This window comes from Equus quagga, chromosome 12, assembly GCF_021613505.1.
Source record: "Equus quagga isolate Etosha38 chromosome 12, UCLA_HA_Equagga_1.0, whole genome shotgun sequence".
NCBI classification, from domain to species: Eukaryota; Metazoa; Chordata; class Mammalia; order Perissodactyla; family Equidae; genus Equus; species Equus quagga.
The window spans coordinates 97,229,398-97,295,271 of NC_060278.1; the positions used below are offsets into that span (position 1 = coordinate 97,229,398).

General features: G+C 50.3%; 2 protein-coding genes across 7 annotated transcripts; both read right to left on the reverse strand.

Annotated features, from left to right (window-relative positions):
* Window positions 1-8,339: 8,339 nt before the first annotated feature.
* SLC35C2 (solute carrier family 35 member C2) lies at window positions 8,340-20,359 on the reverse strand. Of its 4 annotated transcripts, none has more exons than XR_006891136.1 (10): window positions 16,334-17,732; window positions 15,552-15,702; window positions 14,546-14,609; window positions 13,880-13,952; window positions 13,165-13,333; window positions 13,000-13,083; window positions 10,588-10,763; window positions 9,260-9,389; window positions 8,612-8,926; window positions 8,340-8,481 (listed from the first exon to the last, which is right to left on the reverse strand). XR_006891136.1 is itself a non-coding variant. In XM_046679221.1 (10 exons), exons 2-10 carry the CDS (start codon window positions 16,451-16,453, stop codon window positions 8,793-8,795), a joined length of 1,101 nt encoding a protein of 366 aa, XP_046535177.1. In that variant the 5' UTR covers window positions 16,454-16,717; window positions 19,967-20,359; the 3' UTR covers window positions 8,340-8,792. The 4 variants fall into 4 exon arrangements, 2 of the variants coding, with proteins under 2 accessions (XP_046535177.1, XP_046535176.1); XM_046679221.1 differs by adding an exon at window positions 19,967-20,359 and having other exon boundaries at window positions 8,340-8,926; window positions 16,334-16,717; XM_046679220.1 differs by adding an exon at window positions 19,872-20,359 and having other exon boundaries at window positions 8,340-8,926; window positions 16,334-16,717.
* Window positions 20,360-22,012: 1,653 nt separating this feature from the next.
* ELMO2 (engulfment and cell motility 2) lies at window positions 22,013-59,814 on the reverse strand. Of its 3 annotated transcripts, none has more exons than XM_046679371.1 (22): window positions 59,749-59,814; window positions 49,132-49,286; window positions 48,625-48,752; window positions 48,275-48,315; window positions 47,734-47,806; window positions 47,305-47,355; window positions 43,994-44,175; window positions 42,274-42,373; window positions 41,040-41,191; window positions 38,626-38,704; window positions 35,426-35,476; window positions 31,023-31,145; window positions 30,525-30,659; window positions 29,816-29,920; window positions 29,581-29,689; window positions 28,993-29,129; window positions 27,683-27,846; window positions 27,457-27,569; window positions 27,171-27,278; window positions 26,326-26,408; window positions 24,668-24,745; window positions 22,013-23,531 (listed from the first exon to the last, which is right to left on the reverse strand). In XM_046679371.1, exons 3-22 carry the CDS (start codon window positions 48,700-48,702, stop codon window positions 23,331-23,333), a joined length of 2,163 nt encoding a protein of 720 aa, XP_046535327.1. In that variant the 5' UTR covers window positions 48,703-48,752; window positions 49,132-49,286; window positions 59,749-59,814; the 3' UTR covers window positions 22,013-23,330. The 3 variants fall into 3 exon arrangements, with proteins under 3 accessions (XP_046535327.1, XP_046535326.1, XP_046535328.1); XM_046679370.1 differs by lacking the exon at window positions 59,749-59,814 and adding an exon at window positions 55,293-55,310; XM_046679372.1 differs by lacking the exon at window positions 49,132-49,286 and having other exon boundaries at window positions 59,749-59,808.
* Window positions 59,815-65,874: the final 6,060 nt, after the last annotated feature.

Genomic DNA, 65,874 nt, shown 5'->3' on the forward strand with positions numbered 1-65,874 from the left:
TCATGTGTATGTATCCACTAACTGAACATTTTTTAATTAAAAATACACTTACATCTCATCTGGATTTTCAGAATGTGCCTTACTCCTGAAAGGATTTGAGGCAGCTTACAAGAATACATGGAGATGAATAGCAGTGGCCCTGCTGTTAGGGAGTTAACAGTCTCAGGGGGAAGAGAGCTGAGTAAACAATTCCAACACAGGGTCACCCGAGGGGCAGAGGGGCATGGGATGCCACTTGCATGGTCTCAAATTATCCTGGCAGCTGCACTCAGCCATGGCCCCAGAGCAATGACTTGTCCCTGTCACCTTCGTCTTGCCCTTGGCTGGGCTTGAAAACCAAGATGCCCAAGTTCTCAGGAACTTAGATGGTTGAGCCCCATCCCTCAAGTTCAGGCACTTCTGTGAGCTGACCCATAAGTCACTGAGCCACACTTGTGTCCATATCCCAGGTCACACAGAGCTGGAAAAGCAGCCCGTGGTGGGGGAGCACAGATCCTCCTTATGTTGGCTGTGTGCTCATTCCGCATGAGCGCTGCTGGTCCTGGCGCAATGTATAGAGCACAGGAGGGGACTCACCTCCCTGCCCTGATGTCCAGCACGGCCATGACCCCGCCCATCCACAGCCTCTGGCTGGGAAGTGGGACTGGGGCTGAGGGAGGGCAGGAGCCAGGATCGCACGGCCAGGCCAGGCCGGCAGAGAGGACCAGGTGGGCTGCTTGGAGAATGCAGTCTTTTCAGAGCAGCCCTTTGAAATCGAGCAAGAATAACTTTAAACAATAAGAAGCTTCTCTCTCCGCCTCGGCTGTTGCCCAGGCAACGCCAGAGCGCTCAACAACTGTTTAGTTTTTTAAGAAACCAAATCTCCCTCCCTTTGGTCAGCGACCGCCAGGAAGATGAAGAGGCGGCGTAGGCGCCCCTCGCATCCCATTGTGTGGGAACCCGGGTCAGCCGCCTGCAGCAGTGACATTTAAATCTGATGCTACATATTATATATGAACCCGGAGCTGCACTCCTCAGCGATTCGTGCTCCCTAAGGGGGAGGGCATCAAGCTCCTGCCCCGGACTCCTTGCCCCTGTGTCGCTCTGGCGGTTTAGGGGGTCACTGCAGAGAGGCTGACCTCTCACAAGCAAAGTGGTTGGTGGCCGGCATGGGTGTCAGAGGCCATCTGTCCCCCACCCTCTGCATCACCTGACCCAGGAGAGCCCTCATCAGACAGGGGTCATTGCATCCACCAGGGGCAGTGTTTAACCCCTAAATCCCTGCCTTTGAAGAGCCTGGACCAGGAACACAAGCCGCTTATATATTTACATATTTTCCTGCTTGCACTCCAGATTGCTGTGCATTATCTCTGCGGGGCTCTAACAACCCACTGAGGGAGGACTTTTCTCATCCCCAGGTTACATATAAAGAAACGCAGGCACAGAGAGTTCTGAAAGAAGGCGACTGGATACCAGGCACTTTCAAAAGGAAACCCTTACCACATGTGAGGAGGTCAGTGTTACTATGAGCCCATTTTGCCAGAAGTGGAAACTGAGGCTCCAGGGGTCAACATGGCGGCTAGCGGGGGCGGCAGGATTTGGACTGGGGCTGGCCCAGCTGCGGGGCCTGTGTTCCTGTGTCTCAGCCTGGACTGCCTTGGTGAGGCTCTATGACTTGTGGACAGACGGGGAGAGCTTTCCTGGCTCCTGGGACTTGACCAGCATGCTCTTCTGGAGGGGAGATGGGCTCCCCGCTTTGCCTCCATGGAAGGAAAGCGATGAGCTTTGGCACCGTGAAGTTCTGGGTTATGTGTTCTCAGGCAAAGGAAGATATTTAAAACCTCACTTTGTGTATCTGTAAAATGGCAGCATGGTTGTGAAGAAGATAACAATTGCTGTCACTTAGAACTTACTGTGTGTTAAGCAGTGTTCTGAGTACTACTCGTATATTGCCTCGTTGAATCATCACAGTAACTCCAGACACGGGTGTTGTCATCTCCATTTTCAGATGAAGAAATGGAAACCCAGGGAGGTGGAGTCGCGGGCCCAAAGTCACAGGGCTGAAAAATGGGGCTAATGAACATGAACCAGAGGGACAGGTCCTGGCATACAGCAGGTTCAAAGTGGGGGTCGGCTCCCATCTCCCAGGAAGACAAAGTGAGGGGCTTCTGTCGCTTGGCAGACGAAACACAGGAGAAAGTTAAATTTAGAAGAGCCAAACCAGGTTAGAAGAAGTGCCTTATCCAGCTCAGCCAAGAGTCAGAAGGGGAGATTGCTTCAGGCACAGCCACCACTTAGAAGGGGAGTCCGGACACTCGTGAAAAGAGAAAGGCTGAGTGGGGAGGGAGGCCCGTGGCTTCGTGGCAGGATCACCTTAGATCTGCTCCTCTCCGCCAGAGGCCCACACCTGAGGCAGGTGGCCCTGCCCTGAGGACTCCCTGGATGCTACGCTGAGTCCCCAGCAGTGACAAGGACCAGAGGTCGGTGACCAGCTGTCACGGTGCAGGGACAACACCTCCTAGTTGACACTTCGCCCCTCCCCTCAGGCCCTTTCTCTCTGAGGAACGGGGTGGATGCTCATCCTCCACTTCCCGCCTCCACCCGGAGAAGGTCCCTGTCCCCTCATCTCCCGCCACGTCTCCTTTAGCGCTAAACGGCAAGCCCAGAGGTTCGGCGATGGGAGGGGCCGGGGCAGTGAACTCCCAGTGGCTTCCTCCACAAGATCACTGCCTTAATTTACGAGGCCTGAGTGAGCCTCATTTCCCCAGCGCGCGTTGAGTAATTAACTATTAATAAAAGCATTACTGAGCTAACCACGGGGGCATGTTTAATTCATGGGGCAGCCCTGGAACAGGCCTGACGCTTCGGCTTGGCGGGGGATTCCTCCCGGAGCAAAACATTGCTGGCGGGATACCAGCCCTGCCAGACCTCAGCCCCCTGTGGTGGGCCATTCTTCACACCCCTAACCAGAGGGGCCTAATCTCAGGAGGGGAGCGAGACTGCTGGCATGCCAACCAGGGGGCCAGAGAGGGGAAGGGGAAAGAGCAGGGCGCTGGGAGGTGTGAGTCCAGGAGGGAGGGCCCCTCGCTTGGGAGCTAGTGAGTCACCTTGGGCAAGTCACCTAGCCTGTCCGAGCCTGTTTCTCATCTGGAAAGTGGGGCGACTAAGGAACACCAGTCTCTCAGGAGTGAACCGCAGGAGTAAAGGAAGTCCAGGATAGGAAGGGATGCGGTAAGTGACCCAATGCTCTTCACTGGTGTGGAACTGTCTTTGGGACCTCCCCTCCCCCCACCTAGAGACCCAGGCAATTGTTGGGTGCTGGTGGGGGGAGGGGAGATCCCTGCTTGCTCAAGAACGACCTAGTGGAGCAGTTCCTATGGGACAGCTCCTGGGACCTGTGGGCTTTCCGAAGGAGGGAGCCCCTATCCTGCTCCTCTTACCCATGTGTACCTCTGGCCAGCCAGGTGAACTAACTTCCACACTGTCCAAGCACACCCTCCTCGGGCTCACTCACATCTCTGTGCCTCTGCATCGGCTCTTCCCCCTGCCTGGGATGCCTTTCTCCTTTTATCCGCTTGGCAACTCCTATTCAGTCTTCAAGACTCAGTTTAAAAGGGTCAGCTCCTCCTGGAAATTTTTGCTGTCCTCCTGCCCCAGGCAGAATTGGTTGCTCCCTTTCCTGTCTCTCCCAATAGTCTTCTGTTATATGGCATCGATCCATCCACCTATCCATCCATCCATCCGCCTATCCATCTACCCATCCATCATCCACCCATCAGCCATCCATCCATCCATTCATATTTATTGAGCACCCATAGTGTCTATCCCTGATCATGTTGTTTTGAAGTTTTAGACAAGTCTGGCTTTTCCTAGATGAGTGGTTCTTAATCTTTTGGGGGTCAAGGACACCCTCCTCCAGAAAAATGCTCATTTGCACATACATGCCAGACATCGCTTCCTCTTCAGGGATCCATGGTCGTCCCCGAAGCCAGGCTGTGGACCCTGGGTGTCGTGGACATTGTGATGGGCTGCTCAGATCCCTCTCTGGACTGATCGTGACTTATTGGCTTTTTTCCCCCAGCCGCTGGGAGCGTGGCTGGGAGACAGCCCTCAGCTGTCAGCCCTCTCTGGAGATTGTCTCGACTGTGAGGAAACTGCCTCACCCACAGTCACGCCTCACTCCAGGAGCAGGCCCACTTCCAATGACAGTGCAGTGTGGAACTGCGAAGGCTGGAACCTGTCACCTGATTTGGGACAATTCCAAAGGGTCCTCTCAGCTCCAGGGCTCCCCGTGGGCTTGACTGAGGACTTTGTCCGGATTGCCTCGCAGCTCAACTTCTCCCTCTGCTGAAACTGCATCCTTCTGCTCCCTTCCACAGGTTGTCCCCAAGAGCACTTTCTAACCAACATCCTACATGCCAAGTTCCATCTCTGAGTCTGCTTCCCAGGGCCCTCGCTGGATTACAAAGCCCTGCGAAGCTTCTTGAGGACGGCAACAGCGTCTTAACGACTTCTGCATCTCCAGCAGCTCTCACTGGGCAGGGTGCATTGTGGATGCTCCAGAAACATGTACTGAATGCATTTTAATGCATTTTCTCTTGGTTCTCTGTTCTGTCCCTCTGTCGTCCCAGCAGGAGAGTTCTCATCAGACATCCAGGAGAAAGGGACGGCCCCACCAGCAGGATGCCAGTGGGACCAGGGCTGTGGGCCTGTTTCTGGGAAATGTACCATTTGCCAATGAAACCGTAACCAACCATGGGAACAGAATTCAAGCTAACTGGTTACTACAAAGTGGGGGCAAAGGGGCCTGGCTAATGCCAGGGCTGTGTGGTTAGGGTGAAAGCTCAAGGGGATGGCTGGGAGGCTGGAGGCTGGCAGGAATGGGTGACGGCGGTGGTGGTGAATTGTGGGGTGAATCATTTGGATGTCAGACTGTCCCCAGAACCTGGAAAATCTCCACTTCAGTTTTTCTTTTTTTTTTGGAAGATTAGCCCTGAGCTAACGTCTGTTGCCAATCCTCCTTTTTTTGCTGAGGAAGACTGGCTCTGAGCTAACATCCATGCCCACCTTCCTCTACTTTATATGTGGGATGCCTGTTACAGCATGGCCTGCCAAGCGGTAGATAAGTCCACACCTGGGGTCTGAACTAGCAAACCCCAGGTTGCTGAAGTAGAACGTGCAAACTTAACCGCTGGGCCACCGAGTTGGCCCCTTAACTTCAGTTTCTACAGTTGGAAATTCCTTCACAGAATAAGTATCTATGGAGTGCCTTCTCCATGCCAGACACTGTCGCAAAGATGGCGTCCTTCAAAGGCCAGGACTCCAATGCCTGCTCCTCTTCTCACCCTGTCACCCAGGCAAGCACATCACATCCTCTTTGCTGACATCTGCTGAGTGGTAATCAGTGAGCACCCAGCACTGTGCTAACTCTTTACACACAATGTGTCATTTCATCTTCATAACAGCTTCATCAGGAGATATGTGTTATTAGTTCTTCTTTATTGACAAGGACATGGGCTCTCTCATGAGGGGATCAGAAACAGGCCCAAGATCACACAGCTAATCATAGGGCCGAGAGGAGATGTGAATCCAATCTGCTGGAGATCCAAGCCTGTGTCCTTAGGAACTATGGTGCTTAACTTCTACGAGCTTAGTGCCCACAGTATGAAACAGGTACAATCAATTCCTAGCTCTCTAGGTTGTCAGAGATTAAACAGCCTATGTGAGAGGCCTAGAGGGTACCCAGTGAATGTCCATTCTGTTCTGCTCCCCATTTCCCTTGTCCCCTGCCTCAGCACTTCCCTGGGCTGGGAGGAAGTGTGGCTGCATTTGCCATCCCTCCAAGGATGAACATCTCCATTCCAAGTTCAGCACGGTGTCTGGCACGCAGCCAGCGCTCACCGAACACTGTCGACCGAAACAGATGATCTGGGGGTCCCCACCCTCAGTTCTCTGGACTGCAAACTGGGGATGCAACTCAGTCCATCAGCAGTCCATGATGCAGAAAGCTGTAGCAAGCACCACGAAGACAATTCTCTTGGTGCCACGTAACTGTACTCTCAAGCCACTGGGACTTTCAGGTTTTTCTCAGCAGAATGGGGCAGAAACAGATGGAGGCGATCCCCTGAGCCCTCAGGGCTGAGAAGGGTACCAGAACGAAGATGAAGGTATGCCAGGTCCCACCTGATGTCTCAGGTCTCTCCCACAGGCAAACTCCAGCTCGTTCTCATCCTTACCACAACCCCAACTGCAGACACTCTTGTATATTGGGGGCATTAACTCTCCTTCCACCGTAGGCTCCTGGGAGAGGCCGTGGGCAGGTAAGCACTTAAAACTCGAACCTGCAGGTCAGCCCTCCCTCCCGCCTTCCTCCTCTGCAGAAGCCCAGGAGCTGGAGACTACAGAGGGACAGACACCACAGCCTTGCAGAGACAAGTCACATCTTCAGCTTCCCTCAACCTGTGCAAGCACCGAGTTGCCATGGCGACGGTGCAGCCCTGAGATGCAGTGGCTGCAGACAGCATGGGTGCTTCTAGGGCTCAAAGCCAAGGGTGGACACTGTCTGGCCTGGGAGGCTAGGTGATTGGGCGGGCCAGGTGGGGGAGGAGGAGAGGAGCCCTCCTCTAGGCTTGGCTGGTAATTGCTGCTAACTGAGGGGCTGTCATTGAACCCAACGTGCGGGCGGCGAGGGCCCCCGCTCTGCACCCTGTAATTACCGCACCAGACAGCAGCGCTTGCTCCCTGTGTGGGGAGAGGGGGACAGCGGGGGGCGTAGACAGGAAGCTCTCAGCCACCTGAGCCAGCAGGGCTCTGGCAGGCTCTCCCTGCTGCCCAAGCATCCTGCATCCCAAGCAGCCTCTCCGGCAGAGGCGGGAGGCCCCCCGCCCCTCCTTTCTGCTGGCTCTCCCCACGTCATCCGGTGTGGAGCACAGCTTCCTTTAATCCCAGCCTCTGAGCTTGTGGAATCCAAGGAGGGGCAGAGGTGCAGGAACCAGAGAAGCAGCACCTCAGGGAGGCCCTGTGTCACCCTCCATTTGTGCAAGAAGTCCTCGCTGTGAAGCTGAACTGGGGGCAGATCTCGGTTCTAATTCCTCCTGAGCCCGGAGGCTCTGAGGACAGCAGGCTAGTCACTGTCCCCTCCTGGGCCTCAGTCCCCCGGGCTGTAAGACTGGGAGTGGGACTCAATAATTCTTAAGGATTCTTCTACAGCGAGGATTGGCAAACTACAGCCAGCAAGCCGAATCCTATTTTTGTAAATAGGGTTTCACTGGAACACGGCCCCGCCCCTTTGTTTCCATATCTCTGTCTGTGGCTGCTTTTCCGCTACAATGGCAGACTTGACTAGCTGCGACAGAGACTACGTGGCCCCCAAACAGAAAATATTTACTATCTGGCAGAAAAAGTTTGCCCGCCCGTTTCTAAAGCATTAACATTTTCCTGGACTTAAGAGTGAGCTTTCGTGGCCCCAATCTGATTAGAACAATTCATAACAAGCCCCGTCCTGGTCCCTACCCACAGACACCCACTGTGCTCTTCCAAGGACCCCTGCCTGCACGTGGACAGCGGTGGCAGGTGGGCAGTTCGAGAGCCGCAGCACGGTGCAATGGCGCCACCTGCTGTGAGAGCCTAAAAGCACTTCTGTCTGGAAGGACTCGGCCCCACGGCCCAGCAGCTCTCCCAACGCAGGGGAGGCAGCTCTCAGCAGCAGGCCTGGCCTCAGAAGCTTCGCCCCTCACAGCCGGGATCCCGGCCCCTCCCTCCCCCATTTCATAAAGAAGGCTGCAGTCTAGAGGGGCGGCATGACTTGTCCAAGGCAGGTGAGCGCAAGGCCCTGGTCCCAGAGGCCAATAAACCCTTCTATACATGTTCTGTGGAGACACACGCGGGCACACAGACCTGGCCATGCACCCTAGCTCGGCGCTCATTTAGGGTCTGGGTTCCATGCCTGCTGAAAGGATTTTCAAAATAAACATTTACATAACATTCAAGCTGTTACCAATATTGACTCAATCTTCAGAACAACTCTAAGTAATTATTATCCCGTTTTACAGATGAAAGGACTGATATAGAGAGGTTAAGTAATTTGCTCAAGGTCACACAGCTGGTGACAGGATTCAAATCCAGGCTGTGAAAGTATTAAAGTCCCCAGAATACTCAGTACATATTTTTTTCCCGCCTGCAGGTGTGGTGAGGCCCCAAGGAAGGGCACCAGGACTCAAAGAGGAGCACAAGACATGTGGGAGGTTTAGGGTATGACCAGCGATCTGAAGCAGGCCCCAGGCACAGAAGGAAGGGGAGAGGCCAGGCCCACACCGCCCCTCCCTGGCCCCACACCTCCAGGCAACAGAAGGTGGCCAGTGGACCGTAAACCCTTTATTTCCAAACTATAAATAGATCTGCTGAGAAAAGCTGCTCTCCAGGTGATGAGGCCCCAGTCTCTCCAGCTCCCCTTCCGAACCGCTCTGCAGTCCAAAGGCAGTCCCCTTAGAAACCTGTTTGCCTCTGAAAGCACAGGCTTGGCTATCAGAGCCTGGCAGGCAGTCGAGAAAAACAGCCCCTCCCTTCTCCCGCTGCGACCCCAGCACAGCTTGGGCCCCAGTCCGGCCAGGTCCCCAGCTAGCCCCGTGCTCACCTCTGCCTCACCAACTCCCTGACCCAGCCCCAGCACGTGGTCAGGTGCCATCTGAGGCCCAGCCTGCGAGTCTCCAGTCCACCGCTTCTCCGGCTGCTATGAGGAGCCACCTGGGGCCCCAAGCTGCCGTTGGGTGTGAGCACCCCGGAGTGGCCTGCTTCCACGCTGGTCCCCTGGCTGGTCACTGCTGCCTCTGGGCCACAAAGTACTCTTCCTCCTCCTCATATTCATCCTCCCCTGGCTGGCTGCTCCGGAGCAGTAGCTCCAGGTCAGGGTTGGAGCCCAGCCCCTTCAAAGGTTTAGGGCTGCCATCACCTGGGGATAAAGAGAGACCAGTTACAGACCCACTAATGGTTTTCTCGGTGCGCCCTGATGTGGGTGTGTGCTGCGTCACCCAGGCCCCCACGCAGCCCCCCACCCACTCCCTGGAAATGACCCATGTCTTCTCGGAGGAGTGGGGCCGAAGAATCACCAGGCATACTTCCTGAATTAGAGGAGCAGCCAACGCAGGGGCGGCTGAACTGTGCTGACAGCCACCAGGCTGGAACTGCTTTGGGGAAGTCAAGAGACACCTGCCTCTTCCTGGTAGGGCTGGGTCGCAGGGAGAATGCCGCCAGAGCACAGGCCTGGGAAGGGGCTCCGGCTCACCTCGGGAGTGCAGAGCTTTGAGGGCGACGTGCAGGGATATTCCCGAAAGGCAGAGGGCGAAGCCCAGCCAGTTCAGGAGGCTGATCTGATCGCCCAGCAGATGCGCCGCCAACAGCAAAGTGCAGACTTCCTGCAGACAGAGAAGCAGGAAGGGGAGTGATCAGCAGGAGGCAGCGGCTCCTTTGCAAGGAGGGTAGAGGGCAGGGGCACTGGGCCCCCCCCAGGACAGAGCCAGAGCTGCCGAGACTCCTGGGGCCACCGGGGCAGGCTGGCCTGCAAGGCAAAGAGGAAGGCCTCCCCAAGCTCAGAGGACCAGGCCCGCCTGTAATGCCTTCCTCCCTTTGTATCACTGAGATGCAACAAAGGAGGTGCTTTTCATAGAATTCCGTCAGGATTAAAACGCAAATGGCACCCAGGGCTGGGAGCCCCGGTATCAGCCCACGGCCATGTCCACAGGCATAAGGGCCAGCTGCCCTTCCAGAAGGCACGTACAGATGGAGAGGCCTCAGCTGCCACGGAAGAATGCAGCGTCACCCTGGGCTCTACAGGACACACACTGGTCACGGGGTTCTTCACAGACAGCGGCTGCAAACAGGACTGGTGAGAGGATTCATTCTTAGAACCACAGCTTATGCCTCGTCATTTGGTTGGCAACTGGAAGACCCTTGGGGAGACCTATATTTCCGGTATTAAGAATATTGCTCCACTATCAGTGTCTGCCTGGTCCAAGAGAAAACTCCCTCCACGGCCCTGAGCAGGGAGGAGAGATGGGGTGGGTAGGGCAGGGGAGAAGTGACGACAGGAGAGGGCAAGAGTGCAGACAGTGGCAGGAGGCAGGATTGGCAAACACAGGGCCCTTGTAACGTAACTATCCCTTACTGGGCCCATGGCAGACACTGCCGATCGATCACGAAACTCTTTACTGCTGAGTCTGCGTGGGGGATTCTCAGCCCATGGCTCCAGGCCGCTGCCAAATGACCAGAGTTGGCACTTGTGGTAAAATGCAAACGGGACCCAGGCTTGGTGCAGTCAGACCTGGCTTTGAATCCCATCTCGGCCACCTCCTAGCTGTGTATCCTTGGGTAGGAGCAGCACTTCATCTGTCTCCCCAGCTGTGAACCGGGGGTGACCATCCCCAGCTCACGGGGCTGCAGGGATGATGGGAGGGGATACAGATGAGAACATGGCACTTCGCACCCTAACTAGGCACTTCCGTCTCTTCTCTGCAGGGCCCTGGGGTGCAGGAATTGGGATGCAAGCTGCTGTTGAGAAACACCCTTAGGGGGCTCCCCTCTAAGACAGGACGGGGGTCACCTCTGAGTCTGTACCTTAAAAATGCCAGCAATGGAGAGAGTGAGGCTGGAAGTTCTGGAGACCAGGAGGAACTCAGAGAAGCCCAGACCAAAGGCGAGAATCCCGCCAAGGAAGAGGCTCCCAAGTACCCGCAGGAGCAGCCCTGTGTCCTGGAAACGGAAGATTTTCTCAGATGTGGACAAATGGAGACCTGAAAGCAATGGGGGGAGAGAGCGGGAGGCTGCGTCCTGGGTGTGCCCGCCCAGCAGCCTTAGCAACCCCACCCAGCAACAGGGGGAGATGTGGCACTGCGGCAGGGCACACCTGCTGCCTGTCTGAGGCCCTGAGGAAAAGGAAGGGAGGTGAGAGTCCCACGCAGATGGCCTGGGACTTGGGGAAACCGGGGAAGCGGTGATGGCTGCCAGAGGTCCTCGCAGGGAGTGATGGGGAGGGCTTTCGAGCCTCCGGGTTCAGGAGAGGGAGTGGCATGGCAGAGAACATCGGAGGAAGCACCCTGCTCCTTCATGGTGGTCACCCTCGCGTCTCTGCGGGGGGGGGGGTGGAGGATTTTGCAGCTGTGATAACCACTGGGCCAAAGAGAGATGGGACAACCCATCAAGTGAGGACCCTGATGACACCCTGGGCCCCTTGGGGAGTCCCCTGCTCTGAATTTCAGGGGGGGCCACCTATACACAGGGATGAAGCTCTATCCTTACAAACCTTCTCCATTTTAATCCAGGTCTGGCTATCATGTAGCCGTGAGACTTGGCCAAGACATGCCTCCTTTCTGGACCATAGTTCCCCCGCTGATGAAAGGAGAGCACTGGGACTAGACAGAGTTTCTCAAACGCACAGTGTAATTTGATGAACAGTTCTCAACAACACACACACACACACAGATGTATGACAGAAGCCATGGTCCCGTTTCAGACACCCACTCAGGCATCCACATACCAAATTTTGCTTAGACTTCCAGAGGATTCTTGGCCCTCTAGCACTGCCCATCTGAGAGAAAGGCCCACTGGTGTTATCGGCAGGGCGAGGTGAGCCCCCAGCAAGGCACAACAGAGACGACGGTGGGAGCCGGGGGCTGGCCGAGTACTTTTGAGAGTTTTGGAGGAAAGCACCAAAGAAATGCAGAGTGACAGGCCTCCCCAGGCAAAGAGCCTTACGATATAGGACATCTTGTCTGCTGCTGGGCTCAGCAGTACTGCAAAGGCGTCGGCAAATTGAAGGGAATTTGGGGAAGAGCAACATAAGTAATGAAGGTGCTTGGGGGATTAATTTACCAGAAAAGATTAAAGCAGCTAAGTCCGTGCGGCTTTGCTAAGTGATGACTACCAGGGGCTTTGGATGTGGGTTTGCAGAGGTGGGGAACGGTGTCAACGCTGGGCGGGCGGGAAAGTGCGGCGTTTGGTACAGGAGGGCTTAATGAAGGAATGGGGAGAGATTTTAAAAAGGACAAAAATGAAGCTGCAGAACGGAAGTCTCCTGGACAACGGGGCTGCAGAATAATTTCCTCAGAGAGGTTCGTGACGCTTCACTGCTTGAAACTTAAATGGATGTGGGACAGAATTCTCTGTAACGACCCTGAGGACAGAAGGGACTCTGGGAAGAAGGATAAACAGACAAGGGACAGAGACCAATCCCACAACATGGGAGAAGGAAGGTGGTGCCGCACCTCCCAGCCTAGATGATTCTCCCTGCCTCTCCTCTTCTCCGGGAGATGACAGCGGAGGGGACTGCTGACCTGCCGAGGCTCCTGTGCCCCGGCCCCTGGCCCCCCCACCCAGAAGCACACACTGAGCACACAGCTGAACGCCTGAACCTAGTTTCCACTTCCTGGGACACCCCACCCCATCAGCCTGTCAAAATCCCATTCATCCTCCAAAGGACATCGTCTGGGAAGCCTTTGTGACTTGCCTTTCCACTCTACCACCCCGAAACACTCCATGACCCTTGCTCCTTCTAGGAAACAGAATGCATAATGGTTAAGAGGGGGACTCTGGAGCCAGCTGCTGGATCCAAATTCAGGCTTGTTTCTGAGCCATGAGACCTTGGGCAAGGTTATCTTTACTTCTCTCTGCCTCAGTTCCTTTCACATCCAAGATGGGGATTATAATAGTACCACCACACAGGGTTTGGGGGGTATTAGAGGCGTTGGCATGTTAAAAATGATTGGAAGAGCCCTGGCATACCCTCAGGGCCGTGCGGTCACTGTCATCACTGTCTGCTGTATTTCATATACACTCCTTACACAGCATTTATCACACTGGATTCTAGACATTTGGTTTAAGTGTCTGTCCAGCCCCCAAACCAGGCACTGCCAGGGGAGGGGGCACAGTTTTAATCTCTGTAACCTCTGCTGCCACCACAGTGCTTGGCTCAGAGCAGAGACTGGGGGTCCGTTGTACTGAGATACCCCTGAGGTGGACAACCCAACGTACCTTCAAATATGGCAAAGAGAGGGAAAAGCCCCAGAAACATGAGTGGCTGCAGGTGGAACATGGTGTCAATGGGGTTCTGGAGCCCTGCAGAATGGGGAGATGGGTGAGCCCTCAGGCTTGGCCTGGCCTGCCTCCACCCCGCCTGGTGCCCGGCCCCTCTCTCACCAAGTTCTGCTTTCTGCAGGAGCATCTGGGTGAGGGTCCAGCGAATGCCACCGATGAACGAGGCCCCCAGCACCAAGGCAAAGCCCTCCACGTTGAACTGCGTGGACTTGTAGGTGAACATGAAGAGGCCCCCAGCGATGAGAAGGACCACCAGGACCAGCGCCGCTCGCTATTAGGATGGGGAGCAGGGGTAACTAACTTGGGGGTCTCGAGTTCATCATACCTGGAGTTTGGGGTCAGCAGCCATCTCGGATGCCCTTGGGCAAGAAACCCTTCTACCTCCCCCTCCCGGGGGTCCTGCCAGCTCCTTCCTGTCAATGTATGTAGGGTTTACGTTTAGCCGGCATGTACCCACCATGGCTACCTGATCTAACACACTGCACTGCTCTCCCATGGCTGTCCCAGGTCCCATGCCCTCCCCTGGACCCAGCACACAAAGGGCTACTGCCTCACACAGCAGGGAGCCCCCAGGACCCGGCTCCACCTGGCCCCTGTCCTTGAATCCTTTCTCCTTTTGTCATTACCCCTGCCATATCAGTTTCTAAATATTCTCAGTAGTGCCCTGTGTCTAGGTCCTTCCTCACCAACAGGAGGTACTGCCACCTGGGCTGGGCTTGTCTCCTTGTCACACACAGTGACAAGTCACTGCTCAGACTCCCCTTTATTCTTAGCATCTGCGGGAGCAGGAGGGTCAAAAGGGAAGCTGAGGCCTCACCAGCTCCTCCAGCTTGAAGATCAGAGAGAAGATCAAGATGAAGAGGACGGCTGAGGATTTGGTCATTGTGTACCTGGAAGCAAAAATTGCCCAGAATGCACCGGTGTAGCCCGGGCTCAGACTCACCACCAAGAAAGGGGCCCACAGCACAACCAGGGCAGCGGGCTCTGCTCAGAGCAGCAGGTGAGGTGGGCGCAGAAGACCAGAGGAAGGCGGCCTGAGTCGTCTGGGCTGCCCCACAACCTCTATCTGCCTACTCCTCAGTGGAGACCAGGAGGAGCGAGGAAGGTGAGGGAAGGCAGGGACTATGCTCTCTGAAGCACAGAATCAGAGAGATTCCTAACCGCTAGGCCTGCCCCTCCGGGCGGCTGCGTGCCCTGCACACCGGTCAGTGCCCCTTCTCCCCGGCCATGGCTGTCACCGCTGTTTGAGCCCCTGGCTTCCCCAGGCCACCTGGGAGGCAGGCACAGCATCCCCTCTGTGCAGGGCTTACGGAAGAGGCTGGCGACTTCCTGGAGAGATGCTGGGTGCCGGGTAAGAGCTGAGAGAGCAAGGGCTGGTCCCAGAGAGTGGTGTAGTGGCTGGCCCGCCGGCCGGTGCAGAAACAGCCGGCTGGACACAGAGCTCGAGGCTGCAGGAAGGCGGCGGGGTGGGGCCGGTACTCACAGTGAGACGGTGATGTAGAGGAAGCTCCAGTTGGACAAGCCCACGTCAAGCGCCGTCGCCAATGCTGTGGAGACAGGGGCCCCACCGGCCACAGCCGGGGCAGGCAGCACAGGTGGGCCAGGTGCCCCTGCTCTGCCCTGCACACCCCAGCTTTCTCTGGGGCCCTTGGGCCTTCCTTTCTACCCAGCAACTAGAGGGTTAACTGTTGGCCAAAAAAAGCACGTGGTGTGCTCTAGCATTAGGGCTGCAGTCCACTCTGGTTGGCTGGGGCCTGTCTCGTTCCCACTTGTCAAATATTTTGAACATCCCCTTGATGAGATATTAATGGGGTATTAATCTGATCCTGTAGCTTCCTTACTGGAAAGTCTTTGGAGTGGCTCCCATTTGCCTCAGGATAAAACACACACTCCTCACGAGGACCCGGCCCTCCGGGATCTGACTGCAGCCTCTCACCAACGCTGAGTTCCCAGCATCCCGAGTCTCTCTCAGTTCCCCTTCAGACCTCCACACCACTAAACCTCTCCCAGCCACACAGGTGCTGGCCCCTCCCAGGACCGGCCCGTTTCACTCACCCTCCAGGCCTCAGTCCACTCAGCCCTTGCTGTGGGAAACCCTCCCCACCCAGCCGCCCACCTGCACCTTGGCGAGTTCCCCTCCTCCGTGCTCCATGGTGCCCCCCATCGCCCTCACCACAGCACGGCGAGGGGCGGGACCCTGCACTCTGCTCACTACTGCCCCCAGGCCCCAGCAGGAGGCTCCCGGAACCACAAGGCCACTGCTGCATCAGAGCTTTTTCTGGGTGTGCGTGGGGGGAGTGGGAAGATGGGAAGCACGTAACAGGCAGAAGCGGGGGAGGGGGAGGAGGCTGGCAGGGAAGAGTGAAGCAGGGGGAGAGGGCCTAAACTTCAAGCCACGAAGGCAGCTTCCTTTTGTTCTCGGCCTCTGGCTTTCCCAGCAACTCTCCTCTCCAGTGGGCCGGCCCCACGGCCCGCCCCAGGGCACATACCTGTCGGAGCCACTCTTCTGAGGTAGTCAGTCCAGCTCAGCACCACACGGGCCCTGTGGCTGGAGCACTGCACCAGGGCCCTGGACAGGGCAGAGAACAGGAAGATCACGGCCAGGTGCAGCATGGTCATGAAGAGGGGGAAGTGGAAGCTCTGTGTGGAGAACACAGCTCACAGCCCAGGTGCGGTTTACAGCCCGGCCTCTGCCTCCTTCTTCCCTCCTCGCCTCTGGCTGGTGGCCGTGGGGCTAATTTCGTGGTTCACCAGGGCTCTGCAGTGTGCGAGGGGCTTTCACCCACATTAGAATCGCTTGGGATGAGAGCCTATGAGTCCAAGTTCTGGAGGTCACACGGAGAGCAGGTGGCAGACCGGGGGTCAGTCGTAGCAGGGTGCTGTCCACCTCTTCAACAGGCCTGTAGCTACCTGCTCCAGCCCCTCCCCAGCGCCCCTCCCCAGCCAGCAGCCAGTGTGGGCCAGTAGGGCTGTGCCAATTCTTAAAATACTGAACGATTTCTCTACCGGATGGGAAAAAGCTGCTGCGAAAGCCTCCTGCTTTGCCCAGCCCACCCTCAGGGTCTCCCCCTTTCCCGATTCCCCTCGACCCCAGCATTGAAGGGGAACCCCTGGTGTGGCAGGAATTAGGGCCCTGTCCCATCACTGGCGTGACTGACTGGCTTCCAGTCTGACTGGCTGAAGCCTGGCCTTCCTGCTGTGAAACTTTAGGGGCACTGCAGCCACAGCCACCTCCCCGCCCGCCCCCTGCACCTCAAGGCCTCCGAGGTACCTTCGTCAGCCATTTGTTGTAGAAGGTGATGCCGATGGAGAAGCAGTAGTAGAGGAGGACCAGCCCCAGCGTCAACATTGCCTTCCACACAAAGGCCACTTCGAGGGCCCACCTCCCCATCAGTGGAAGCTGCAACTTCTAGCTCCGGGTCAGTGGGGGCAGGCCGCTCTCCCGAAGACAGCCCGCAGGAAGAGCCGGTTGAGCTGGCTCAGGCCTTTCAACAAGAACGTCTCCTGCTGGCTAGAGCAGTTCTCTTCTTCTCCATGATTCGGAATGGTCAACAGAGCTCCAGGCGGAGTCCTCACCTAAGGGGCTGGTGGCTCGAGTCGACCCTCTCCATGATTAGTAACTGGAGGCAGGGCTCACAGGTCCCCAGGTCTAAGGCTGGAAGGATAAAAAGGCAGCTCTGGTGGCACGTGCGGAGTGAGGGCTGTCTGACTACCCATCCCCATCCCATGCCATCCTCACTCCACAGGGAGCAGATCAGAGCAGAGAGGACACCAGGAAGGAGCCCACACCCAGCACAGGCACTCAGAGCTCCCGAGCACGTCCATTCTCTCGAGGCCTCAAGCTGTTCTCCATGAATTGCCACAAAAGTGACCTTTTAAAAGTGTAAATCTGATCATGTCAGCTCAGATGCTAGCCCTTCGGTGGTTTCCAGTGCGCTTATGATGAAGACCAGAAACCCTTCCCGCGGCTAAGAAGCTCCACGCCCGCCCGAGGCTCACGGGCCGCCTTTCAATTCCCCAAACACCCTAGGCTCTTTCCCGCCACCTAAGGAACTGAATGCTCTGCCCGCCCTCGTGCCTCTCTTCGCTCCCACTCATCTTCAGCTCAGCTGTCGCTTCCTCAGGGGCCCCCCATGAGTCCCCCTGGGTTTCGGGCTGCTCTCACGGCTCCCTACTTGTGCAGGTGTGATGATTTGAGTGGTCTGTGTCCCCTGGAAGGCTGTGTGCTCCCTGAGGACATGTCCACCATGTCCATGTTAGCCTTACGCTCACCCGGCACATTTAAGTTCTCCATGTGGTTTGATGACTCAAGGCAAGACAGCGGGCACGTGATTTTCAGGGGACTGATCTGGTCTTTAAGATGTTAAAAATGGACCACGAAACTGACACCTACCTCGCAGCAGCCTCTAACAACCACTCCCATAGAGCCGGGGCCTCCCCAGGGGCTTGCCAAACTAAACCGCTCCCTGCCTCCCTATCAATCAGTCAACTGTAATGAATGCCCAGAGCATGCCAGGCTCCAGGAGACCAGGCTGACCGGGTCCAGTTATTCCACCTACTGCTTCATCCTCATGTCCTTCCTCCTCCATCTCTTCCTTTGAAACGTTCCCACCTTGCTGAAATGCCACCTCTTTCTTGAAGCCTTCCTAGAATATCTGATCAGACATTCTCCTACTCCCCCCCCCCCCCCCCCCCCAAGTCCTTTCTGAAGGGAGTAATCACCTCCAGTTTTCTACTCTGGAATCTGGGTTATCATTTCCCCTCCCCCAAGGCAAACTGTGAGCTGGCGAAAGACTCTGCCCAAGGACAATGGTTCTCTTCAGGGGAACTCTGGGAACCTGTGGTGCTGTTTTGGGCAGACATTCCTAGCTTTTGGTGAGTGCAGACTATGAGGGAGATAGTCCACATAACTAAAAATTGTTCGGCACTCTGCATGACTTTGACATTCCTGTAGGTGAAAGATCTGCTTATAATTACCCGAACCTAAAACCCAACTGTTCTACATGTAACAGAACAGTTTTTCCACTGTTCTACTAGGCACTAAAATTTCCAAGAATACACTTACCATTTACACTGGGGGGGGGGGACTGGACTGTTTTTGATAAAAGGGTACCACGAGTTCCCGGTTTAGAAAACCCACACTATGTACAGCAACGGCACTCGTGGTTTTCGAGCTACAGGAGTCTGCACTGCGGCTGTCACATTTCCAGAGGTTCTACAGGGGAAAGTGGTGAAAGCATCAACTGCTTCACTGTGACTCCCAGTGTCCTTGTGCCCAGGAACTTACATACAGAAACACATTTTATTTTATTGTCAATTACTTTCCTTTTATTTCTCTTTTATTTAATGGTTAGGGCATCGTCAATTTTTTAGAAAGTATACATAGGCAGTATTTATTAACCATAAGTCTCATTTTAGGATAGGAAGGGAGGTTTGTTAATGAAATATTTGTCATTAAAAAGAGGATGCTGTATCCAATGGGTTGAGAACCACTATGCTATGCGACCTGATGCGGTCCCATTCCTGGGAATGTCTCCATTAAGCTGACACCTCCCTAACGTGCCTCTCTCCCTCAGACCTCCCCATGAACCCCAGAAGAATACCCTACTGCCAACTTGTCCCTTCCCAACCTGCTCTTCTTCCCACCTCAGCCAGTGGCAACACCATTCACCTAGTTGCTTAGGCCAAGAACACTGTTCTCATCCTTGACTGCACTCTCTCCCTCAGCCCATATTCAATCAACAAAGGCTGTCAGCTCTACTTTCAAAATCACCCCCAATATGATCACATCTCCCCACCTCCACCACCACCATCTGAGCCACCGCCCTCCTTCCCCCACACGATGCATTAGTCTCCTAAATGGTCCTCTCTGCTTCTCCCTACAAGAGCAGATGGTGGAGCACACGAGCTCTATCTTAATCCTCACCTTGAGTAATCTCATCCCATCCAACTGATATGCCCATGATTTCTGAATTCTTTCCACGAGCCCTCAGCTCTTCTGTGAGCTCCCATTTAGCACATCTAACTGCCCATCTGGTAGCTCCACTCATGATATCTAAACTTTCAGTGCCCCAAGATTTCTTTTTTTTTTTTTTAATGTAGAGAGTGATGAGTTCTGGTTGGGTCACAGTAGCGAGGCAGTCTTTTAAGAAGCATAGAAAGCTTTCAGGATTTCTTTTTTTTTTTTTTTGCTGGGAAAGATTTGCTCTGAGCTAACATCTGTTGCCACCCTTCCTGTCTTTTTGTTTTTTCCTCCCCAAAGGCCAGTACATAGTTGTATACTCTAGTTGTAGGTCCTTCTAGTTCTTCTATATGAGCTGCTACCACAGCATGGCTACTGACAGATGAGTGGTGCAGTTGGGTGCAGGGACCCAACTGGCTGCCAAAGTGGAGCGTGCTGAACTTCAACCACTAGGCCATGAGGGCTGGCTCCAAGCAGATTTCTTAATTCATGCCTCCAACCTATCCCGAAATCATTAGTAAGTGCCAGCATAATACATTTGGTTGTTTAAGTCTAAACCCCCAAATCAACAACAAAGTCATCCCAGACAACTCCATCCCTCCGTGCACAAATCCTGTCCCGTCAGTTCCACCTCCAACATATTTCTTGACCCACTAACTTTTCTTCACCTCCACTTTGCCATCACAGTCTAAGCCACAATTATCTTTCACCCACTGGACACCTAACTGGTGTTCCCGCTTCCTCCCCTCCACCAACCCGGAGCACAAGCAGCAGGGACACGCCTTAGGCACAGACAGCAGACCCTGCCCTCACAGGGCTAATCCTATCCCCCCTGCCTCCCCCGCACCTTGCAGGCCCACCAGGAAGGCCTCTGCCGACCACCTCATTCTCCCAGCACCGCCCCAGCACTTGCCACGCCGGCCCTGGCCGTTTGTCAAGCACCTCGAGCCTGCGTCCTTCTTTGCACTTGCTGTTCCCTCTGCCTAGCACACTCTTCCGCAGACCTCCGCTCGGCGGAACTCTCCCGGAGGGCCCCCTCCTCCCCGGCGGGACCCCTCCCACCCCCGCTCGCTGCCTCGTTTGCCCACGCGTCTCCTGCCCGCCCCCGCTCCCACCCCACGGCGGGAGGCGGCCTCTCCGCGGGCAGGGCCGTGGCGGCGGATCCCCGAGGGGTCCAGGCCCGGCCCGGCGGGGCGCTCGGAAAATGCCGCGGGAGCCCGCAGCGGGCGGCGGAGGAGGAGCGAGGGGGTCCCAGGCCCCTGCACGGCGCGGCCCCCGCGACCCGGCCCTCCCCGCCCCGCCCCGCTCCCGGGACCGCGGAAGCCCCGCCGCGCGCCCACTCGCCTCGGCCGCGGCCCGGGACCCTCCTGCCGGAAGTGCGAGGCCGGGCGCCCCCGCGGGGGGGAGCACTTCCGCTGGCAGCCGCTGCGGGGCGGGGCCTCCCGCGCTGTCGGCCAGGGCTCGGCGTGGCGCGTCCTCCCGGGAGCCCCTGGAGCCCCGCGCTTGCGCCCCGACTTGCTGTGGTCGTTTGTCTCCTGCGCTTGGGCAGGGCCTCGCTCTGGAGCCCCGGCGCCTGGTCCAAAGCCGTGCGCCCCGCGGGGCCCAGAAAATAGTCTCTTTACTGCTGTTGAACACGTTAAGCATTTACCTATGTGCAACCCAGTGCTGGGGAGCCTTGGAACGAACCACAAAGAAAAATCTCTTATAGGATTTTTCCTTCTGGACCTTAAGCCAGCTGGAGAGTGATGGCAAGTCAGGGGCATTCATTTTAGGACTTAGAAGATCCATGGGAAGTAATGATTATAACAAACATTTGTGAAACATTTTCTGTGTGCCTGAAACTTTATGAGAATGATTTCAATTTCAGTAGGTCGAATGCGGGGAGAGGGTCCCAGACCGAGGAAATAAGGAGTGGACAAGAAGACTGAGCTTGGCTTGGAGTCCAGTTGTTCATACGCAGAGTCACCAAAAACGTAGACAAGAGGTAGGCTTCAGTGGTCCCAAAAATGGCAGCTAGGGAGTTCACATCTTATTCATCTTGTAGGGTGGAGTAAAAGGCAGAGCCTGCAGACAGAGAGAACCATTAGGAGGCCAGGGCAGGCTAGGGTTGCAGACTGAGGCCCAGTTGGGGCTTTTTGCCTTTGGTTTTCGGCCCCTCCTGGGCTCTCTGGCTCAAAAACTAGCTGTAGACAGGGACCTCTGCAAGTGACTCGGCTGGGCTCCCCGGCCCCTATGAACAGAAGGCTCAAGGCCAGAGTGAAAGCAGTGCATTACCCAAACCCCTGCTCCGTGCCACTGCCAGCTGGTATCACGCAGGCGTTAGTTCATTTAATGCTTAGCAAGTGCCTACAGTGGCACCCATGGCCGCCCAAGGTCTTGGCTTTAGTCAGTCCTCAAGGCTTGTAGTGCCTGTGTGTTCTATGCCTTTTGAAGGAGCTTGTCCTTGCCCCCTTCTCTCTGAGGCAAGAGAAAATATCTATTTTCATCACCACCCTCATTCAAGCCTCGCAGCTACCAAGGCTGAGTTTTGGAGCAACAGCCTAAAACACCAGCTGGAAGGCTGGGCACCAAGCACCGGCAAAACACAGGGTGAAGAACGTGTCTTCTTTGTAAGGCACGAGTACTCGAGCTGTTCCCTGGCTGTATCCCTGGCAGGGAGAAGAGAGAGGACATGTTCCCGGGGGTGTATAGCATGCCTTTCCCTTCTGTACCCGGCAGGCCTGAGCAGAAAACACTCTGTCCTGGTGCGACAATCTGTGAGCATCCTTAACCAGCAGGGGGTTGTGTGTGTGTGTACGCGCCCGAGAGTGTGTGCCGGACGCAGGGTGGTGGAAGAGGAGGAAGGGGCTCTTGGAAGGTGGCTGAGGGCTCCAGCTGGAGCTCTCCCAAGTCTCGCAGACACAATGAAATGAAGGCTTGTCAAGGTGAAGCTCCCTTGGGCGGGAGAAAGTACACAGAAACAGCTGTTCATAGCAACCACAGTTTGTACATGAAAGAGTATTTATTGAAAACATGGTTACTGACAGGAAGCTCCTGGCTGCTCTCAGGTTACAATCTTGGCTCACAACTGGAAATGTTACTATTTTTTTTGGCCTCCAATTTTATTTTACCTCAAACATTCCATCTAGGATAGGTAGATCTTATATAAATATATATACACATCTGTATAAGTATGGCCTATGGTAAAGAAAATAGAGAGTACGCTCTTCACTGGGCAGTACCTACCATGCCGGGCTACCAATGCCGAATGCCACTGTGTCCACGTGTGTCGAGGAGAGAGGCTGTACGTGTGGTTTACAAGTGCTGCAGCACCAGGGAAGCCCCACTGGCACAGCTGTGGCCTCAGCTGGCCTCAGCCAGCTCCCTGAAACCATGTCAATGGCAGGAACCACAGCGCTGGGATGGGGAGGGAGGGAAGGTAAACTTCCTGAGGTCTGGAAGGCCAAAGAAAAGCAAACTAGAGGGGCTGCAATTCAGGTTAGGTGGGAGATTTCTCCCCAAGGAAAAAAAGATATAAATGGGGGTGGGAGGGTGGAATCTAGTGACCTCACTGCAGTCCAGGTCCAAGCCTCATCTGGCTCTCCCTGCAGAGTTCCTTGAGACTAACAGGGTGAGACTTAGCCCGCATGTCTTTGACTTGCCAGGATGAGAGACTGAGAACTTGCAGGGAGAAATTCCAACTGCCCAGACAACTTCAAGGGCAAGAGAGAGATCTGGTGGCTCCAGAGAGCAGAGGGGTTCGAGCCAAACCTCAGGAGGAGCCGCAGCAGCATGGCATTGGATGAGGCCGGAGTGAGCCCTCACGAAGATAACAAAATCAAGGGCGAGGCCTCTACTTAGATCTGAGCCACAGGCACAGGTCACCCAGAGGCAGTCCCTCTAAGGCTCTCCACACTCCCAGCACATCTGGCCTCTGCAGGCAGCCTTTGCTGGGTCAGCTCTTGCCCACATGGGGATCCAGCCGACCAGAGAGCAGGCTCAGAAGAAAAGGTGAGTGGCATTATTAACTCCAACTCAAGAAGCAGCTTCTTGGCCTGGAAGGCAAGGGCGTCTGCTGTTCATTCCTCAAGGCCCGATCCTAGGCTCCACGGTGATGGGGAGGCCGGAGCACCCTGCCTTCATGATGCCTAGTGGCCAGGGTCCAAGAGGAAGCTCTGGGTGGTCCGAGGTGGGTTTGAGAAATGGCTGGCATTTACTGGCCACCACAGTCAGTATAGATTCTGTACAAGCAAAAGACAAGGCACCAGACTGTGTTTCTCCTGGGCCCAAAATCCCTTCCTGGGTACCATCGTCTCTGGCTCCAGGCTCAGCCATAGTGATAGACAAAGTCATAGCTGCTGGGCTCCTTGGGCACTGGCGGCGGAGCTTCGGGAATCTGGATGTTCTCCAGGTCCAGGAGCCGCAGCTTCATCTCCATGCTCAGCAGGGTGTCCAGGTCACTCTTGGTCAGCTCGCTGGACATGTCCTTCCCCAGAAGGGCACTGAGGCCGTCAATCCAGATGCAGTACTGTGGGGAGCAAGTTGCAAAATGTCACCTAGGGGCCCCTGGTCAGCAGGAGGTCCTGCCAAGGTCCCTTTTCCGAGAGGACTCCCAGCAGTCTCTTTGGCGCTATTCAGTATAGGCAAAATCGACTTGGGATAACAGCAAAGATAAACTGGGAGGTGAGCATCCACTTTCTCAAAAGACCTTTCGGTTTTTATGAGGGATTTACATTTAAACTCCCTAAGATAATATGAAGTATGATTTTTAAAAAGCAATTAATGAATAAAGCAAAATGCGACCTGAGCACTGGGGTATCAACTACCTGAAATTGCCCCTGAAATTACTAATGGTGGGAGGAAATATATACCAGGTGAAAAAAGCAGAACACAAATGGAATCACTGTAGGATCTCAATTTTGTTTGGAAAAAAGTAAATTTAAAAAGCCCCAGTCACTGAGTGTTAAACATTATTACTAGAGAAACTGAACTTGAGGGTCTCATGAGAAGAGGGGAATAACAGAGAATTCTCAACCCGTCCCTCCCCAGCACCTCCCGATCCATCTTTTCCATGCCTTTGCTCACCTGTCCCCCCGCCTGCTAGTTCTTCATTTCCTCCCAATAAAACTCCACTGGCAGCTCAGGCCCTGCCTAAGTGTCTCTTCTTCCAGAAGCCCCACCTCCAGTTCCCTCTGATGGCTCTCAGAGCTCAGCAGACATGTGTGGTCTCAACCACAGTCATTCATTTAACATCCAGTATCTCCCAGTGCAGCAGATGAAACTGTAAGCCCCATGTCGGGAGGACCAGATCCATCTGATCCACTACAACATGTGACCAGGTGCCCTGAGAGGGGAGGATCTATCAGGTTCACTTGGGTAGGTGGCCACTAAGAAACTGAAAAGGAGAGAATTTTCCTAGTCCCAGGCAAATAAGTTATCCCAAGGTGACCCTGTCTTTCTAATGACAACCTAAGGCTGCTGTTGAAGAGTAACCTGGATGGCTCAGCTCACGGGGCAGGACCCACAGCACAGCAGATCCTCAGCCTTCCTGACATGCTCTAGCCCCTGCCTTTAGGGGGACCTTCCTGTTCTGCGCACTCCTCCCCTCCAGCTGAGGAGTCACGGAGAGGGTTTGGCTGTCCAAGACAGCACCACACTGCTCACCTCGTACTTATTAGGTGCAATGAAGTTTAAGGTCTCATCAGGGTCATACAGGATGGAGAAAGCCAATTCCAACACCTCCTGAAGGAGAAAGGGTTCAGTTACTTGGAGCAATGGAATGGCCTGGGCTCTGCACACCAAGACCTTGGTCAAAGTCCTAGTAACTTGGCACCATCACCAAATGTGCTGATTCAGGTGTGATGCCATCAAGGCTCTTGGGCAAGCACACAAGTGTGGCTGGAACCTTAACTCACCCACTCTCCACCCAAGTCACTCCTAAGATGGGGTAATACTTTTAAGACGGGAGAAGTCATTTCTCAACACTCAGAACCTTTTGAATGTCAGAGTCCACGACTGTGCATCACCTTAAATGATATCTTGGTAATTAAACTGAGAGTCTTAACAGGTTAAAAAACTACCACAACAAAAACAAATTATGGCCAAAGATGGGACAATTGGAGCATCAACAACATAACTGTAATGAATTCAAACAAATATAATTTGCCTAAATCCATAAGTTCATAATAATACGAAAAAACAAAACAAAACACATACACAAAATTGGTCACTGCTGGATACCAGGGAACTAATTCATTGTTTTAAAAGTAGGAAAGGAAAGGAAAGAATAAAATAAAAGGAAAAGCATCAAGCATTTATCCTCCTTTCTTATATAAACTGTACCACTGGGAAACCAAAAGTAGACGACAGGCAGTGTCCCTTTAGAGTAGTAGTCCAGCACTGGAACATCACCAGTCTGCAAATCTGCACTTACTAATGGGACGAGGTACTGAGCATCGACAGTCTGCCAACATCACAGAAAGACAGACAACCATACGTTATGTGCCTCTTGATACAACACAATACCATCTAGGAAGTAGTCTTGCCAAAAAAAAGGGTCAAACCTGAATTGGATCAAGCCTCTAGATCTCTCTACCAACTTACAGATCTGGGGCAGAGGAACAAGCTGAACTACCCCATGGGGAGACAATCAGCAAATTTCACACTCTGGGAAACTACCAAACAAGCAACCTGGTTTCTTCAACTAATGAACTGCAGAGAGAAAAAAAGATGGAAAAGATGGAGGGGGAACTTAGGAATTAACAAACTTAAAAGGACTAAGCACAATGTGCAGATCCTATTTGGATTCTGATTTAGCAAACAAAATGGGTGTGAGCGTGTGTATGTGTAGACAGGTGTGTACATAGAAACATCCATATAGCGTCTACAGAGAAACTATGCTGTTGATAAGGCAATTAGTGGAAATTCAAACATCAGTGGAATATTTGATATTAAATAACAACTTTTTCTTTTCAGATGTGCTAACAGTCTTGTGATTATATTAAGAGAGTCCTTACAATTTAGAGATACATTCTAAACATTCACTGATGAAGTGATGTAACACTACAGATTTCCCTCAGTAATAAGCAGGAGGACACGTGGATGGGTGAGTGTGCCATGGTTGTCGAGGCTGGGTGGTGCATATATGGGGGTTCTAGCTATTTCTGTGTATGTTCAAAATTCTTAATAGAATCTTCAGAAATAATTTAAAGGGAGAGAGAAGGGGGCGAGAGAGCATGCACCTGAAAAGCAACTACCACCGACTGTCCTCTCTGGGTGTCACTGTGACAGCGACTCAGACTCACGATCGCCTCTCCACTCACCTTGTTCTGTTTCAGAGCACTTTTCTCTTTCATGTGGGGACAATCCTTCCCAGTGACGATGGCCTTAATGTCTGCAACAGGAACTGTGAATGATGGCAATTAGTCTCCGGAAGCTTTATGCTGCCAGTTGGTCCTTGCATCACTGCTGGAAGGGAAGCCTCGGCCCCAACCTCAAAGGGCCGTCTTAGCTTAGGGAGGGTGGCCTCGTACTGCTCCCTCCTCTGTGGTCACTTCTCATGGACCAGGGCCTGTGTCCTGCTAGGCTGTATCGAATCTAACTGAGGCTTGGTTCATGGCTTTTGGACTGTTTCCCCAAGGAATGGGGCCGTGGACACTCATCTCACTTCCACTTCACAGTGACGATGATGACAACGCCCCAGAGCAAACGGCAGCGGCAGCACTAACAGTTCCACTTACTGCCTGCCAGCCACGGTTCTAAGTGCTGTATATGCACTACTCATTCAATCCTCTTACAGGGGAAATTGGCAATTATTCCCACTTTAGGGAAGAAACCAAGGCAGAGGGGAGAACTAACTTGCAATTAATTAGAATTAACAGCAAAGCCAGGATGTGAATCCAGCAGTCTGGCTTCAGAGCTTCTGTTCTTAACCACACCTTTCAACTTAGTCTTGCATCACCCTTTACAATCTGTAAAACCCATTTGCATCTGTGGTCTCACTGAATTCTCCAAGCAGCCCTGTGAGGTAACTGGTGAGATGATGACAGAGGAGGAAACAGGTCCAGACAGGTAACTGGCCCAAGACCAGATAATCAGTTTGGAGCAGCCAGGACTAGAACTCAGGTAGTCCAGCTACCATGACACATGAACAGAGAAATGAACCTACTCTTCTCCTGCAGGGATTCGAATGTCACCTCCCCTTGAGGGTTGTCGTCCAGGTCACCATAGTGCAGGACCTTGTGGTTCAGCGCCAAGCGGCAGTACCAAAAACGTTCTGGAACACAAGGGAAGCCAAGCAGGTGAGCAAGGACAGTGCTGGGCAAGGCCTGGGTGCACAAAAGATGAGGATGACTCGTTCCCTGCCTGCCCTGTCCACGCAGGCTCCCTCCTGGCGCAGCAGCTCTGGGTAGTAAGGGCCAGTACTTACGGCCCAGAGCGCACGCCCCTCTCACCTTGCCTTCGGCGATTCCCAATCTTTCGGAAGCTGCTGCCCTCACAGAGCCGGTTCAGGCGCTGCTGCTTGATCAGCTCAAGGATCTCGGGCTGGATCTTCTCCCTCAGCTCCCTGGGGTGGACAAGCACCAGAGTAAGAAGGTGGTCATGGGATAGCGGAGCTTCTGAAGGAAGCAGAGCTGGCACTGCACTCCCCACCCCCCCAAGCCCCAGGATGGCACTTACACAATTGGCGGGGACTGGAAGTCATCCTGACTCATCCGCTCGGACTGGCGCAGTCGCAGAATCTCAGAGTAGCTCAGGCTGCGCAGTTTGCTCTTAAACTGATCCAAAGAGTTGGGTTTGGAGGGCAAAGCTCGAGTGATCTGCTCTCGGACCACTTGCATAACCTGAGAGAAAGGAAGAGGGCAGCTGCCTTGGCCCTGCTCTGATGAACAGACAGGCCGATTCTGGGGCACCGAGGCTCTGCCTCCCCCAGGGCCTGGAGCACAGCGGGCACACAGGTATCTCCTGGGTGAACAGGAGTACCCACTTCCTAAGGCACACCTTCTCAGATGGTTATTTAGGACAAATGACTGATGGGGACAAATGCTTTATTTCTCATATATTTCAACTAGTCAATGGTGTGGTGGGATGAGCATGAGTTTTTGGAGTGAGAAAGAAATGGGTTCAGATCTTGACTCTGTCCCTTAATCTGTTTCTTGAGGAAGTCACTTCACATCCTCGTGGCTCCATCTACTCATCTTCAAAGTGAGAGAAGGGAAGACACATCTTCTGATATATGTTGCCATGAGGAGTACGAGATGCTATATGGAAAGCAAGCACAGTGTAGTGTGTTCAAAAAGGTGTTAGTTCCCTAAAATGACAGCTAAAGGAAGAAACAGGATTCCACACTGCACATCCAGTGTGATCTCCACCAAAGAAGGGAAAATCCACAGGAAAAAAAGGCTAGAGGGAAACACGTAAAAATGGCCGTTGCTGGGTGGTAGAATTCTAGAGCACTTTTTCTTCTTTATACTTTACAATCTTTTACAAAGAGATGAGCAGCTTCAAACACTCCACTCCTAGATGATCAGCTTTGAGACATAGTAGTGCCCGGCAGAGTAAGTACTCAGAAAGCATCGAGGAATGGCTACTGAGCAGGTACCCACACCATGTGTATCAGGCCAGTCCACTCCGACCTCTCCCTAACACTTCCAATTCACGAGACTGCAGCAGGCCTGCGGGAGGGGCTCAATGAACCACAGCTACTGTTGTTACGCTTACTCTCCTGTCCCCTAAGGACAACAGGAGGGCCAAGTCCTGGCTCCACTGGATAAATGAGGGGCCCAGGCCTCCAAGGGGAAGGCACCTGCTCAAGGTTACAGAGGAAGCACAACCAGAGGGGACAGAGGCTCTCCAGGCCTCAGTCTCATGACTCAGCTCTGCAGACTAAGCTGGTTTTCAGCTCAGGGATTCCCCAGGCTCTGGCCAGCTGTCACAGACTGTCATGTGATGGTCTCCGCCCATGGGCCTCAGAGCTCTGTGATACTGACCTTGTTGAAGTCCTCGGCTGTGGCCCTCATCTCCTTCCAGGTCTTGTTCAACAGCTGGATGCAGATTCCAAAGAGCTCTTCAAATGCTCGGTCATGGGTAAAGAACATTGGGTGGTAGTCATTGCGCCCTTCATTTGCTGTGGAAGAAAAGAAACAGGGAAAGGATGAAGCTCGGAGCTCACATCCAGAAACTTTGGATCCTCTGACCAAAGTCCCAAGGAATAAAACCAGAGTGAGGACCAGGGCTAATGAGGAGTGTGGGATGGGCCTTTCTCTTCTTCCTTAGCTTTCTTCTCCAGGGCACTTTCGGTCCGGCTCTACCCTGTTATAGACTCAGCTAGCACTTACACACAGGAGTAAATGGATGGTGGCGCAGCTCTTGAATACACTCAAATTACCAGCGCAGCAAAGCAACAGCCATGATTCGCATAAACAAGGATAAGATGGATTACAGCTCACTCACTAGTTTAAACAAAAGCACGTACGGTTGTCCAGTCCCACTGACACCTAACTTTATAACCTCGAGTCTCACCAGGCTCTTGATTACAAGGAATGGCTGAAGGAAGAGCGGGAGCTGCACGGACTTACGTAGTTCCCCAACCTGTAGGATTTCACAGAGCATTTTGGTGAGCTCAATGGCACTGCGGCCAAAGGGGCATTCATGTTTGTCTTCTCGGCTGCTGTTCTCCAAGACAATCTATGGGGAGAAGAGGAGAGGGAGGATGAGGGAGGACGAGGGAGGACGAGGGAGGACGAGGGAGGATGAGGGAGGTAGGCAAAAGATGTGGCACTGGGACTGAGAAAGCTGGCTCCCAGCCTTTACCCGGATGTAGGTGTCCTGATGGAATTTAGCCAAGTACAGCATGTTGTCTAAGGCCAGCATTCCAGGAGGAGTCTGGGTAAAGTCCATTGCTGGGTTGATATGGTTCTGGAGAAATAAAGAAACCCGATTTGAGGATTTGAGACATGGTCGTTTCCCTGTGTGTGGTATCACCTGAGGGCACGCCCTACTGCCCCTCCTCTGCATGCCACTAGCACGTGGTCCCTACCTCTGTCACAGTTCTTTCCACATGCCCGTCTCTACTAGGAGCCTGAGCTCTTGAGCACTGGACTGCAGCCAACTCATATTGTATCCCCAGCGCCTAGCATACTGCTAGGCACTGAGCAGGCGCACAAAAAAGATTTAATTGCATTAACTCCATCCTCAAGCTGTATTCTATCACGAAATATCCATTCAAGCTTTTCAAAGAACCTAGCTGCTTTGGAGAGAGGACCAGCGCCCTCTCTGCCACCTAGCTGACCTCCTGGGCCCTCCTACAGATGGGTTTGTTTCATAAGGCCAAATGTTACACATAAACTTGTGAACTCGCCACTGCAAAGCTAACCAAGCGTCAAGGCCCTTCCAGCTTCTTAGTCTCATGTATTCCAGGGCCACCATTATGAAGGACGGGTTCTCAAGACTGTCTGAGTGGGACCTCTGACTTCCCACCCGGGGAGAAGGCCCACCAACGTCTGCGTTTTGAAAAACTTACGGTAAACCCCAGCATTTTGTAGTCCTTGGTGTACATGGCTTTGCGTTTTTCAGTCCCACTCCCAGGAACATTGCTAGGGTCAGACTCAGCATCAAAGGCAATCCTCCTCAGTTCAAATATGATGTCTCTCTGAGCCTGAGAGGTGAGACAGACAGTCAGCAGGGGAATCAGCTACCCAAGGGAAGCAAGAAAAAGAAAGAGGGGGTCAGGCTTTTCTGGGCAGACCTCTGGACCCAAACATCTCTGAAGAGGCATCACCTGTACTGAGAGCACAGAGACGGGCTTGGCCCAGAGAGGCACTCAGCAGGAGGAGATCACGGGAAGGTGCGGGGCTAGACTCGCCAGAGCAGACACAAACGATTTCTGCAGACACTACCAAGTGTAGTGCCCGGCACACAGCAGGTGCTCAATACATACACCACGGGGGGAATGCACCACTTCCATGAGAAAACAGCACGCTATTTAAGCCAGGAAAGCTCTGCCCTACTTGGCACCTACCTGGTCATTGGGGTCCATCTTAGTCATCATCCTTTCTTCCAGAAGGTTAAAGGTCAGTACTTGGAGGACATACAGCTGATGGGCCATCTCGGTTTTGATGGGGCGGTTCCCTCGGATCACATGCTGGAAAAAGCAAAGGCAGGGAGCAGAGGGCTGAAATTATTTTCTTTCACATCCTTGTTGGTGAAAAAGAACGTATGCTGGGCAGGGAACAGGGCTTTCCTCCCACACACAGGGACTTCATGTTCTAGAAGGGGATGGAGCATGAATGGGCTTGATTCAGGCAGAGATGATTCACTGCAGGCCCGAAGGGCACCGTCCCTTTCTCTGCACTTCCCTGGGCAAGGAAGCGGAATGAAGGGCAGAGGCTGCACCCGGCCACGCCAAAGATGTGGGAGGCACCCCATGAAGATTATGACATGGGAGGTCAGCGGCTGGACCTTACTCCAAGCAGGCACAGGACTATTCAATCCAACACAATAGATAGTGTGCACAGAGAAGATTCGCTTGCAGAATTGGACAGTATCGTTCTTTTGTCTTCCCTTAGAAAAATAAAACGTTTCAGATGGCCTCACCAAGTGGAGAGGCTTTAGAAAAGGTCACTTCCTCTCAATGATATTGAGACACCTACACAGAGGGAGACACGTAACACTTCTTGTCCAACCCCCCACACTGCCCCTCCCTTTCTCTCCTACATGTGTCCTTCTCCTTCTCTCCTGTCACTCGCTGCATGTCCCCCTCCCTGCGTCCCCTGCGTCCCACAGCATGTCCCTCTCCCTCCTCTAACTCCGACCCCCACCTGTCTCTCCATGGCCCCCACCTCCCCTCTCAGTTCGTCAGCTCCTCCCTGTCCCTCTGGTGCCCACCCCACCTCGGGTCCCCTCTCCTCTCACGCTCCATCTCTGTCTTTTTCTGGCATGCTACCTCTCCCTCTGTCCCTCCGGGCTGATCAATGCTGGGTGTGCTTTTGTCTCTCGCTGTCCTTTCTCACTCCCATGATAGCCTGCTCTTTCCTGCTTGCTCCTTTGTATTCCTCTCTCCCTCTCTGTCTCACCACCATCTCCAATCCTGTCACTCTTGATCTTTTCTCACCCAAATGAGACTCTTGCCGAGTTTCCTACCTGCAGCACCTCTGTGCCCTTCACGTTCTCTGACTCAGTCCAGCCCGACGTCTCTAGAGCTGTGGTGTCCAATATGGCAGCCACTAGCCATATGTGGCTATATGTATTTAAGTCAGTTAAAATTAATTTATGTTAAAAATTCAGGTCCTCAGTCACACTAGCCACATTTTAAGCTCAACAGGTCCATGTGGCTAGCGGCTACCACCCAATGCTGGAGTAGATGCAGCATATTTCCATTACCACAGGAAGTTCTACCGGATAGCCTGGCTCTAGGGCTCTCTAACTCTAGATCAATGTCTTTTTAGAACCCCCTCCAACTTTAGATCAGCTCTCTCTAGAGCTTGCTCTGGCTTGAGATCAATCTCTTTTGACCAATTTGGTAGCCATTAGCCACATGTGGCTGCTGAACACTTGAAATGTGGCTAGTCCAAATTGAGATGTGCTCTAAATGTAAAATGCACACGGGAGCTCAAAGCCTTAAGATGAAAAAAGAAAACGTAAAATATCTCATTAATAATTTTTTCTATTGGTTCCATGTTGAAACCATAGTATTTTGGACGTATTCGGTTAAATGAAATATATTATTGAAATTAACCCCCCTCATTCCTTTTTCAATGTTGCTACCAGAGCATTTAAACAGTGGCTCGCGGTATTCCCACTGGACGGCTCTGCTCTAGACCTCCTCTCCCCACCGTGTGACTCCACCGTGCTCTTCCTTTCTCTGTCTCTTTCTTTCTCCAGATCTGCACAGCCCAAAAGAACAGCCACAAGCCACATGTGGGTATTTAAATTTAAACTGAAACTTTAAAAAATTACAATTTCAGTTCCCCAGTCCCACTAAACACATTTCAAGTGCTCAAGAGCCACACATGGCTGGTGGCTACCACTTTGAACAGCACTTCCACAACTGCAGAAAGTTCTCAGGGACAACGCTGCCCCTCATCTCTCGCTGGAGTGTATGCTAAGGCCCTCACCTCCTCCCCGTGAACGGTGACTGTTTCCAGCCCTCTCTAGCTCCCTCTCTGTCACATGCATGCCCGCTTGTCTCTCCAGCAAGAGGTCTCTCTCCTTAGACCAGTCTCAGTGTTTCTCTCCCTCTCCCCAAGCTTTCCACTCTCTGCCCTGCTCCTCGTCCTCCCTCACTTCCCTTTCCTCCCCTCTCCCCAGCCTCTCAATGCCCAGGGGCTTTTCTCTGCCATGGCTACTTTCGCCCCCTCCACACCTCCTCTTTTGCCTCACTCTGAGCGTCCTCCTTTCTCTATGTTCCCTCCCCCTGCCACTCTGATTTCTCCCTACTTGTCTATCCCTATTCCTTCTTACCTCTCTCCATAGTTCATAAAACTGCTTTGAAGTTAATGTGATACTGGTTTTCATTCACTTTAATCCCCCTTCCTCAAACTTAGAGGCATCACAGTGGGAAGGTGATCACTCTAGCCATCAACAGCTTAACCAAGTACAGCTCCAGTCTGATGAGTTACGGCCTCAGAGGTTTTACGTGAGGTCTTATTTCACTGTCAAATATCTTGAGGCGAACGCTCTTTGGCCTGACTCAGTTAAATAGCTGGACTTACGTGAGCATGCATTAACCATTTCCTAGTGCACCATTTCCGTCCTCAGTGCTGACACTGAGCTGTCTTCTGTAGTGGAATCTTCACTTGTTTACCAGGTTTGTCCAGAAACAAGCTGAACTTCTAACCCTCTTTAGGTAAATAATAAGCCTCAAAATTCCTTAAATTTCCCTCAGAAGGACATCGTCACTCCCACACATGCAGAGGACAGCGCCCAGGGCAGCTGCTCGGGGAAAGTGGACAAGAATGCATGGGAACCTGTGCACCCCCCGTCACTTGCAGGCAGAGTGCTCGAGCATTTGCTCGGGTTCCTCCTGCCAGGCTGGTGGTGGGCTGTGACCAGGGAAATGGCCAGCAGGCAGGAGCTAGTTCGGCAAGGTGAAGTCTGGCAGGCTCTGTGTGTTTAGAGAAGCTGACTGCTCCACTTCACAAGTGCTCAGAGCTTGCTTCTTGAATTCTGTCACCTTTGTATCCTGTTCACAGTTGTAGAACTGCCAATATGAGTGGAGTGCTTACCAAGTGCCAGGCCCCCTGCCAAGCACTGTGTTTACATTAGCTCATTTCATCCTCACCTCAAGATGAGCAAGTGGAAGCCCTGAGAAGTGAAGTGAATTCCTCAAGATCAAAGACTGGTTAATGGCAGAGTCGGGGCCGGTGACTCCAAAGTTCGTGTTCAGAATTATTAAGACTTTCACACTTGACTCCTGATGTCTCATTTTATTCCCTTCACTGTGGTCTCCTAGTTTTCCCTTGTTTTTGACAACTGATAACATGGCTTCCTTTTAATCCAGACCCTTGGCTCTCTTCCACCTCACAAAACCACCCTAGTAACAGGGAATCAGATCTCTTTCCTGATGCCTCCTCGTCCCCACCACCTCCTGCACCTCCCTCATACACCCCCCAGGAAACACACAGATCTTACTACAATGCCAGTCTGGTTATTTCATGATCCTGATTACATCCCCTCAACTGCCCTGGGGAAAAAAGACTCAGGCCCTACTTGATCCGGTCTGTGCCACTTCTCCAGCCTCATGACAGATCTACTCCTTGCCCCACTTTCTACCCGACCACACACTCCTTCCAGGTTCCAGCCACCCCTGGCCAGAATTCCTTTGCTTCTTGGTCTGCTTACTTATCCTCAGCCTCACCTGCAGACATTCCTCTAAAGGGTTCCTGAGACCTCCCCTTCACGGCAGGACTGATGGCTCCTCCTCTGAAATCTCCGAGACCATTATCTATGGAACCACCGACCACCCGATGCTATGACCACTCGCTTTCCTACTGGGCCAGAAGCTCTTTGAGAGCAAACACACCACCTTATTCATTCCTAGTAGTGCCCCACAATTTAGTTTTATGGTTGGTGTCAGTTGAATGAATTACTTTCCTCTTTTGTGCCTATTTTAACACATTCCCTCTGGATAAAAATGTTTGGAGTTGCAGGGCAACAAACAGGAGAGCTGGCCTCAGTACCTCCTTAGAGGCTCTGCAATTCCTGGTGGGATGGCCTCCTAGAGACAGCTTTGCTTATAGAGGATTACCAGAAACAGCTTTCCAGCTTAAGAAGTGTTTAGTACCTATTGGCAAGTTCCCTCTGAGTGCCCTCCCCACTCAATTTAAATAATGACGAGGATACAAGTATGATAAGAGTTGTAATTGCTATTAACAGCAGCAAAACAACAAGAGTAACAAAATACAGTGTGTTCTGGAAACTTACATTCAGGATTATGGACCGAAGGTGCTTCTGTGCAAATGCATTGGCCATATCCTGTTGAGAAAAATAAGCAAACATAAGGCAAGGTGGCAGGCACACATCTGTGACAACTGTCACAGGAAGATGATGTTATAGCCCTGGAGCTTTTCCTCTTAAATTTTTTTCATTTTAAATGAAAAGTGGGCAAATGGGAAAAAAATGCATGGACCATTAAATGTATTTTATACTCTGAAAAACTCCCTCACTTTTTTTTGTGAGTAAAAATGAACTCAAATAGAGTTTCCCTCCCGAGTGGCACAATCAATCGCATCATCTTCAAAGAGGGACGAGGACTGCTTCAGGACGAGACGCTTGTGTTACGAGGATGCTGGGTGACAGACAACACACACGGAGCACAGAGCAGTGTGATGGTTCCCAAGCCACATGCACTGTTCCAGGCAGCACCCACCGAGGCCAGAAGGGACTCTACGGAAACCCTGACTCCAAGCCAAGGACATGGCTTTGGCCCCAGCAGTCCCTTCCAGCCCCCAGCGGCCCCCTGCAGATGGAGTGGGGTGCAGACACTCTGAAATAGTAAGTGGTCCATAATTCACTTCTGACTGGCTTAGAGAACAACCTGCTGGGCGCCTTGGGGTCATTTTTCATAACATGGTCCCCTTTTTTATTACATTTGCTTCAGATTTTGACAGTAATACTTTATTTGTTTAGCACAGTCAGGAAGTAAAGTATTCTACATAGGTGACTCAGGGAGCATAAGGGTCCTTTCAGAACCTTATTTTGACCATTCTTATGCAAATCTTCTAAAAATATATGCTATACATTTCTCTATTTCTGAAGAGACCATGGTGATTATAATTTAATCATCACTAAGGACTTGGCTTCATCAAAAGGAACCTCAGTTATTATTCCATGTTGTGACACCGTAATACCCTAAATAGCTACTGAATGTGAAGCTATTTTCCCCTAAACAAAATGGTCCCAGGTTACCATGCTTTCAATTTTTCTGACAGCTTTTCATAATTCTTCTGTCTCCTCCTTCCAATGTCAGCCATCGCTTCTTATAATGTTAATTAGTATGACTTCACTTTCTAAACTGCTGCCTTAATTTAATTTTATAGATAATTCTAAATCAATGGGCCTGAGGGAGCTGTCACACCTCTCCAATGGAGCAATATCCGTGAGTGCTGTCATTTTTCTCAGAGCTGAAAGGCCTTTCTCTCTCATTCTAGATTTCTAGCCATACTACAAATGGCTGACACTGCCAGGAACATGAAGTTTTGCTTTGCGTTCCTTGAGCGCACACTGGCTGGCAGACGGGGAAGGTGGCCTGGAAACTTTGGTAGCTATAGGAGGTTGGCTTGAGATTAAACCTCGCTGTGGAAGCTCACAAAGTGGGTAATTGATAGTGGTCTGCTGCTGGAATATAAAGGACGTAGAGCAAAGCTTCCCTGTGGTGCTAGGGGAAGCACTCATCCTCTTTCAGAGCCTCGCGAGCTGACCTCTCCAAAGATCCCTCTAAGCAAGAAGCGAGGATCCAATTCCTTTCTGTCAATTCAACACCTTGTCAAATTCCTACAGCCCAGTAAACGTCCAAAAGGACGTAGATTTACCTTCACTCTTTGCTACACCAAGCTGGAGGGCGATGCACTGTGCTATTATCTAGATGAAAGTCACAGGCTATTTCTGGCTCTGATCTTCCCTGGCTGAACCACAGACCCACGTAAAGGCAACTGACAAAGGAAAGACGGGGCCACATTCCCTAGGGCAGGCGTCCCCTTACTCCTTTATGTGACTCTAATCTGCAGTACGTCCCCAAGTGTCCTGATGAATGACATTTACAGCACACCTTTCCCTGTTGGAGCTCCCTGAACACCTAGATCAGATCATGAGATTCTTGCCCAGCTCTGACCTCCCCACCTGGAAGAGAGCCAAGGCCCTCTCACATGGCGGTGCTACTTACAGTGACAGGCAGGTCTAGAGGATTAAGGTGCTTGTCCTGCCGCAGAAAGCAAAAAGCACAGAGAGAAGCAGATGGAAGAATGAGCTTTCAGCTTACATTCAAAACAGGACTACAAAGGAAGAGATTAACAGAGCAAAGCCATCCAAGAAAGACAAGGACAGACAGAACCACAGATGCTCCTGGTCCTCCCACTAGAATCTACCAAGAGCATGGTACACGATCCCATGTGAATTTCAAACTGCTGAGCCCATAGTATTGAGAGAGAACTAAAAAGTCTTTCTTTTGTACACCACTTGGGCTTTTACCAGAGAAAGCTAGAATGTTAGAGTTGGAAGGACCCTTACAGCTCATTTAATCTGGACCTTTCATTTTACAGACAGAGACACTGAGACCTGGAGAGGCTAAAGCAGGTGCCCAGTCAGTGGCAGGAAAAGTCCTCAGCCCCAGGGCCCTGGACCCTCAGGCCAGTGCTTGTTCCACTGCCCAGAGAATTCCTCGTTTCCTCACTTGTACAACAGGGGTCTTGTTTTTTCTCTTGACATCCTTGTGAAGTAAACGAGGCAGATATTGTTGCTCCCCTATTACAGGTGAGGAAACTGAGGTTCAGAGAAGTAGAGCAATCTGCATAATGTCACACAGCTAAATAGTAGGGGAAGAAAGAAGTTTAGAACCTGGATCAGAAGATCATTATTCATGAAGCTTTGTGCTAAGTCCCTCCACTCTTGCTTCCTCAAGTAAGGATCTCATTTGTTTTGGTCTCCTCGGACTCCGCAGTGATGCCCAGAGGATCTCCTCTCCCTTCTTCTTCATCCTCTAACCCAGAGGTCGGCAAACTAAGGCCAAATTAGGCATGTCACCGGTTTGTATAGAAAGTCTTATTGAAAGACAGCCACACCCATTTCTTTACCTACCATTGAGGCTGCTTTTGGCTACAACGGCAAGGTTGAACAGTTGCCACATAGACCATAAGGCCCACAAAGTGAAAAATATTTATTCTCTGTCCCTTTAGAGGAAAAAGTTTACAGGTCCCTGCTCTAACCCAAGGCCCAGCTGGTTTCCCTCCTAGCTCTTCCCTGGGTCTTTCTTAGCAAAGCCACTCTGATGGCTCTGACCACAGAGGAACAGGAGGAAGGACTCTGGGAAAATGGCTGGGTTTCTGCTCTCTGTACAGCGAAAGGTGGATAGGCAAGAATTCTTCTCTTGGAAGAGCCCAGACGAAAAATTTGAAAAGGCAGCCACAGACCTGTCGCTTGTCCTCAGGAGCCTTCAGAAAAAGTGCGTTAATCAGTGCAATGGCGTAGGTCTGAATCTCCTGGTTGGAGCTGTGTCAATGGAGAAAGAAGGCAGAGGGAGATTAGAAGACTGACCAGCAAGATGATGCTTAGAGATGGTTTAAAACAATCACTCGCAGATTGTAATCAAATAAATAATCTGGGGCTAAATCTCAAAAGCCTTACAAGTGGGCATCCTCCTTGACCCAGCAATTCCACTAATTTATACAAAGACAGTAATCGGATTGCTGCACAAGATGTACTGGCAAGGTGTTTCATTAAAGTACTAACAAAAAAAGAAAGAACAGTAAATAACCCAAATGTCCACATTAGCAACTCTGCTTATCTACATTAAAATCCTAAGCAGTCATTAGCACATTTTAGAATAAAGGTTCTTCACTTGGAATTCAGGGATGAGTTTAGAGTGTCTGTGAACCCTAGAAATGGTGCAGAAATTATTCCATGAGTTGGTTGACTATGTGTTATTTTTTCCAAGGAGGTGAGAATCCATAACTGTTACTGGATTTTCAAAGGCATCCGGGATGCAAAAAAGATTTAGAACTACCCTTTTAGAAGAATCTTCGACATGGGGAAATGTTCAAGATACATTATTCTGTAAAAAAGTCAAGGTATACATAGCATGTATAGAAAGATTCCAATTTTGTTAAAAACATGCATAGAGAAAAATACTGGCAGGATAGTCAATTTAATGTTAACAGTGGTTATGTCTGGAGGTGGGATAATAGGCAAATGATTTACTTTTTGTGCTTTCCTGTGTTTTCAAAGTCTTCAACTACAAACTTATTTTATTTTAAACAAACAAAATAACTACAACCATTCTCTGGAATCTTATAATCCTGGCACTTGATAAGACGTCTCCACTTGCCACGTTGTGGATGCATTCTACAGCTCTCTTTGCAGGCGGGCTAATGGACTTCCTGGTCAGGCAGGGGGGACCCTTGGAAGTCTAATGGAGGGCCCTAAGTGTCTCTCAGCCCAAACAGCAGGCGCATAATTTCTGGTCATGGCTATGGGTTGAAAGTATTCACAGACTGACCCCTAAGAAATGCCATGCTCTTCCACCATCCTTAGGGAGTCAACCGGATCCTTCCCAATTCAGAAACAAAGAAACAGAGGTAAGTCTGAGGTCAGGTAAATCATAATTCTCTATCTGGACTTTATAATGGTGCCCTCACTTCAATCAACCTTTTTGGCTTTTTGTGTGTGAAAACAGGCTGAAGAATTCCTTAGAAGCGACAAGGAGAAATCAGAGCTGCAAATCTCCTTGTGCTTTCTTTTTACTTGGATTAGTGGGGAGGTACAGGTTGGGAGCACAGCTGAGTAAAGACAAGGCTGCTATAAACAACCAAATCTGGGAGTTATGGCTTCCGCTGGAACTGGCAGGGCATCCTGCAGGCATTCTGCCAGCGTCCAACTCGCTAGAAGGGAGCAAGAGTCAGAAAGGAATAGCAGGATCACCACCCTGGTTCTGGGAAGTCCAGTCCCTTGAAATTGTACAGAATGATTGAAAGCGAAGTAAAAAGAATGGAGAGGATAGGAACAGTGCTCCAAAGGGTTCATCTTTCTTCTGGTTTTGTTTATCATGTGGAAAAATGTTTTACGATGTGACAAGCTTCTTAAAAAACAAACAAAAGCAAAAAACTCCTGAATTTATTGAATAGCTATCCTGTACTGGCCACCGTGCTAGACCTTTGATCTCCTTTGATCCTAACAAGTCTGAGAGGTGGGGATGATTAACCCCAGTCTAGAGATGAGGAAACTGAGGCCAGAAGAGACTAGGCAACTTGCTGAAGGCGGAGACCCAGTATGCAGTAGGGCCTGGATTTGAACTGATATCCTGAACTCAAGCCCTATACAATACTCCTTGCTACCCTCCACAGCATACTGTTAGTTCAGAAAGTGTTCATTCAACAAATAGTAATTGAGAGTCTACTTAAATCAAAGCAGGGGATACAAAACTGATTGGTCCCTGTTCTCACAGAGCTCAAAGTTTAAAATGGGACATGGATAATAAAAATACAGTATTTTATATAAATATAATTATCGAAGGTACAGAGACTACTTAAGCCATAGAAGAGAAAGCATCTAATTCTGTCTGGTACCATGGCGGTACAGGAACATTGGGAAAAACTTCACCTTATCCTAAGAGGAGAGGAGAGTTACAGAGGATTTTAAGCAGGAGCATGACTTGATCAGGTCTGAATTACGGAAGGAATTCTAGCAGGTGCGAGGAAGAGGTGATGAATGAATGAACAGCAGACCAGCAGCTTGGAATATAAGCAAAGCAGAAGTAGGATGGAAAGAGAGCAAGAGGGGAGAAGAGGACAGACAGGGAAGGGAGGCTGGGGCAGAGTCTCTTACTCACACCTGGAGGTGAGAGATGAGCTGTCCCACGGTGATTTCCTCCGCTATCTTCTGGTACAAACTCTGGCTGTTCAAGACCATGCTCTCCAGGATGGCCAGGGACCTCTGAAGGATTGACACATCCACCATGGGCTGGCTCACGTACCCTGCAATCTGAAGTCAGGGAGGGGCAAATCAGTTAGGAAGCTCAGGGCCCACGGCTCAGGGCTGGATGGCTTAGGTTTCTGATGCTAGTCCATGAAGGTGCTCCCCTCTTAGCCAGGCTGCCCACATTTGGACTGTTGTCCCTAGGAGGACAGTGGTGTGTGCCAGAGATTCCCTAGGTATGGATAACTCAAGTTCAAATTACAGTATCCAGTCAGCTCTGTTTCCTTAAAAATCTAAGGGCTTAATCCTTTGTTTTCAAAATAAGGGTTCAGGTGTGAAAAAGCTGAGTGCAGACAGCAGAGGATCTTCCTGATATGGGATCTCATTTCATCTCCACGTACTCTTCTCCTGACATACACTTTGTCCCTATACACATGTAGAATAGCAGAGACTTGGAGAGACAGAACGGACCTCGAAGTCGTGGAATCTGATCTCTCTTTTTGATTCCCATTTTAATACCCTTGGCACATGGTCATTCCATTTCACTTTCACCAAATAGCCCCAGCATTGGGAAGTTCCCAAGGTCCCAAGCCAATGATAGGTGTATAATTCTAGGTCAGTGGATATATAAAGCCACATTGGTTTTAGTTTGGTTTTCTGAACTGACACTACCCCTTCTTGTAGAAGAAAGGAGGGAAAAACCAGAAAGATCCCTCCCACCCACTGAGTTCAATCTGACAATGCAGACACGCTGCCTTGCAGAACTGTAAATAGAAGGCAGACTCGCAAATATGAGGCAAATGAAATGAACGTTTTTTTATCCAAAGAGAAGGGAGAGCTCAGGAAGCACACCAGAGACGTAGGGATGGCACTGGTTGACTGGCTGTGTGATCCCAAGTCTCAAGACAATCCAATTCCACTTTGGCCAGATTCAGCTCTGAGAGCCCACTTCCACCTTCTCAGTACAGGCCCCGAGAGTGTCACAAAGTAAATCTTTCAGAAGCCACAGGATGACCAGAGCTTGAGGATGAAAAATCTGGCCTCAGGGGATACAAAGCTGACTCTCACTATATTGCCTGCATTGCCCCTTAAGCCGAGAGAACAAATGGCGACTGAAGGAGAGAGAGGCGGATCACTGGAGACCTCACCTGCTTAATGAAGGTGATTGAAACCATGTCCCAGGAGACAATGCCATGGTCCATGAGCTCTAAGAAGGCAGTCAGGGTGAATGCCAGCATCTCACTGTAGCTGAGACACGTGCAAAACACACACAAAATAATACAAAGATTCAGAACCAGGGAACACAGGTATGAAGGCAGCCACAATAGGGATGGATTTCGACATAAGCACCACATGAGAATCAGTGGACACAACTGTGAGTAAACATCTGCAAACACACCTAGCCAGACGTGGAGCAGATTCTGTCCAGGTGTCTGTCATTAGAAAAAAAGGCTGCTGGGTGATGAGGCCTTCCTTCTCCGTATCACCTCATCTCAGAGAAAGAGAATCACTCATCCATTTCCCAAGAACAAAAAAGATATCAGACCTTTGTCAAACCGCAGCACTTGGTGGGGAACCTAAGGGAGCCTATGTCCCATGTTCACCTTTAGGCCAAAAGGCAGCAGAGTGCCGGACAGAGAGCACAAACTTTGGACACGAGTTCAGTTCCTGCTCAACTATTTACAAACTGTGCAAATTTTATCTTTTCAAACTTCAATATCTTCCTCTGTAAAGTCAAGTTAATCTTATAGTGTTAACCTCACAGGGTTGTGGTGAGGGCAAGAGGACAATGTATGCAAAGCCCTTAGCACACTGCTGACAGAGAATAAGGATTCAAGGGTTTTCCCTCTTCTCTTTAGACATTTAATCCTTTATACATCTGTGCAGCACTCTATAATCAACAATTGATATTCCCACTTACAAAGCATGTTCAGATCCATTCTCATTAATAATACTCCTCATGAGAATACAACAAGGAGGGTATAATCCCTATTTTAAAGAGGAGGAAACCAAGGCCAGTGTAATCCTGTACTCTGGGAAGACTGCAGAACTCCCAGGTCAGTGCTGATGTCAGCCAAAGGCTTCAGGATTTCAGTGCAAGTGGAAAGTCTGAGACTAAAAACAAATATTCTTGATTTGTTGCTCAGTTTGGCTGAAAACTTCAATAACTGATCCAGCAACTGAAAGATCTCTGACTCCCTCTCTGCCAGCTTAGGCTCCACAGGCTTAGAAGGCAAACTAAATATCTGTTTATTCACTGCTGATCACAACAAGGCAGTTTCCCTCCACATTCATCTTAACACTGGAGTTCGTAAAGATGTTCGTGGTGTATTGGAAAGTTCTGGATCTCCTTCTCCCTGTGAAAATGGGTGGTAGGGAGATGGTGAACGGGTTGGGGGAACCCAGGGTAAACACAGAGGAAGGCCTGTGTGTGTGTGTGTGTGTGTGTGTGTGTGTGTCTGTGTGTGGAGTGGGGAGGTGACTGGAGAGGGAAGGAGGCAGGGGGTGGTTAAGAAGAGACAGACACCTGTTCTATTCGATAACGGACAGTCTGCTCCATCAGGCCAATCATTTTCCATAAATTAACAGGGCTGTCGTGAACTGACTTCTCTCTTCCTGACTTTTATAGCCCCTATTTTCACTACTGTTTTGTACTGTCACTTAATTTGTGAGAGCCCAACTAGACTACAAGATTTAGGACCACAATAGTGAATTATATCCCTCTGTGTGGACCCTAGTGCTTGGCACCCTGCTCTGTATGCAGAAGGTGTTCAATCCACTCATTTGACTCAATGGAAATAAGAACAGGATGCCCTGCGGAGTGTAGTCAATCTCTAAAACCCCAAACAAGACCTCAGTAATACTCACTGCGACAAGAGCTTGGTTCCACTTTCCACAAGCCGAGTCAGCACAATGATGCCATCCATGTTGATGAACTCAGTGGCAAAGGTCACATCAGCAGAGAGCTTGGCCAGCTCCTTCATGGCATCCAGCCGGGTCTCCATGTTGGATGACTGGGTCCTCTCCATCAGCTGGCGTGCGGCCCGGGACTATGAGACCAGGGACAAGATATACGCCATCTGCTCCTTGCGGCAGGTTACCGCTCTGTGAAGAGCTCACAGGGGCCTTTCTGTACACGTCCACACCCGAGGCAGAACTAGTTTTTCACGCTGCTTAGGACTTGCTAAATAAATCCTTACTGGATTAATCAGGGAATTACCAGTAAGCCAAGACCAATCTGTAGTTATCTGCGTCCTTGCTGTACCACTCTGGGCTATGGACAAAAAAATTCCCACAGAGCGAATACAAAAGCAATGTGAGAGATGGCAGTCCACTAACTATGGCAAGTCACAGAGAAATAGATATTGGCTCAATATAGGAAGTTTTTCTATGAATTAAAGCTGGCAGATGGTAGAAAAGATCTCTTAAAGTAATGAGCTCTTGATCACTGGAAGTAATCAAGGAGAATCTGGACAACTATCTATCAAAGATGCTATAGAAGGGATTCTTGCATTTAAGGTCCCTTTCAATCCAAAAATGTGCTAAGTCTAACAATTTTTTTTTTAACTTTCTCTCAAAGTCCTTATCATTGTTCCTCAAAGTGACAGTCCTGGGGAAACTTTAAGAAGATCAAGGAGGCAGAAGCAGCTAATTTCAAAATCCTTTTGAAAATGATGTCTGGTGACAAAGCCTCGCAGCCTATGAGCCTTTCCTAGCAAACGGCTTGCCTCCTTTCTGCAAGATACAGCTACAATCCCTTCTCCGGAGTTCATGGATCTTTCCTTTTGCTGAACTTACCTTTATAGTCAGTGCCTCACAATTTATGGTTTCATCATTCTCTATTTTTTGTGTGTTAATTTAATGTTCTAGGTTAGAAGGGAAGAGTCTTGAGAGCAAAAACGCCATGTTCTTTATTTTTTCTTAGAGAGCTAAGCAAGTGCCTGGAGCCCAATTCCTGCTGCTGGCCAAGGGGTCAGGCCTGCTCCTCTCTCATGCCGTTTACTATTATAAAGATGGCCTTTTAACAGTACGCTGCTCTCAGTGATACAGAAACCCTCCAAAATCTCCACGGTGGAGAAAATGTGCGCCGTGCAAAAAGGTCACAGGATAAAACAATTTGAAGAGCACTGGTCTGCATCACACTTAGAAACTTCCAACTCCAAATGTTAATTTTCCTCCTGAGACAGCATTTCTCAGCTGCTGCCTCCCGCTCCAGAGAGATGTGCTTCTGGGAAAGTCAACCACGCTGTGTAAAACGTCTGTAAAATGCTTCAGCACTTCCATAAAAGTGAGTAACTCCCAGACTGCCAGATTAACTCAGCAGAGCTCGGGGACGGAAATCAAGTCCTTAAGGTGAAAAGAGTTCAGGAGGAGAGAGGCAAGCAGAAGAACGCGACGGTAGGAATACTGGCCTGGAGGCAGACAGACCTGGGTTTGAGAACCAGCCTGGCCACATTTTTAGCTGTGTGCCAAGTGGCGAGTTATTTAACCTCTCTACGTCTCCATTTTCTTGTCTGTAAAATGGGACCATCAAGAGCGCCCACTTCTTTGGGTGTCTGTCAGGATTACATGATACAATATATGCAAAGGATCCGGCAAAATACAGCTGTGTAGTAAAGGCCAGCCATCATTCCTCCATACATCCCTTCCTCTCAGATGAACCAGTCTCTCGGCTTGCCAAGACAACAGGTGCCGTCACACCCTTAATTTTCTGGCCACACCCTTAATTTTCTGGCCGCCCTTCTGCAAACATACCCAAGCTCCCCCATATCAGATCGTCCTCCTGCAGGCTGAGCAGTCAGGGTGATTCCCTCCACCTGGGTTTCAGGTTCCTCCTGTCCTGACCCAGGAAGGTCCTGTTCCATTGATTACTCCTCTTTCCTGCACCATCAACCCTTCTCTCTTCCATCTTAACATATTTTCAAGGACACACAAAAAATTGCACCAGAGTCAACAAGTGTGAAGGGTCGGAGGAGGAGGGGAACTGGGTAGATGAGGGATGGGAGTGGGGGGGGCCTTCTCTATATCTTCGCCAAACTTTTGGATTTTTATAACACATGAATGCTTTACCAAGTCTTTTCAACTCCACATCCCCAAGTCACCACCTTCTCCATCTACTTCCTTTTATAACCCACCTTCTTGACCATGTGTAAACTTGAGGGCCTCAATTTTTCACCTCTCTTTTGCTCAAGCCACTGCAATCTGCCTGTCACCCAACCATGCTGCTGAAATCGTTTTCACGAAGATCACCTCGCAGGTCAACAGACAGCTCTTCTGTTCTCAGTTTCTCTCTGCTCACTGCAGACCACACCTTCCCCCATCCTGACACTCTCCCTGCCCCCAGCTCCTGAGCCATTTCACGCTCCTCGCTTTCTTTCTACCCTCTGGTCGCTTCCTTAGTGACCTTTCAGGGCTGCTCCTGCAGAAATCAGGGGATCATCCTGGACTCTCCCCTCTCCTTCCACAGCCAGCTCATCACCATATTCGTCAAGTTTACCTCTGACTACTTTTCATGCCCATCCTTTCGTCTCCATTGCCATTTACCTTCATGGGCTGTTAACACTCCTCATTAGTTTCCTAAAGATTCCTCCTACCACCAACCTTCCTTTTTTTAGCCCATCTTCCACATTGTCACTAAAGTGATCTTTCTAGAATACAAATCTAAACATAATGCACCTTCCTGCTTAAAATCCTTCAATGTCCGCACATTCCCAACTAGATAAAAAGTCCAAACCCATAAGCAGGCCATCTGGGAACCTTCAATTTCTGGCCTCTCACTGACGGCTACAGGCCCTCAGCATCCAGCACTCCTGCCTCCCTCAAACAAGGCACACTGCTCTGCTTGGAATACTCTTCATTTTCTTCTCGCATCAGCTAATTCTTGCTTATCCTTCAACATCTGAGCTATATGTCTCCTTCTGTGGAAAGTCTTTCTGGGGATCCTCATGCTGAGTTAGGCAGTCCCTTTTCTGAGTTCCTATGGCTCCCTAGGCAACTTTCTGGCAAGACCCTTGAGAGAGGCCTTACATTGTATTTGTTTACTCCCAACTACGCTGTGAGAGCAAAGATTGACTTTTTAATCTCCATAGTCTTAGTTTCTAGAACAGAGTCTGGCCCATGATAGATGTTCATATATGTTAGCTAAATAAATAAATTCCTAAGGAAAGCAGAACACCTACCGGGGAGATAGCCAGCTGTAAGATTGTCCCATTCTTAATGTCACTGCGAGTCTGGGAAGCAAAGAGAAAAAAGAGTAACCAAGATAAAATATTAAAATTGTGGAAGCAAGCTGAATCAACAAGAACTTTTTGTTATTTTTAAAGTAGATGTAACTGAGACTCTTCAGTCAGGCCCTCTTCTCCTGCTTGTTTCTTGGCAAGAACTTCTAAGATCCTCTTCGAGAGCTCTGGGCTCTCAGGAAGTAAAAGCCACGGTTTTCCAGGCCCTAGAGGAGAACCAGGGCTGGCACTCCCTAACCTGTCCAGGACGCAGCTCTTTCCCCAGTAAATGGAAGGTACCCGAATGCAAGCAAGGCAAATAGGGCCGTCTCCTTGGACGGTTCACTTCACAGCAAGGTCTGTAGTGATCCTGCTTCTCGCTGCACTAACCTGTTCGGTGATGTACAGCTGGGGACCATCTGCATAACGGAGGGTGTAATACTCCGGGTTTGGCAATGACCACCTATGTAAGAGAAAAACAGAACAGCCAATTTGACCATTCCTCTGGGCCTGTCTGTTAGCTTCAAATAAAATAATTTCCAATAGAGTTGCTCAAGGTGTGGCCTGTTTGGAGGGCAGGGATAAAAAAAACCCCAAAGGTTTAGGTTGAGATGTTCCAAAAATAACCTCCTCAACCTTTCGTAAAGAGTAGCACCACAAAAGGTAGTAGAGACAATGGAGCATGGGTCTCAGATGCTGCCTCAGGACCTCAGGCAGGGCATTATGGGACTTAAAGAAAGAACTAAAGATCCGTAGGAGGTGTTAGGAACATCCTCCTCAGCTATACTTCCTTCATAAGACAACGATCCACAAAAGCCCCATACTGGGGACCCGACTAATGAGATCCGTCAGCAGAATTCCTTTCAAGTCTGGTGGTGTTCCTTTAGTCTTTAACTTGCCATTGTCCAAAATGAAGGCAGTTTCAACTTACCCATCACAAACTTCTTTGATAATGGATGCCAGGGGCCGTTTCTGAAAGAGAGAGAGAGAGATCCCTCACCAGCAACCAGATCCTACTCTTGCCAAGGTTCTGACAAGAGGGGCTGCCAAGCAGGGTCAACCAGGGGCCTCAGCATGGACTTCTTCTCCGATCACTTTTCTTCAAGAGGAAGCCTCTCCCAAGACATGGTGACCGACCTCCCACAGTGTGGGACAGGCCTCAGCTTCCCCATTGCTAGTTCTTACTCCTGATGCCAATGGTCCTCATCCCTAACACATCCTCTGCCATGCACTTCCCAGAGCCTTCTTCGTGCATCACTGCTTCTCATTTCCGGAACTTACCTGGTCAATTTCAAGGAGCTGAGCATTAGCACCTGGCCACTCAATGGCCACTTTGACGATGTCTGATGGCGGTGGCATCGTTCCCAATGGGCCCTACTTCTCCAAGAAACACACACAGCCACAGCCACCTGGGAAGAAAGAATCAGAAAGAAGGAAAAAGTCAGAGTTTGCCTTCATTTTTCACTCTTGTTAGAAATTTGGAGAATCGGAAGACAGCATCCAAAGTAACATATGGAACGACTTGGTTGGAATTTTTCTAGATCACACCACAACCTCTCCTTGGGCTTTTTGTCTTTTTAGATTAAATCAGCAAGTAGAAATGGGACAAACCTATCTATTAACTGCAGATCAGCCAGCAGCCAGATAGGCCGATGTGACACTTCAGTTTAAGGGTCAGGAGGGCTCTATGGTAGAAGAGTGTATTTACTGCAAATTCTTGTCTTGGGAACTTGAGAGGGAGAAGCATACGCCCTGAGACAGATAAGAACAGACACAGCCTTTTCTTACTTGAGCGGTTGGCTGAAGGAGTCAGCCTACTTCTGTTCTTCAGTCATCCTAGGAAGATCCCAGTGTCAGCAGGGTCTGGCCACATGCTCTCTTGCCTCCTCCCTACTTACTGCTGCCACTCCTTCCCCCTCAAAGGACACAGTGTGGAGCCTCCTCTGTGTGGGATGACGCAGAGTTCAGAAAACGGGGAAGAGAACTGGGACAGGAAATGCTATTTTAGTTGCTACTGCCAAGGGCAAGGGCTGCTGCGAGCCCATGGAGGGAGGTGAGGATACCCTCACACAAAGGCCCCTCTATAGGAGGACACGGCTTTGGAAGTACCTCTGACTCCCTCCCCCACTTCTCTCCAAAATAAAGGAAAATAAATCATTTTGAAGGAGTCTGGAAGATGGGCCCATGTGACCAGTATCCTAGGCAACTCTGTTAGCTTAGTGGTATTCCAAGCAGTAGCGAAAGCATTCTCTCTCCACGGTCTGATGAAGGGAAGTCACTCGACTGATGGATTATTTCCATGCATATTTACGCTCCTTGCCTACAGGTCCAGGAGAAGCTTCTCTCTTAATGAAAAAGACCTTCCTCCTGTATCGTCCAGGTTTAGCCACTAGCCCGCAATTCACGCTTCACTAATGGAGCCTGCCCGCCTCTCCTAGAGTACGCAGCATAGCTGTTGCTGGGCAGTTATTCATGCATGCTATCGATTTTTCAGCCCAAACACAGATATCAGTTCTCACAGCCTTGTGAGTATAAACCTCTTTGGTGAAAGGGGTAGAAGTCCCTCCCCCCACAAACCCACAGGTCTCAGAAGGTCTTTAAATGACTGTTTCCTGATCAGGGTGGGCTGCTTCAGAAGTCAACTGTCTAAAACACCAGCATTTCCAGAAGATGACAATGTAAAAGAGATGGCTTTCAAAGAGCTTTTACTTATTTTGTTGAGGCCTCTCAGCAGCCTTATGAAGTAGGCAGAATACGATTATTACCTCCATTTGAAGATGACACAACTGAAGCTGAGAGTTTGGTTAAGTTGCCCAAGATCACCCAGCTAATAAGTGGTAAAGGGGGCAGAACGTGGTGCTGACTTTGGCCAGTGCTCTCCCCTTCTCCCCTAGGCTAGCCTGAATTTCTGTTCACTGAAACTAAATCAAGCCTCAAGGGACTGAAGTGGGCTGGCCTCATGGCCCTTAAAGCTTCCACAACTTCCGCAGCTCCAAGCAGAGTTTTTCATGTGTAATTTTTATGTGCCTGGACACACAACCAACCTCTGAAAAGAAACTGGCCCCATCAGAATAACTCCTGGTTGAAGTGTTCTGCTCCAGTGACACAGCAAGTCAGGGGTGGTACCCTGAATCTCAGGATGCCCAGGGCAGGCATCCTTATCCTTATCAGTAAATTTGCCTTAATTAGGAGGTATGACTGCAGAGTTGTAAGATCATTTTTAAAAACTGAGATATAATTTACATACAATAAAATACATACATCTTACGTGTGTGTGTGTGTATATATATATATATAAATATATATTTAAACACATCCCCTTGTAACCACCACCCAAAACAAGACTTTGAACATTTTGATCACCCCAGAAAATTCCCTCCTACCTCCTTCCAGTCAATCCCCCATCTCCCAGCCCTCCAAGAGGCAACTTCTGATCTCCATCTCCATACGTTAGTTTTGCCTGTTTTTGTACTTTATATACATGGAACTGAACAGTACGGCTATTTAGACCACTTGTTATTTAGTCCGGTTCTTCTTTTTAAAACAAGCAGGCAGTGTAGGTATAACAGAAAGAGCTCTGGGCTGGGATGATTTTCCTGCTGAAGAAGCAATCTGATCTGGAGCCAAAGGACTGAGCACCTCGTCAGAGCTCCATCACTAAGTATCTGGGTGACGTGCACACGTCCTTTTTAACCAAGTCTCAGTTTCCTTCAACTATGAGAGGTGAGTGTTGAACTAAAGCATGTATAAGATGCTCTCTAAGTCTAAAAGTCCATGGTTCTAATGTAGAACTTAAAAAATCCAAATGAGGATTGTCCATTTTAAAGTCCTCACCAAAAGAAGCTACACCCTTGTTTCGATGGTGCTGCTAAGAAACAAACCACATTTTTTGGAACTCCTTTCTGGATACTGTCTTTGGAGATAAATAAGCTAAAGCTCATTATTTTACAGTTACACTTTACTTTGACCCCAAATGGCATTTCCTAGGTTGATTGTCTATTTCCTGATTAAAGTTAGCCCTGAGAGATTCTTGGCTGTTTCAAAAATTCACAGCCATTTTAAAGCATGAAGATTTGCTACCACCAGGACTATTCAAGAGATCCTCTAAGCCCCCATTCTCAGGGGCTCTGCCCTTCTCACAAAACCCAGGCAGCCCATGTGTACTGAATAACTCTCTCCCAACCATGCCACAGCTGAGGGGACTGAAGGAGGGGAACACTCAACCTTAGCCAGACTAATCCAATTCTTTCTCTTGAACTTAAAGACAGATTAAGGAAGATAGATAACAATGGGCCCTGGAGCAGAAAGGTCACAGTCAGCTTCAGAGCAGGTGCATGGCAAGCCAAAGATCCAGAGATGCAAATTCAAGAGCTTTGCAGAGGAGGCTGTTCTGCAGGAAGAATCTAGAAAGTGTAGAAGAGCAGAGAACAGGAACCACAAAGTCCCAGAAGGAGACAGAAAAAGCCACTGCCTGATGCCTTTCCAGATTCTGTGGCTACACCTACACGGGGGCTACCTGAAATTCTCCTGTATCCTGCCAATAAAACTCTTTTAAATTAAACTAGCCTGCATTTGTGTTTATTGCAACTAAAAAGCCTACGACTAAGATTGACCCCAAACTTTGAAGGCACTCTAAAATGGAGCTCTGAGCGGCAAGCAGCATTAACAGGCCTCAGATGATGGCACTGAGACACCCTTCTTTAACACTGGCTGAATTAACGCAGAACAAAACCCACTTTAGGAAGAAGGACCAGGCCACCCACTGCTGAAAAGATGAGCCATGAAAACCCCATGAGCAGCAGTGGAGCACTGTCTGATATAGTGCCAGAAGATGAGAGGATGGGGCAAAGGCTGTGCAGGGCTCCGCTCTGCTGTACACAGGGTTTCTGGGAGTCGAAATCGACTCGAGGACACTAACAACAAAAACCCACTTAGATAAGTCTGGTTTATTTAAAACAGATCAGTTATATGCTGACTTTACTGTAATCATCTTGTATACAGCAGTAATGTGTAGACAGCCTCTTTGTAGTTGACCGCTCATCTATAGCGTTAGTATAGCTGACGCTCACAAGAACCCTGCAAATCATCCCCATTTTATAAGTGAGGCAACTGAGGCTCAGATAGGTTGAGAAACTGGTCTTCCACATGCCTCCTTCCCTACCCCTCCCACCAAAAAGAGAAAGAAAGAAATCACATCAGAACTGGGTCTCAAGGCTGGGTATTACAACCTCCAAATTAGTTCTCTTCCCACGACATAACATTTCCTTTGATGATGATGATGATGGTAACGTCAGCTAACAACTGCATAGTGCTAAGGTACGGTTCTAAGGGCTTTGCATGTACCGATTCATTTAATCCACACACCAACCCTGTGTGGTCTATTTCTGCCCTCATCTTACAGGTAAGAAAATATAGCACAGAAAGATTAGGTACCATGCTCAGTGTCACACAGCTAGTAAGTGGCACAGCTGGAATTTGATCACAGCCAGTCTGGTGTTGTGTGAAAGCAGGTTGTGCTGTACCTAGCCCATAGCAGGTGCTCAGTGGAGAATTTTGGTTTGCTGTACCTGAAGTTAAAGCACAGTGAAGCTGAGAGACCCATATAACAAGAGCTCACAATTGTAACAGATAATAGTACTCCACTGTCTAAAGAAAGTGATCCACACTTCCCACGTGGTATTGAGTCCTTCACAGTCTAGCCAGATCTCCCTCGACTACTTGCTATTTCTACCAGGCAGGCCACGTTCTTTCATTTCTTCTGTACCTCTGTACATTCTCTTCCTTCCTTTGACTGTCAGAAGGGCTCCTATTCAAGCTTCAAAGCCCAGCTCAGATGTCACTTTCTCTCTGTACCATTTTTAGCTTTCCCCTGTGAAATGAAATAGGATGGGGGCCACTGTGTTCTCACAGCATTCTGTTCACACGTCTATGTGGGCTCTTGTCCTACTCTATTCTAGTGGTATATTTACGCATCTCTCTTCTTCACTAGCTCCTCCCTCCAGGGCAGGTACAACCCTGTAGTCTCATAACCTAGCACAGCACCTGGCATACAGTTATGGCTCAGGAAGCACTTGTGTCTGCTCAAATCCATCGGCTCCGACTTCCTCAACAACTACAAACCAGGGCTGGCTCTAAACGGAAAGGGACTGGCATGAATTGTCCTGGTTGCTTGGTGTTCCCTCCATGTCCCACCACCTTCTAACTACATGGTATTTCCATTGTTTCAAGTTTTGCTTTCATATCTAACATCAGAACATGTCTCACTGGACAATCAGATTGAGCACTCCTGACTCTAGTTAAAAGAAGGGAAGATATCCCTCTGCTTTTCTCCCTATGGAAACATCAGGAAGTAGAAGAGAAGTCATAATATTCTCCAGATAATATTCCAGGATGAAGGATCTCCTTGCAAGAACCCTTCCAGCACTTGTTTGCTTACTCTTTTCATTTTCATTTCAGAAAGGAAGTGGAAATTCGGTCGAAGCAATTCAATAACATTGCAAAATTCTCAGGGTTATAAATAGCCTCTTGCTCCACCACTCAGCAGTACTACAGAGTTCAACAGCCAGGGGAAGGGAGCTGCAGCTCCACATCCAGGCCCAGGAGGCAAAGAAGTAACAGACCCTTTCCAGATTAAACAACTCTCCATCCCTCACCCTCCCACCCCCTTTAAAGCATTACAGATAAAAAGATGATTTGGAAAACTAAAATGCCACAAAACAGGAGGGAGGCACATGCTGATCTGAAGAAGATAATTCTGTAAGACCAGAGGATGAAAGCCCAGGTTTTCAAATGCAAAGCTAGGGAAACGAGAAAAATAGCAACTGTCTCATGGAGCATTCTCTAAGTGGCTTCTGGAAGGTGTGTTTATAAAATCAGCTCCAAAAGGCCCCGTGGAGCTTTATCAATCAGCCAGCAGTGACTGCCCCACCCAGCCACTCTGACAGCCGGGCTGGAGAGCTCATCTTAAGAAAGGAAGTGAAAGATGACCCCTTCCCATGAGGAAGGAATTCCGGATGTAGAAGGCCAGCAGCTTTCCAGCTCTCCCCGCCCCCATTCCTTTAAGGATAAGGACTGATGAGTGCTTTTTCTTCTGCTCTTCTGCTTTCGATTCAGTAGGGGAGGCCTGGGTAAGCCGGTTTCTGTTTTCTGCAACAGAATACACCACACCAGGAAGGCACTGAGACGTCACACCCTCTTTCTAATCAAGAACACAATCTCAATAGAGGCTTCTCCCTCTGAAATATTCTCATCTGAGAAGTGACTCAACTTCCCTTCGTTCAGACCACGGGATGAGGATGAGGCTCTGAGATAAACAAGAGGGGAATCCGTTTGGCAGAGATTCAGGTTCTGACGTTTACTGCTCAAATGCTGAGAAGGACCATCATACCAACGGCAGTTGAGGTTTCTCCTTTTTGTTGAAATTTGTTGCATACAGGACTCACGCAAACTGTGGTTAAAAGCCACTAACTTAAAGGCAGAAGTGCGGTGAGGAGCGGGGTGGGAACAGCATTAACTGCTGGGTTTCTTCCCCTTAAAATCTACCCTAAGAATCATCCAGGTCTCCTCCGAGCCTGCTTTGACACCTTCTGTAGCTTCCTACATCACAGAATGGAGTTTAAACTCCTTGGTGAGCATTCAGCTTACCCCAGTCCCACCACGGCTTTCAGGGTAGAACTGGCTTTCAAACTCAGCCTTGCAGGTGCTACATATGTCACAGCAGACCACCTCGTTCCCTCAAACATCATGCTCTTCTAAGTCTGTGCTTCTGCTTGTGCGATTATTCCCTCCACCTTGTCCAGCTGAAAACTTCTACTCATCCTTCAAGGCCCAGCTCAGACAACACTGCTTTTATGTGGCTTTCCTAGTCCTATCACCATGGGCAAAATCAACTGCACCCTCATCTGTGCTCTCAGTCTTTTATACACACCATCACAATCCCACTGACTTACAATGCTCTACGTGCAGCCTCTTCTCTTGTTACTCACAGTGTGATCTGCACATCAGCAGCATCAGCATCGCCTGGGAGCCTGCGGTAAGGCAGAATCACCCACCGAATCAGAATCTGCTTTCAAACAAGATCTCTGGGTGGTTCACACGCATGTTAACGTCTGAGAAGCTGACTCTAGACCAGTGGTTCACAGCTCTGGCTGTGCATCGTCAGTGCTCACCCCAGGTCACTGAAAGACTGCCCCTGGTGGTCCTAATGGGCGCCAGGGTTGAGAGCTACAGCTCTAGGACTGTCAGCAAACTGAGGGCAGGGACTCACCAAGCCCGTGTCTACACCACCCCCTCAACGCTTCCTTAGCGTGCAAGAGAGTGCCCTACATACAGCTGTGCCCATAGAATTCCACACCAAAAATACCCTCCAGGATGCCCCCCCCACCCCCGCCTTTGAAAGAGAATAAAAACGCTAATGACCCAGGATTACCCGCTGCCTGGGACTCTGCAAATCCCTATAACAGCCAAGGAGATGGCTTTATAAGGGTCAGTGCTCACAGACCCCCTGCCTTAGTGTTCAGAAATGCAAGGAAACAGAAAACGAGATGGAAAATACAGATGAACTGGGGCCAGCCCTGTGGCCGAGTGGTTAAGTTTGTGCGCTCTGCTTCAGCGGCCCAGGGTTTTGACGGTTCTGGGCGCAGATGTGGCACTGCTCATCAGGCCACGTTGAGGCAGCTTCCGCAAAGCACAACCAAAGGGACCCTCAACTAGAGTATACAAGTGTCTACTGCGGGGCTTTGGGGGAGAGGAAGAAGAAGAAGAAAAAGAAGATTGGCAATAGATGTTAGCTCAGGTCCAATTTAAAAAAAAAGAAGCTACAGATGAACTTTAAGAAATTGTTTCCCTTCAACAGACTACCATGGTTGCAACAGGCAGGCTTGTTTTGGGCGGGAGTGTGGTGAGCTGAGAGGAGTCCTGGGTTAGGACTGAAGCCCTGGGCTGTGGGCCTGACTCCTTCAATACTAACCATACAACATGGCATTGTTCTCCCGGCAAAATCAGGCCAAGCCCTCTCCTTCGATAAATAAGGGAACCGAGGTCCAGAGAAGCTGGCAAGGCACCAGGTAGGGTCAAAAGAAGGGCTAAGCGCCCCCACCTCTTGGTCAGTCCTCCTCGCTGCAGCACAGGAGACCTGACTGCCCAGCTTGGCGGCGAGCACAAGCCCCTTGGGACCTCAGGTCCCGCTCTACATGAGAGCGTTGGACCACAAGTTTTTGAGATCTCTTCCAACCTTGACCTTCCAGTGAGACAGTGTAGCTTAATGGTTAGAGGCTTGCATTCTGGAGTGAGCAGACCTGGATTTGGGTCCCAGCTCTAACAATTTCCTTCTCTGTAAAATGGGGATTAGAACCAACCCAACTCTATAGAGTTGCTGTGACCATTAAGTGGATATTTGTAAAAGCATTTAAGCATAATACCTGGCACAGAGTAAGCAGAATTCCAACCGTGTGAACTTGATGAAGTTGCAAAAACACTGTAACCATGTTTCTCCAGCACAAAAAAGCCCTACCTGCCAGGCTGAAGAATGCTGAGGGCAAAATGAGAGAACACATGTGAAAGCAATCGGGGAGGGAAATCACTGTAAAGGGCCTGCCATCGCCGGCGGTGTCGTTCTACTACTATTATTATTTTCTTCTAGCGGAAGAACCTTGGAGAGCTTTACAGTCAGTTTATTGGCAGTGGCCAATATAGTGCCTGGCACATAATAGGTGATCAACAAATCTTTCCTAGTGACTCCAATGAAACCAGCATGCCTAACGGTGTTACAATGTCTAATTCAAATGTCTTAAGCAGCCAGGCAGGTAAGTCAATAAGCCAAGCATCATCTATGTAGGGACTGTGTAGGGACATATCATTTATGTAGAGTAAAGTGCAAAGTACCCACCCTGCTTTGGAGGAATTCAGAGTCAACATTTTTAAACACATTACACCGCTTGGCCTAGACAGTCACTCTGCAACCTCTGGCACACCACCAGTTCTGGGTCTTTATCACACCACATGGTGTCTTCCAGATCATCTAATCATTCTGTGATCTTGTCTTGTCTTTCTACGTACACCGTAAGCATCCTGAAGATGAAGGCTGTGACTTATACTCCCTAGTCACCCTAAAAGGCCCAGAACAGTGCTGGCCTCACGGTAGTGAGGGCCTCACCCAGTGAGCACCTGCTGAACTCAACAGCCAGCCTGAACTCACGCCTAGTACTCCCAGCAGCTTCGAGAGGCTGCAGGGTGTGAACATCTTCCTACCCAGATCCTGGGAACAGGCTGAACTGCTGCAGGCTACACTGAGCTATGGTGACTGGTCCAAAGGACTTGCCTTGCAGGTTTTTCCTTCAAGTGAATCAAATATGCTTGTTCCTGAGGTGGTACTGATGCATCCAGACACATTAGCTCTGCATAGAACAAGCTAGAATATGCTCTATACCCACAGGTGCTATTGTTTTCAAGAAGTTTATTTCCCACTTCTTGCACCCCCAGACTTCCTTGGCACCTCCTAGAGGCAGCATGGGGTACAGAAGGAGCAGACTCCAGATTAACAGATGGGGGTCCTGGTCCTAATCTTGCCTCCTCCCCTCACACACTCTAGGATGATCACTGGCAGGCAATGCAACTTTTAGAAGCTTCATTATTTTTATTAGTAAAATGCAGATAACAATAATTCCCTCAAAAAACTCTAAAGGGGATGAAATGCCACAGGTACATAAAGCATCCTGCACTGTATAGCCCAATACCGCAGCCCCAGCCACGTGTGGCTACAGAGCCCTTGAAATGTGGCTGCTACAAATTGAGATAGGCTATCAGTGTAAAACACACACTAGATTTCAGAGACTTAGTACACACACAAAAATGTGAAATATCTCATCAATAATGTTTCTATATTGAGTACATGTCAAAATAATATTATTTTGGAATACACTGGGTCAGATAAAAGATATGAAAAATAATTTCGACTGTTTCTTTTTACTTTTTTAACGTGGCTACCAAAGAATTTGAAATTACATATATGGCTTGCATTATATTTCTATTGGACAGCATTGCTCAAGCATAGCACCTGACACACAAAAAGTATTCCAATGCTGGTTTCCTTCTTCCAGAGGCAGGACATCAGGGACCACAACTCACACCCCCTTCCTCCTGCCAAAGGCAAGTTCTCCATTCATTTATTCAATAAAGGTTTACAGTGCCTGGCCCTGTGCAGATGCTGGAAAGACAAGGAGCAAAACCAGACACTATCTTCTTCCTTGTGGACTTTATTATCTGAGGGGACAGACAGACATTAAGACTTTCATAAATAAATTTAAAACTGCAGCTGTGCAAGAGTTGCAAAGGAGAAGTACCCAGGGTGATGAAAGAGGGGAATTCACTGGGTGGAGGAGTCAGGACCAAGGATGCCTCCGCAGGAAGTGATACTTGAGCGGAGATTTGAGGGATGAAGAAGAGTTTGCTGGACTAAAACCATGCCGCGAAGAGAAGCCCTGGCAGAAAGAACCGAAGTGTAAAGACCCTGAGGAGGGCCAGAGCTTAGTATGTAGAAGGAAGCGGAAAAGGCCAGTGTGAGGAACTCCTGAGCAAGAAGGGTCGGAGACTGAGAGGAAGGAGAGGTCGGCGGGAGCAGATCTCCAGGACCTGGGTGAGAATCTGGGGTGAGCCTGCAAGGTTGGGGAGGAGAGGGGGGCGGCCAGTTTTAAGCAGCGGAGGGTCCGGATCTGATCCTCATTTTGACAAAAGATCCCTCTGGCCATGGTACGAGGCCGACGACAGGAGAGGGGCCAGAGTGCATGTGGGCAGGTCAGTTAGGACACTGCAGCTGTCTAGGCGACAGAGGCCTGAACTGAGGGGCCAGCGGCGGAGATGGGCAGTGGATGGACCGGAGGCTGCTGAGCCGGCCGGATGGACGGGGCGCGGTGAGGAGCGGTGCAGAGGCGGTTGGGGAAGGGAGGCGATGTCAAGAATGACTCCGGGCTTCGGAGGGTGCCACCCAGCCCCACACACTCCTCGGGCTCCTCGGGAGCCCTCGCCCCGCTCCATCTTTTCACCGCGCCCCCGGCTCCATCCTCCCATCCTCCTACCCTCCCCCTCCCTCCGACCCCAGCCCGGCCCAGCCCCCGCTTCACGCGGCCTGGCCTGCCGTCTTCCCCGCCGACGCCCCTTCCCACTCGGGACCCGGTGCCGCTCCGGCCAGGCGTCCCCGGCTGGGCCGCGGCGCGACCCCTCGAGGGCCTGCCGAACCGGCACGGTGCCGCCCAGGCCAGCCCTCGCCTCCAGCCCCTCAGCCCCAGGAGAGAAGCAGGCCGCAGCCCGCAGCCTGCTTCCCGCTTCCCGGCCCGTCCTCTCCCCCCTGCGTCCCTCGGGCCAAGGCCCTCTCCGCGGCCCGGCCCCGGCCCCAGCCCGCCCCTCACTCACCGGTACCCAGACCTAGGCCCAGCTCCCGTGCCGGTTCTCACCGCCGCGGCTCCTCCGGCCTCCGCCAGCCCCGCCCTCCCATGACCCCGCCCCGCGCAGCCGACTCGGGTTCCTATTGCTCTGTTTCGCCGTCACGCTGAATTCTCTTCCTTCAATTGGGTCGTTTCCCTGTCACTCAAGAGAGGCCGGGCCCAGCAGCCGGGGAAAACGCCGGCGGTCCCCGCCCCCTAGCGGAGGCCTCTTAAAGAAACAGGCCGCATTTCCCCCTGCGGGCTGTGGGGTCTGGAGGAACCGGATCTCTCAGCAAATGCAAGAGGCAGCATATTTTTTTTTTTTTTTTAACTTTTCTCTTGGCACAGCCCTGGAGCGAAGGAAAAGACTTTGGTTCCTTGTGACAAAGTAGACGTCTTGAGGGCTAAGCTGTCCTCTGGTGGCACTCAACCGTGTGCCCAGCGAGCATGTAACTTACACTCAACAATGGGGATAACTGAGTGGGAGGTGACAGTCGTGTCAGAGGCTGTGAGCAGCCGTGGCTGCTCACCACCGAGATGAAGCTAATTATACCGGCACCCAGGGCTGACCGTGGGCGCCGAGCAGAGGCAGAGGGGTACAGCTGAGCTGTACTGTTGGTAGAGACCCGTGGGAGGAGGTATTCGTCACTGCACCTGCGGATCGGAACGAGGCCGGGCACCGCGCCAAGGCCTCGCTCCTGCTATCTCCCTTTATACTCACAGGAATCCTGATGGAGGTATTATGCGGATCACCTTGTTACAGATGAGGAAGCTGATGTTCTGAGAGGGCCAAAGATCATACAGCTAGTGATGGGCAGAGCAAGACGCCAGCCTGTGCCTGTTTGAGTCCAAAGGTTATCCTTTAACTGTTTCGTCTCACAGATCCCTACAAGTCCCAGGCGGTAGGTATTTTGTCCGTTTTTCAGATGCTCAACAGAGACTAAATAATGAAATTAATACTTAGAAAAGAGACTAACAACTATCATTTATATGGCACTTCGTCTGCAAAGCATCTGCAAAGCAGTTTTACATATGTTGTTTTATTTGATGCTCCAAACATCTTGAAATTGAAGATGATTTTTTTGTTAGTCCTGTTTTACTGGTGAATAAAACGATGCTCAGGGAAGCTGAAGCTTAGTAATAGCTAACATGGCTACAGCCCTTGCAGAGGTCGTCAGCAAACTTTCCATAAAGGTCCAGATAGTAAATACTTTTGGCCATACAGTCTCTGTCACAACTACTCAACTTTCCTGTTGTTGTCTGAAAGCAACCACAGACAAGATAGAAACAAACGAGTGTGGTTGTGTTCTGTTGCAACTTTATTTACAAAAATAGGTGGCAGCCTGTGGCCATGGTTTCCCCTTTATACCAAAGCCCTTTATAGACCATTGCTTTGTGGGACCCTGACAGCCACCTTGTTAGTATTCATCCTGCTATTGTTTATTATTAATGTATTATTATTGTGGATGATTCTGTTATCATCCTTATTATCTTACAAAGGAGGATTCTAAGGCGTGCCAAGGTTAAGGATTCACCTGAGGTCAACTCAGGAACCAGAGCTCAGATCCAGCTTCCCTCACTCCATCTTCCGTCCGCCACACTGTGCTGGGAGATCCCATGAGATCCACCTCAGCCTAGTGGATCTCTTTCTGCCCCCTTGCAAGATGACTGGCTGAGTTCATTCTACCTTCCCGGGCTCTGGGGGTTACTCCTGTGGCCCCTCTCCTCGGGAACATTCTCCCACTCCTCCCTGCCTTCCTCATTTACACCAGCCTGTGAACTCCTCTCCCTCCCTGGGCCTCCGTGGTGCTTATATCCAGCAGCCTTTAATGTTAGAGAATAGAATCTGCTGGGAGATGGGCTCATGACTGCTGTGGAGTCTGCTAGCTGTCTGCCAAAACCCCTTCTTCCTTCCACAGTCACGTGGCTGCCCAGCCAAGCTTCACTTCCCAGCCCCGCTTGCCGTTAAGATCTGCCAGGTAACTAAGTTCTTGAGAGTGGAAGTGATGTATGAAACTGCAGGCAAGGCCGTTGAGTCAGCGGGCCTGTCTCCTCCTGGCTCTTTCTCCTTCTCACTGGCTGGACCCAGCCTTGACCCTGTGATTGTAATGGTGTGCTATGTGATGACAGCACCAAACATGGAAGGTGCCAGGGTCCCTGAATGAACACGTGGAACAGAAGTATTCCAGGTCATTTCATAGTCTTACGTGAAAGAGAAATAATCTTTGTTCTTTAAGCCACTTTTCTAGGGGGGAGCCTGGAGGTTGGCTGTTTGCTGGAGTCAGCCCTGCACTTACACAACCTTGAGAGTGACAGCCTCCTTAAATTTCGTGCCTCGGGTGCCTCACTTGCTTACCCTAGTCCTGGCCCGGTTCCATACACATTTCGGAATGAGTCATTCGCTTTAGCTTTGTAATACTTTGTCGTCTTTTCCTGATATGTCAGTGTGGGTTCTTTAATTGCAAGTCTCAGGAACCAATTCTGGCTATCTTTAACAGAAAAGGGGTTTATTGGCAGGCTAGTGGCTAATTCACAGAGACGACAGGAAGCTGTAGATGTAGGCTTAGAAAAGCCCAGAGACGAGATGCTTTGGGTGTTTAGGTAGCCAAAATGAATCAGTTCCATCCTTTTCTGCCGTCTTTTTTATCAGATCTTTCTTTGATCAGAGTCAAAGTCCCTGGAGCAAAAGTCCAATTGCGTGAGCTCAGGTAACATGTCCTTCCCTTAGCTAAGGACAGCAGGCACTTTGATTGACAGCCCCACCAGGACCACGCACAAGCAAAGAATTCTAGATCCTTCCACCTCCACCCTCAGCTGCTACCCCTGGGCAAATGAGGCCAAGTGCCCAGTTGTCAGGCTGGGATCAAGTAAGAGAAATACCTGAAGCTGAGTGTCATGATTACATGAACCCAACACAGTGTCTGGCACGTGGCAGAGCATAATAGTTAAGATCCTGGGCTTTGTAATCGTACAGACCTCTCTGCCACTTACCAGCTGTGTGTTCTTGTGTAAGTTACTAGATCTCTCTGAGCTTCAGTCTCCTCAACGGTACAATGGGGATAATAACAGTACCAACCTTAATGGATTGTCGTTGAGAATTAAATGAGATATGGTAAATGTACAACATTTAGCATGGTACCTGGCATACAATAAGTGCTCAGTAAATTGTAGGTAGTTTTAAAAATTAGAGTAGGCCTGGGGGCCGACCCATTGGCATATTGGCCAATGTTCATGTGCTCCGCTTGGGCAGCCCCAGGTTCACAGGCTCAGATCTGCAGCGCGGACCTACACACCACTCATTAAATGGCAGCGTCCCACATACAAAATAGAGGAATATTGGCATGAATGTTAGCTCAGGGCCAATCTTCCTCACCAAAAACAAAAATTAGAGTAGGCTTCCAGTAAGTATTTGTTGTGTGAATGAATTATCTCTAGTATTTTGAGTTCCTCTAAAATCACATCTGAAACTGGAGTGGATCAAAACACCCCTCCCAGTTCTCCAAACCATGTGTCACAACCCTCCGCATGTGTATAGTGTGTCATCCCCTTTGTGGCCTCACTTCCCTCCTTGCCCAGCTTAGAACCTGGGTCTTTTTTATAATGACTCCCCTGGTCAACTCCTATGCTCCCTTCTCTCTCCGTCCATCCTCCTGGAAAATCCCAACTCTGCTTGACCCCAACTCACCATCTATTCCACACCTGTGCCCAGCAATTGACGGGCCTGGAGAACAGTACAGACCCTTTGTGGCCCAAGTGGGTCCTCCCCACTGTGGGGCAGTCCTACAGTACCCACTTCCCTGCCCGGTCCACTCTCCCTCACCAGATGCTGGCTATCTCGCATCTTCTCCTCTCTTCTGTATTCAACTCCACAGTCTTAGTTGGTGATCTTCTTATCTCTCTGACCAGAAAAAAGAGAGAGAGAGAGAAACAATAAGGAAAAAACTACCTCATCTTCTCATCACCAAACCCACCAGTCTGCCTGCGTCAGCACCCAAATGCTCCGCCTTTCCTCCTGTGACCACAAATGCACCTTCTCTGATCCTCTGTAAGGCAATCCTGCAGGCACCATAGATCCTAGATTTCAGCTCCTCTCACCTACTCAGACATTCTGCCTCTGCACTTATCCCCTCTCCCCTGCAACATCAATGCTTCTGTTATTCCCATCAGCATCCACCTCTACTATGGCCCAGCGGTGGGGAACTTAGAAAGATAAAATCTCACCAAGGTCTGTGAGAACCTGGATGATCTGGCACTCGACTGCTTTGACCTAATCTCTTTCCACTCTCCCCCTAGCTCACTCTGCTTGAGCCTCTCACCTCTAATTTCCCGTTCCTCAAACACAGTTTCTTCCCACCTCTGTGCCTTGGCATTTTCTGTTCCCTCCCCTGGAATGCTGTTCCCCCTGACCATCACGTGGCTTACTTCTTTATTCAGATCTGCTCTAATGCCTCCACAGGCAAATCTTCCCTGACCTCCCTGTCTTCTCTAATTCAGCCCCTCCAACCCCACTCTGTTCCCGTAACCAGCTCTCATCTTTATAGCACTTAATGTCATATTATTGTTTTGTTTTATGACTTCCACACCAGTTGTAAGCTCCACGACAGCAGGGATGTTGATTATCTTGTTCCTAGCTGTATCCCCAGCACCTACAGCGTATCTAGTACATAGCATGTGGCCAATATCTTTTTTTTTTTTTTTAAAGATTGGCACCTGGGCTAACAACCGTTGCCAATCTTCCTTTTTTTTTTCTGCTTTATCTCCCCAAACCCCCCTGTACACAGTTGTATATCTTAGTTCCATGTCCTTCTAGTTGTGGGATGTGGGACGCCGCCTCAACGTGGCCTGATGAGCGGTGCTATGTCCGCGCCCAGGATCCGAACCCTGGGCCGCCACAGCGGAGCACGCGAACTTAACCACTCGGCCACGGAGCCGGCCCCCAATATCTTATTTATTGCATCATCGAATAAACAAATGAAAAGAAACCATGGGTAAATGAATGGTGTCTATGAACTTGACTCACGTTAAGTTTAAATCTTAAACACTCATAAGTTAAGCGTGGCCCAGCTCAGATACAATGATTGTTGAAATACAATCCCTGTCACCAAACCAGAAGGATTTCCGATATGGTGGCTCATAAATGTTAAAACCTATGTCTATCTGCTAAAAGAAATAGAACCAGCATTTATTGTGGGTCTACTCTGTGCCAAGACTTATGTTGGACACTATTATATACATTATCTCATTGAAAACTGTCAACTTTCCATGCAGTGTTAGAGGGCCCATCTTACAGATAAGGAAGACTGAGGTTTAGAGATGCAAAGAAACTTGCTAAGGCTACACAGCCTGGCTGGTACCCAAGTCAATCTGACTTCAAAGTACATGTCTTTCTCTTTATCCTACCCACTGAAAACAATCTATCTGGGCATTTCATTCTTTAATTCATTCTTTTTTCAAACACTTATTAAGCCGGGAGACTCTGTGCTAAGGTCTGTACGTGAGGTACATTGTTTGATCCTCACATTCCTATGAGGTGCATACTCATTAGCTTTATTATACAAATGAGGAAACTGAGGCACAGAGCATTTAGACATTTGCCCAGGGTTATTTGGTGGAGTGGCGAAGCTGGTATTCAGATCCAGCTCTGTCTAATTTCAAGGCCTGGGTCTTTTCTGCAACACTGTGCTGTCTCCCTTACGATAAACTCTGTACCTCAGATAGAGAAGAAAAATGACTCAAACAGGCGAATAAAGTATCATTAAGAAAATTCATGGTGACTCGGTTCTTTAAGTGGGAAGCAAAGGGCAGGAGGCAGACAGCCAGTCTAGCAACGGCTCTTGCAGGTTGGGGGTTCACATAAGTCACGATAACTTAATTTGCGAAGATTGTTCTTCCAGGAACTGGGGCTTATCTTGTGTTTGTGTGAGTGGAAGCGGGGAGAGGGGCGGGGGGAGCCTGGAGACCCGTTGAGCGGTCAGCTGTCAGCCCCCAGCCGGACCTGCTCAAGCCTCGCGCGTGAGAACAGCGCCCTCTGCTGGCGGAGGAAATCACCTTCCAATACATAAAGCTCCGTGTGTGTGTGTGTGTGTGTGTGTGTGTGTGTGTGTGTGTGTGTGTG

Excerpts from the sequence above, each read along its gene's own strand:
- SLC35C2 (XM_046679221.1), bottom strand. The coding sequence starts at position 16,453 with ATGGGGAGGTGGGCCCTCGAAGTGGCCTTTGTGTGGAAGGCAATGTTG. Across the intron at positions 13,334-13,879 it reads TCTTCAAGCTGGAGGAGCTG|CGAGCGGCGCTGGTCCTGGT; the intron begins GTGAGGCCTCAG and ends CCATCCTAATAG. Across the intron at positions 9,390-10,587 it reads CCATTGCTGGCATTTTTAAG|GAAGTCTGCACTTTGCTGTT; the intron begins GTACAGACTCAG and ends CTCTGTCTGCAG.
- ELMO2 (XM_046679371.1), bottom strand. The coding sequence starts at position 48,702 with ATGCCACCGCCATCAGACATCGTCAAAGTGGCCATTGAGTGGCCAGGT. Across the intron at positions 38,705-41,039 it reads CTCATCTCTCACCTCCAGGT|CTCCAACCAGGAGATTCAGA; the intron begins GTGAGTAAGAGA and ends CCATTGACACAG. Across the intron at positions 31,146-35,425 it reads TTCGGTCCATAATCCTGAAT|CATGTGATCCGAGGGAACCG; the intron begins GTAAGTTTCCAG and ends TGCTTTTTCCAG.